Source organism: Amblyomma americanum, chromosome 1 (assembly GCF_052857255.1).
Source record: "Amblyomma americanum isolate KBUSLIRL-KWMA chromosome 1, ASM5285725v1, whole genome shotgun sequence".
NCBI lineage: Eukaryota > Metazoa > Arthropoda > Arachnida > Ixodida > Ixodidae > Amblyomma > Amblyomma americanum.
In genome coordinates, this window is record NC_135497.1 from 381,152,467 (window position 1) to 381,223,827 (window position 71,361).

The 71,361-nt window shown below is 48.4% G+C and overlaps 3 protein-coding genes across 3 annotated transcripts in view; all 3 read right to left on the reverse strand.

The window, feature by feature from the left end:
- Window positions 1-11,804: 11,804 nt before the first annotated feature.
- Window positions 11,805-15,248, reverse strand: LOC144122576 (uncharacterized). The gene is made up of 3 exons (XM_077655807.1): window positions 14,995-15,248; window positions 14,720-14,920; window positions 11,805-11,964 (listed from the first exon to the last, which is right to left on the reverse strand). The coding sequence occupies exons 1-3, from the start codon at window positions 15,246-15,248 to the stop codon at window positions 11,805-11,807; spliced, it is 615 nt and encodes a 204-aa protein (XP_077511933.1).
- Window positions 15,249-22,438: 7,190 nt separating this feature from the next.
- Window positions 22,439-40,389, reverse strand: LOC144101527 (uncharacterized). Its single transcript, XM_077634699.1, has 3 exons — window positions 40,317-40,389; window positions 39,043-39,242; window positions 22,439-22,906 (listed from the first exon to the last, which is right to left on the reverse strand). The coding sequence occupies exons 1-3, from the start codon at window positions 40,371-40,373 to the stop codon at window positions 22,639-22,641; spliced, it is 525 nt and encodes a 174-aa protein (XP_077490825.1). The 5' UTR covers window positions 40,374-40,389; the 3' UTR covers window positions 22,439-22,638.
- A 28,940-nt stretch (window positions 40,390-69,329) lies between these two features.
- The window catches only part of LOC144101535 (uncharacterized), a 9,315-nt gene continuing 7,283 nt past the window's right edge, over window positions 69,330-71,361 (reverse strand). The window contains exon 4 of the mRNA XM_077634704.1: window positions 69,330-69,804. Coding sequence (XP_077490830.1) covers window positions 69,531-69,804 — 274 coding nt within the window. The 3' untranslated portion in view covers window positions 69,330-69,530. The remainder of the gene's footprint in view (window positions 69,805-71,361) is intronic.

Below are 71,361 nucleotides of genomic sequence, written 5' to 3' on the forward strand. Positions count from 1 at the left end.
CTTCGGTCTTCACCTGTAAAAAAATATCTTCGGAAACCTAAGCGTGTATGATTATGTGTATTTTGCGGTGGGGGCTGCTTGTCAACGCACCCTTTGGGCTGAGTGGAACGGTCGAGTCCAGTGCGACAAGACTCGCGGCGCTTGCACGAACTCAATAATCGATAATCGGTTTGTGACCAGACAACTCGATCCAACCCAGACCTCAGCTGCTCGTTACAGTAGCTCGCTGCTCTTTGTGTCGTGGCAGCTCTAGGCTGTGGTTTTCAGCGTGTTATCAGCGTTTCAGTGCACGCCATGCCAACTGTGTGCCTTGTGAGACCATGCCGCACGACTTACCAGAAAGGAAGCAATGTTAGATTTCACAAGTTGCCCGGAGACCCGTAGCAAAGAGCCGTGTGGCTTCGAGCAGTTAACCGCGATATGGGCAGTCAGACCGGGTTCGTGTGCTCCGAGCACTTTCCTGCCGGGCGACTACGAAACAAACCTGGATGTCCTTCGAAGCCTCGGTATGGATTTGAAGAACGCTTGCCTCAAGCGAGACGCCGTACCGACGCAAAACCTCTCAACCGGCGCACCGCCAAAAGAGCGGAGAATGTCCGAGGTAGGTTCGCAAGATGAAAATGATCACCTTTATTACAATTTATTGTCCTTAATTTCGGTTGCTAACAGCTTTTCCTTTTTTAGGAACTACGCAGCCGAACCGCAGGATGAGGAAGTAGTTTTGACAGCCGAAGAGGCGCAAACGTCGCCTCAAATGGTTGACAGCTGCACACAGACCCCAAGAAATACCTTCACTGTTGCCTGCCAGAGTGACGGCCGTGATGTGCCAACACGATGTAAGATTTTCCTTGCAGCAGTGGCGCGTTCGTGTTGTACCCACATTCCACAAGAATAAATTGTGTCGCAATAATTTTGTCGTGGTTTAGGAAGAGGGAAGGAGCATTGGTAGATGCAGTGAATGCTTGACAAATTCTGGAGGACGCATTCGTGCTGTGTGAGTTCTAATCTGGGGAAGTGCCGGGATAATGCATAAAAAATCATTTTTGGGAATCCGAAGGAGGCCTTCATGTATTTCACATGCAGGTAGTGATAGTATAGCCGATATCAAGTTTGGCAGTCACATGCCTAATAGTTGATAATGAGGCGTCCATAACTACGCGATATTAACGTTGTATAAACAGAGCTCTTGGCATTGCATGAGTTTCATTTTTTTTATTAACTTTCAGATACACTGGTGAGCCTTCACATTTCCCTGAGAAAGGATATGCACGTGCAGACATGCCGGGCGGACCACCAGCACGCACTGTGAAGCTTGCACCAATACAAGCGCTGCTCCAACCTCCACAGCACCACCTGTTTCTTCTCCTCTGCCACCCTCTTCCTCCCAAACAGTCCCTTCAATACCAACTGATGGTCGAGCAGTGTCTCTCATATCATTCGCTCCACGACCGTCATCCAGTCCCATAGAATCCGACGCCTCAGACTGGGAAGAAGAGGAGAATAATACTCTGCAGACCTTGGAGTTTTTTCCATCACTTAACGAGGCCTTCCTGGGGTAATAATTACGACATAATACGTACCCCTTTGGCATGTGCACTGAATGCCGTTTCATTATAATGGCGTGACTAAAAATCATACCAGACTTTTAGTAGATAGAAGAGCACATAAGGATGTCCTCCCCTTTCTTGGGCAGGGGCAGGTATGAGTATTGTACTGTCTGTGCTCGCATAATTGCATTGTGGTGGTGGATATGTCCTCTCTCCAGCCGGCCAACTTCGCACCTTATGAATATTCATAAAGCAGCTCTTTGATCCACTGAAATGCTTTCGCAATATTCAATGGCACAAGCAGCTGCTCATGCAGCATCAATGAGACAAAAATTCTTGCGAGCTTTGGAAACCTGCCATAAAATTACTTACAAGAAAAAAATGCACAGCATGCAAAAATGTGCACTATAACACAGAAGACGCAATGTTGGTGTGGGCAACTATTACACTTACTGCTCTTTATTGCTGTTAAATTCTAGCTTCCAATTATCTCAGCAGCATCGCATGAGAATTTAACCAGTGCAACTCACTTTACATTGTTTCAGAGTTGACTCCAGCGTTGAGAAAGTCCTTCCACAGGATGATAGAAAATTTATCATATTTGAAAGTTGCCTCAAGGAAGTATTTCAAGTGGCGCTGGCAAAAGTGTAAGTCATGTGTCCGGGACTTGGCTGCAAATACAGACACTGTGTGCAAACCACCACTTCCTCACATGGTCAAGCCAACCCATGATCAACGGCAAGGCTGCAGGCAACGTGCTGATGTCAGAAGCTATGTTGTTTGCTGGCACCAGTCCCACCTCAATGTTCAACTATGTGAACATGCAGGTGTTCACGTCACGAACATTTTACAACTACCAACGAGGCTACCTGCTTCTTGAGATCGACAAGGTAGGAGAAAGGTTGTGAATTGCAAAATGAAGAATTGCTGAGCCAATAAGTCACAATTAGTTACTTCAGTTCAAGCAGTAAGTCATCCAGTAAGTCATACAGTAAGTCATCATTTTGAGTGAAAGCACTGAGAAACTTGATCACTCTACCTTTCTTTTAATAATATCGAACGACCTCTCATGAGTTGATCCCCCTTTCGGGTGAAGACCCTGGGTCTGCCCATGTGCCTGTAAGTATCAAAACCCCTCTCCTTTTAAAGGACACAAGGTTCTTCTATCTGTATGTGGTGATGTAATATCTGGTCTGTGAGGCATGTGTTCTGGAGGGTCCACATACTATCGCGATCAAACGTGCACGGGACACGAGTATGTGGAAAAATTTTTTTTGTGGCTCTATCGCGTAATTCAGTTGCCTGCAATGTATCACGGTATATGGCGGTACGTATGCGTTATAGCCTGGCAGCAATACCACGCGGCTGCCTCATGAAACAGAACTGCAATAAACTTTTTTTTTCGAGAACATGTGTCTCATAATTGATCGAGAATTTACATAAAAGATTCATGAAATGATTTTCTGACAGAGTGACCTCAAAGCATCTTGATTTTCTAAAAGACACAACAACAGCTATTCATTTTCTATCCACTGCACTCCTAAGTTCGGAGGGGGAGGAGCGACAAACTTCACCCCGCGTGCGAAATATTGTGATTCGACTGCTGACCGGCGATAGGGGCCACGCCTGATTAGTCGTTGACCGGAGGCATGAGGCGTAGGCAAGTTCCGTAGCGAATTAATTTAATTAGGCAAACAACCAAGTATTACAATATGCCCGACAAGGTAGCGCCGTACACTGACATGACGCAAATAACACAAGCACCAATTGAACACGTTAACACAACAATTAACACAAAGAAACATCAAGGCGATTGCGATACAAAAATGTTACGAGACATAAATACAGTACAAACGATTACGAGAAACACAGAAGGCAAAAATACAAAGATAAAAGAGTTGAAGTGAGTGGTGAGAAACGATGGCTTAGCTGCGGAGTGGCAAGGTCCGGTCGCAGGGAGCGTCGGGCTGCGGTTGCTCGTCGCGGGGCTGATGGGGGCTTGCGGATACGGGCGAACTTGGGCCTCGCGTCTTCGGGACCACCGTCGCCGCGCCCTACGCGTCAGATCTCCGCCTAGGCTCCTTGCCGACCACTTCCCTGGCTGACCTCACTCACGACCGCATGCACCGAAATCTCCGGACCAACTGCCAGCGCGCGGCGTTCCCGTCACCCCCTTCGAATGGCAAAGAATGAAAAAAAACAACACAGGGAAAAAAAAGACTCTTCAGGAGCCACGCACAGAGAAATGCAGCTCCCCCCAAAAAAAAGAACACATGAAGGAGTGTCGAAAGAATTCGGCACAATGCCTTATTCCCACGAGGAGTCATTGGGGGCCGCGAACAGTGCCGGGGCATTCAATCCGCTTCTGCTGTTCCCAACACGTGCAAGCGCTTGCCACCTTTATGGCAACAATGTTAGGAGGGGGGGGGGAGTAGTTTTGAGTGACCCCTCCAGCGCTATGGTGAGAATGCCGTTCCCCCACGGGGGAGGGGGAAAAGTCGTCGACGCCGCTCCGCGACATGTTTCTGGGAAACAAAGGTCAAAGCTGGACAGGGCAGGCATGAACTTTGTGACACAACCCCCCCGAAAAGAAGGTTATTCTCAATAACATTCACGAACAAAACACAAATTTCGTGCATGCACACACGCTCCTGGCGGACAAGCCACCTCAGATGAAAGTCGCGCACATCACTGTCACCAGCGCGCACCACCTCGTCGTATCACCAGTTTTCCACAAAGGCTCGCAGGATAGCGCACCGACACACGCCTCACGCACTGCCACACCTCACGCAGTCACGTCCCAGTTAGTCAAAACAGTTCGACACTGCACATTCGGTCGTAACAGTCCAACACTGAAACACGACCACACGCAAACATCTTGCGCTGCATAAGATTTCAAAACACTACCAACAATGCACAAAATAACAATAAAAAGAAATTTCTAGCTAAGGGTGAAACTGGGCCGTCGCAACGCGTTTAGTTCACCCCATGGCTATTCACACCCGGCTGAGGTAGTCTGCGCCAACGTTAGCCTTTCCCTTAATGCTCTCGACTTAGACCCGCGGTCGTAATAACGCTTGTATCACTCACCTGCCTCTTCTAGAGCCTCATGTGCCATCTGACAGGTCGTTTCGAGCCTCTCTCGCAGGTCAATCACATACTGGTAGGCCGTCTTGGTCTCCTCTTCCAGTTTGTCCCAGTCCACAATTCCTTCAGTATAGAGAGGGGGCGTCGCGCGTTCCGCCCGTACAAAAGCTCGAACGGGGAGAACCCACTGCTTGCCTGGGGAACCTCCCTGTAGGCGAACAAAAGCGGCTCGATAAACCGATCCCACTCCTTGGGCTGTTCTGTGTACATGCGGCGGAGCATCTTCTTGAGCGTCCCGTTGAGACTTTCCACGAGGCCGTTGGCCATCGGGTGGTAGGGCGAGGTGGTCTGCAGGCGAAGAGACAGCAGACGGCCCACTTCTGCCATGAGTTCCGAGGTGAAATTCGACTCTCGGTCGCTCAACATCTCCTCCGGAACACCTACTCGGGCGAAAATTTGTAAGAGAGCCTCGGCGACCCGCTCGGTCTCGATGCTGGGCAGGGCGACGGCCTCTGGGAACCGGGTCGCATGGTCAACTAGCGTCATGATGTAGCGATTCCCCTTCCGAGTTGTGGGCTTGAGGGGCCCAATAATATCGATAGCCACCCGGCGAAACGGCGTGTCAACCAGAGGCATTTTCTCAAGGGGCACCTTTTTGACTAACCCCCTGGGGCTGTCTTCTGACAGCTGTCGCACGACGGCACAAACCGACTAGCGTCACCATGCACGCGGGGCCAGAGGAAATAAGCCAGAATGCGGTCACAAGTCTTTTTGTGCCCCAAATGACCTGCCATCAGTCCGCAGTGCGCGAGGCGGAGAACCTTGTTTCGGTGCTGAAAGGGGACAAACAGCTGTAAAGTACCCGAGCCTGACTCTGGTAGGAACTGGCGATAGAGCATGTCATCTCTTAGCAGAAAGGTGTACGAGCCCCTTCCCTTGCACAGGACCTTTCCCTCTTCCCTCTGCATCTGAAAACAACACCGGAAGGTCTCGTCCACTTGTTGGTCTCGGCTAATCTGCGTCGGTGTGACTTCTGCCATCGCGGTTGGTACTCGTAACTTGCGGAACGTCTCCGACGATTGCTGCCTGGACTGTTGATGGGTGGTCACGGCCGCCGCGGGTGCGGGTTCGTCCGGGGTACTTGGCTGTCCCTGTACGGGATCCGATGCACCCGCTTCGGCCCCTTCGATACTCAGGGCTATTCCCCTCCAAGTCGCGTCGGGCTCGGATGGATGCCTGGCGCCGTCGATATTCCCGAGAATTAGGTCGAACAGTGGCGATTCCATACATCCGGCCAGCACCTCTACCTTATAGTTAGGTGTGTCAACTTGAATTCGCTCCTCGGGTAGCGTTTTGACCGAGCGGTCCACCAGGTAAATGGCTCGGTGTCGGCCAGTAAGTTGGGACTTTGTTACAAGGTCTCGGTTGACAATAACAATGTTACACCCCGTGTCTCTCAACACCTTTATCCTCTGCCCAGCAATGCGGCCTTCAACGACGGGAAGGACCGCGGACTCTTGGGCCCTGCCGAGGTTCACCACTGGCAGGAACTGGCCATCCTTCAGCTCTAGATAGCCGTTTTGAATGCAGGCCGACATGTTCTTTGCTCCAGGGCGTGCCCGGTTGCCCTGCTCAGGATTTCTCCGGCTCTCCTTGCAATGCGCCGCGACGTGCCCCGGTCGCGCGCAAATGTAGCAGCGTGGTGTGGATGATACTGCCGCGGGTAGCGGTTTTCCCTGGTGGCCCTTGCGGCCAGCGTCGGAGCACTTGTCTACGGGCCGGTCCTCACGTTTCAGTTCACGCCGGTCAAAGTATGTGTACCCCCTAGCAGTGACATAGTTGTCTGCCCTTTGTAGCAGCTCATTCTGATCGCCCGCCGTTTTCTCCTTAAGGAAGGTAGCCATCGACGGCGTGCAGTTTTCTAGAAACTGCTCCCTCAAAAGGAGGCTATTGATACCCTCGTAGGTCTGCTCGCACGAAGAGAGCTGTACCCACCGCTCCGAGTAATTTTCTAATCGGGAGAAGAACTGGGACGGGGTTTCGTGCTCGTGGGGGGCTTCTGTCCGGAACTTCTGCCGAAATCTCTCCTCCGTTAAGCGGAAACTAAGCAGAAGAGCTCGCTTGACCTTGTCATAGTCTACCACATCCACTCCCGGCATGCGGTCAAAAACGCTCAACGCCTCCCCGCAAGGCACGTGCTAAGGGCAGTAGCCCATTGGTCTAGCGGCCACTTCTGCGCCTCTGCGACTCGTTCGAACCGTGTCAGGTAGGCGTCCAAGTCGTCCGTTTTATCGTTAAACGGCACCGTTAGCTTATGTGGATTGACGACCGTGAAACACGATATAGCTTCGCTTTGAACCGAAGCGGAATCTGAACCAGCGCTCCCGCCACCCTCGCCTCTCGCGTGGAGAATTTGTAGTTCAGCGTTCAGTTCGAGCATTCGATGAGCGGAGCGCGCCTTGTCCCTTTCTTCCTCCACGAGCAGCCGCTACTCTTCTTCTTTCATGCGCTCGCGCTGTTTCGCGCGTTCATCTCTGAGGAATTCCTGGAGGGCGACCCCCTAGAAGCCTAGCTGCTTCCCGAGAGCAATTATTTTTTCTAACTCTTCCATTGCACCAACGGTTCTTTGTTCTCAGTTCTGACAGTACGTGAGATATTACTTGAACGCTATGCCTCGCGGTCACGGCCAATCGTGGTCAGCAAGTCCTGTCGTGGACGCCAGTTTGTCAAGATATCGTGAGCGGCTGTGGTGTTAGTTGGCGCCGAATTTACAATTAATCGGGCCATCCTGCCCACCACTGCACTCTCTGTAAGTTCGGAGCGACAAACTTCTCCACCCCGCGTGCGAAAGATTGTGATTCGACTGCTGACCGGCGATAGGGGCCACGCCTGATTAGTCGTTGACCGGAGGCATGAGGCGTAGGCAAGTTCCGTAGCGAATTAGTTTAATTAGGCAAACAACAACCAAGTATTACAATATTCCCGACAAAGTAGCGCCGTACACTGACGTGACGCAAATTACACAAGCACCAATTGAACACGTTAACACAACAATTAACACAAAGAAAGAAACATCAGGGCGATTGCGATACAAAAATGTTACGAGACGGAAATACAGTGCAAAAATTACAACGAGAAACACAGAAAGCAAAAATACAAAGATAAAAGAGTTGAAGCGAGTGGTGAGAAACGATGGCTTAGCTGCGGAGTGGCAAGGTCCGGTCACAGGGAGCATCGGGCTGCGGTTGCTCGTCGCGGGGCTGATGGGGGCTTGCGGTTACGGGCGAACTTGGGTCTCGCGTCTTCGGGGCCATTATCGCCGCGCCCTACGCGTCAGATCTCCGCCTAGGCTCCTTGCCGACCGCTTCCCTGGCTGACCTCACTCACGACCGCACGCACCGAAATCTCCAGACCAACTGCCAGCGCGCGGCGTTCCCGTCGCCCCCTTCGCATGGCAAAGAATGAAAAAAAACAACACAAGGAAAAAAGACTCATCAGGAGCCACGCACAGAGGAATGCAGCTCCCAAAAAGAAACAAGTACACATCAAGGAATGTCGAAAGAATTCGGCACAATGCCTTAATCCTACGAGGAGTCACTGGGGGCCGCGAACAGTGCCGGGGCATTCAATCCGCTTCTGCTGTTCCCAACACGTGCAAGCGCTTGTCACCTGTATGGCAACAATGCTAGGAGGGGGGCGTAGTTTTGAGTGACCCCTCCAGCGCTATATTGAGAATGCCGTTCCCCCGCGGTGGAGGGGGAAAAAGTCGTCAACGCCGCTCCGCGACATGTTTCTGGGAAACAAAGGTCAAAGCTGGACAGGGCAGGCATGAACTTTGTGACAGGGATACAAAACAAAATTTGGGCTAAGAAAACAAAAACAGAAATAACTAAAGTGTAACTTCTAATATAGGAAACAAATTCCTTTGTTTAATTTTTCAGTCTATATGATCCAAGCCATTGTGAAGCCATATTATCAAGCATAACGTGCCTCAGGATATCCATCATATATGGGCATGACCGCTCTAAGCCACCTGGTCGGGTCAGTGCGATACAATATCGTGGGTTGATGCAGCCTGGGACCAGAAAACCCCCAGTGACGCCAAACTTGAAAATGGCCATTGGCCATGCTGCTATATGGAGTACCTTACAGGCCTCGCTTTACATATATACATTAAAATTTTACCGCAATCTTTCACACGTGTACCAGCATCTAACACTGAATTTTGTATTTAGAATATAGGCTTGGCCAGCATTTTGGTGGCATATTCAACCCAGCAATCAAAATACAGCTTTTGTCCATAAAGTTTCAAGACTGATTTATTTTCTTCTCTAGAAATGATTCCTGAAAGGAAATGTTGGCGTGTAGGCACCACCTTTTCGGGCTAACATGAGCAATTTACATGTAGAAAACTATGTTGTCATTGGTCGTCTGTGCATTCTACTGTGAATGAATGTGGAGAGATGGACGCCCAACTCGAACAGTGTGTAAACATAAAATTCTTTGTGAAGCTTGGCAAGACAGCCACACAGGCGTATGAGCTCCTTCGTGACACTTACAGCAACTAGACATTTTCGCGGGCGCAGGTTTTCGAGTGGCACAAGAGGTTCGTTTCGGGGAGAACGTCGGTGAAAGATGACACAAAGCGCCCTGCAACCTCATGGACTGAAAACAGCGTGGCTCGGATCAAGGAAATCGTACAGCAAGACCGCACCTGTACAGTCCGCATGCTATCAGATGCTCTCGACATTATTAAAGCAACATGCCACCAAATTTTGCGCGAGATCTTGGGGAAATGCCAGATTGCCAGACTTGTGCCGCACTCCCTCACACAGGGCCAGAAGGACACGCGGGCATCAGTGAGTGCTGATTTGCTCCCCGAGGCAGAGAAGGATGCTGCATTCGTCAACAGCATCATTGCTGAAGACGAAACATGGTGTTTTCAATACGATCCTCAGACAGAGAGGCAGGGCACCGAATGACGGTCCAAAAGCTCTCCGGTGTTGAGAAAGGTGCGGCGACAGAAGACTAAAACAAAGACGATGCTGATAGTTTTTTTTTGATGCCAGAGGTGTCATACACCATCCGTTCGTCTCACAAGGGCAGACGGTGAATCGGGAGTTATATGTCCGCATGCTCCAACACAGGCGTGATGCACTGCGACCTCGTCACCCTGACTTATGGGCATCTGGACAATGGAGCCTTCTCCACGATGACGCAAGGCCGCACACTGCTCTCAGCGTGATAAAATTTCTTGCCAAGCACAGCGTTACTGTATTTCCCCATCCGCCATACTCGCCTGATCTCTCCCCATACGATTTTTTCTGTTTCCTCGTGTGAAGTGAGCCCTAAAAGGTCGCTGCATGGGGAGCGTGTAGGCCATTCAAGGCGCCAGGACAAAGGAGCTGACCGCCCTGCCAAAAGAAGCGTTTTCCAACTGTTTCCAAGACCTCAAGAAGCGTTGGAAGCTGTGTATAGACTGCAAGTGAGACTATTTCGAAGGGGGCTGCACAAATGATTTCAATGTTAAACGCACTTTTAATGGACTCAGTCTAGGAACGTTACAGACAAAAGTTGTATTCAATTTCAGCCACCAAGTTCTATTGTAGGTGTTTCCAAGAAAAAGTAAAATATGGGTGTATGGGCATGAACAAAGGATTATTTTCCATACACACTTTAGTACGCTTTTTTGTATGACTGGTTAGTGGCAGGAATGCACGCTTGTTGTTTTCCAGATTATGTTGGCCTGCTTCTGAAGGAGAGAGTCCATTACTGTGAACAGTGGTCGTCTTTCAAGGTAGCTTTTGCGGCGAACCTTTCGACTGCCCCACCCCATCAGTTACTCTTTCCCGAGGCCCTCTAAGAATGAACCCGTGGCAGCAAGAAAGTCTAGGTTTGCCAGTAGCATGGGGAGCACCACTGTCTAGTACAGGTGCGTATTCCCTAAAATTGCCAAATCGGTGTTGAAGGATAGGCTCATTACTTTCAAAATAATTTATAGGTTGATCAAATGTTCATCGTCTACCATGAATTTATGCAGGGTGTGTTGCTGGGCTAGTTGTTTTTGATCAGACATCGTGGATTCGCAACCCTTGCATACGAGGACACAGAGCAGACATGCAAAACTGCGCAGCTGTTTGTGTGTCCTCTCTTTGTCACCGTCTGCAACTGCTGTGATTCCATGATGTCTGCCATGAAGCATGGCAGAGGTTGAAGTGTCAGTCGTCACACACTCAGACAAAAAAGAAAAGAAATACTCTCCATCTCTCAAAATCATAGGTTGGGCTGTCCCTACCTATGGCTTGTATGCAACATCAGCACATTGAAAATAATAACATGATAACAAAGTGGATGCAGATGAAACTTTATAAAAATATTCTTCAGAAATGGACGGATACAAATACAGAATTTTTAAAAGCAACCCTTTCACAAAAATAATGAACACCTAGGGGGTGGTAGTTCTTTCAAACGCCCACATCTGTAGCAAAACTTTTCATACTTTGAAGTCGCTTGTCCCAAATGTGCATTCCCGTCTTAAGCACTTGTTAAATTGCATAATCCAGCGATGTGCGGTTAATATGGACACTTTGTTCCCAGTAAAATTATTGATAATGTGAGTGGTCAAAAATAACGAATGAAGGTCGAAACTCTGCTATTGAGCTGGAGTACTTGTGTTCGAACCTGACCGGGGTGGCTGCGTTTCGATGGAGGCGAAACGCAAAAGGCGCCCCTGGGCTGTGCGATGTCAGCGCACGTTAAAGATCCCCAGGTAGTCGAAATTATTCTGGAGCCCGACACTACGGCACCTTTTTCTGTCTTTCTTCTCTCAGTCCCTTCTTTAAATCTTCCCTTACTGCGTGGTTCAGGTGTCCACCAAGACGAGAGACAGATACTGCGCCATTTCCTTTCCCCAACAACCAATTTTCAACTGCACATTATAGTCATTGAGCGTGGTCCCAGAGGACCAAAACAATGTCTACAAAACTGAGAGAAAGTGCATCTATTTTTGATTTGGTTCCCAAATTAGCTGTCCATAGTCCAGGCAGAGTTTATATATTACCAAGGCAGAATGGAATGGGAAGAGATCAGTCCTTGAAAAATATCCTTATAGCAGGGTGTCCATGTTAACAAGGCATGACTGCAACTTCACAAGCATTGCTGAACAAACTTCTACAACCCTTGCGCATACTGGAAACGAGTGTAACCTTCGGATGGAAACCCCTCTCTTATTTGGTGTACAGCACAAGCAGGGAGGACCTTCCTGTGATGTCTGTCCAGGCGTCCCCAAAGCCAGTGTGAAAGCTGGCTGTAGCTGATGTAGCGGTACCTCCTGTTGACAAGAGAAAAACAAGAGTCACCATTTTTTTCAGCCTAGCAAAATGAATGTTCAGTTTCCGGCTTTTACAATGCTGAAAGTTAATCATGTTACCAGTGTCTGTACAGTTAGTTCCAACGCCATTGTTTGCAAGTTAGATCATGTGATTGTCACTGTGTGTTCTTCCTGGCAGCATTTGAACTCTGAATTCTATTGCAACTTTCTGAAGTTGCTGAGAGAGAATGCTAGACAACAAAAATGCAACAGTGGCATAACCACATTTTCGTGGCAGCATTGAAACTTTTTGTTCATGGTGCCACAGTTCTCCACATGCAGCACAGACAAATGTTGCTGAACTATTATATTCATACGAAGTTGCAAATACAGGAAAGCGTTTATTTACAAAGCCAAAGTGGAGATCGGGAATGTCACTGAACGGTTAGCGGCGAGCACCATAGCTCATTTTTGCGCCCATCGAGTCCGTCATCATCTTCTCACTGCACTATAGCACGGCTTAGCATTTCGCCCCAGGTCAGTTGAAGGTTGTCCTCAAGCAGTTTAGACAGCATTGTGATAGCAGCGTTTGAGGGAGGCTATGTGAGTTCATTCGGCCATTCGGCCAGTCCATTCGGCCTAGGACATGCAACAAGGCTTCTGTCTGATGGGCAGAACGGTACCAGTGTTAATCTAGTGTTGCATGCCATAAATTGGCAGTGGAAAGGAAGTGTCTGGCTGAGAAAAATCAAACACTGATGCATACTGGCTAAGAACAGTCTGTAATGCAAGCAGTTCGGATGAGAAAAGCGACTTGTTAATCATGTGATCGATATTGACGGCGAAGTCTGTGGTTCGACTGGAATGCTCTTACTTAGACATGATCAGATAGTAAGAGGGTCATAAGCATCAAATCAAGTGAGTTTAAGCCCCAACCGGATCAAAACAGGTTCTGATGAGGCATTCACTGTCCACGCTTGTGCGCAACCGTCATCTACGGTAAGAACGGCCCGTGGCACGAGAACATTATTTCGCAGCGTTGTTCACATCTGGCTCAAAAAGCAAGTGGCGAGTGCCCGTGTAAATGTTGGAAGAGTGAGCAGGAACGAACATTACTGCCGTGGCTGGTAAGAGCACATATTGGGCGACACTAAAGGTTGCTGCACCCAGTTGCTGTGCAGGTCTTCTGAAGAATCTGTCTTTATTGAGTGAAGTGTTTCACAGATTTCGCATGGCAAGTTGCAACTTTCAAATTAAGGAAGCCAACAGTCATCGAAACCAAGGCATGCATAGTGAAATGTTTCTATTTTTTGTACTGTTCATCAGTGCGAAATTATTAGTGTAATTATGTAATGAATCAGAAAGCAAAAGAAAAAAACAACCACATGCTGCAGGTAACTCTGAACCCTCAACCTCCTAATTTTGCGACCCATGCTCTATCAACTTAGCTATGGTAGCGGCTGCCCAGTCTTCTGCTATAGGTTGTTTTTATGTTGCATGTAATCTAACGTCGAGAGAGTTCATCAGTGCCGCCCTCATTCATGGCGGTTACTAAAAGTGTCGCGTAGGAATGTGATTGAGTGACGAGGGCAGAAGCTGTGATAGAACTCTCTTATGCTACCTGTGGCATCAAGATTGCTACGACCTCTTCTGAAGCTGCTGAGCAAATAAGTGAGGCAAATGAGGGGCTTATGACTTACAAATGAAGGAAAACAACAGTCATCGAATCCAAGACAAGCACATTTTGTGCGGAGTTAATCAATGCAAAAAAAATTGTGTAATTAAATAATTCTGTTTGATTTTGTGATAACACCCCTTCGGGCACGCTGGTCGGCCCTATGCCTTTACAACTTTAGAGCTGATGGGTGGAGCTGAGGAACAGCTGAGACTGAAAGAGGAATGCCTCGCACCCCCAGCACATGCAAGATGCCAGTGTCGACACATGTAAGACAGGTTTACTGTGTGACTGCTGAAGATGCCAATTTTATACACCATGCTGTGCCACAAGCATCTACACATTAGTAGAAGTGATGATGGCTGCAATGACGTCTATCAGAAAATGATTTTAATCGAAATAATTTGTATGGAACAGTATAGAACGTTACCACCTAATGTGCGATGCCAAAAAAAGATAACAATTAGGACAGTGCTGGGATGGCGATTGTCCTGGCAGTGAGTGGGGCCAGGTTACTTTGCTCTATGGAATTCCATTTTTACAATCTCCTGCGAAATAAAGGATTTTTTGTTTTGTACTGATTTCACTGCAGTTATCACAGTCCTTTACGTTGCAATCGGCTTCTCTAGTGCTGCACCTGTTAAAGATGTATACTCAGCCAATAAAACAGAAATATGTCTGGTCAGCATCTATATACGTTACAACTATGTGCGTGATCTTCAACCGCATTATCCAAGTTCACACATGCCAGAAGGCACGTCTCATCTGCCTTGCTCGTTTACCCGAAGATATTTGACCCCCTGAGTAGCAAAACATCGTGCTCGTCCACGCATATGAAAAAAGAAAACATAAGACCACCGATGTAGCGTTCGCACCGACGTGCCGCGATGTGTATACACACCGTGACACCTTGTGCAAACACAACATCGGCGCTTTTACGCATTTTCCTAGGGAACGATGCGATCCCAATAGTTATCGCTAACTTGAAGTCTTTGCTGAGCACTGGCTCCCATTTTGATTACAGCACTTCGCATGTGAGAAAAGAGCAAAAAAAGGCGGTCGCTTGTTCATGCTGCGTCTTCGTTTGAGCATTGTTCTTACCTTGTGTGCTCGACGTGTAGCCCATGGCCCAGAAGCATTTGCAGTGCCACCGTAAGCACCACTTCGTCGAGGCACAGGGTATAAAAGTGGGGGTGCTCCGTGATGCACCCGGACGGCTGCTTCACAGTCGCTGCCGGGATCTCGCGGCAGCAGGTGCTCTCGAGTGCAGTGGGCATCGACACGCACCACCCGCACACACACCTATTCGAATGCTTGGGTTAGCGATTGCACTCTCTCGCAAACTGTTCAACGTAAGCAACAAGACTCGGACATACCAGTGTGTATTCCCAACACGACCGGGTTCAGGAGGCTCACGGTCGGGACTTCCGCAAGTAGCGGTTGTGCCGCGGGCTACGACCGCTAGTTGCCGGCCGCACGCTTCGTCTTCGCAGCCATTGTCACTGCCACAGCTGTCGTCCTCTGACGACGGCCGATCTTGCACCCGTAAAGGTTTGTCGCCGTACGGCTCAAACCCCAACAGCCGACTCTTTTCCAACCAGCGACGCTGCAGCTCGGGAAGATAGACCATTTTTAAATTACCTGGCTTGTGTGCGTGACGCGACGTGACGTCATTTTGACGCCCAAATTGAGTACATATAATGCTCTGACCTCGGTCAACTATGGGCCAACAGGCCTCGCTAAGGCGCCATGTTGTATCGGCGACAGAAGTCTCTGATTGGCTACTTAAGATGCCGTTCGCTGTAGAGTTGAGGAGGACGCGTGCCGGCAAATCGAAATTTACTTTTTTTTCATTATTCGATCAAACCGGACGATGAAACGAATCACTGTAAGATATAGAATAAAGGGTCATAATTCCAAATACACACGTCGTTCAAATGTTTTGGAAAATACTACTACACGACCCCTTTAAAGAATATTAGAACAAGGGAAGGGCCAAGTACAATACCTTTCGGGTAGCCCGAGATTCCAAAAAAAGAAAGGCAGGATGAGCAAGAGTTAGCATGGGCCAATTGCATTTAACTGGCTAGGATCACTTAAATCCCAATCAGAACAGTACGATGCAAGACATTATTTTATAGAGGATTTCATGGCATGCTTTCTTAAAAAGACTAAGGAGCAAGTGTATGTCTCGAAGAACGAAAAGTTCTCTATCACAGGAATCCTCTTCAAAAAGCATACCGATCTGGAAGGAACAATTTAATGGGCCACAATAATTTAGCAGTGTGAGAGTATATAGTGTTTTTCACGATTAGGAACTCATGCTAGTCATAAAAATGGTGCAATGATTTGTTGCTTGTTAATTATCAGAACTAAAAAATTTACCACATTCCGCTGTATGCATGCCTCATTCATATCCACCCTGTGATATTATGGCTTGAATTATGGACAGTTTTTCTGGGGATGAAACTTTATCAAAGCATGCATGCCTTAACATGAAAACTTGCTGTTTGGACAAATGACAGGGCTTAAATGCACAAAGCCAATTGGGACCCGCATATTTTTGTCGTTTAATATTGACTGCAATGCGAGCGTCTGGACTGTGGTTACCGGTTACTATAACATAGTGCAAGGAGTGTTAGAAGCGTTTGGCGACAAATACAGACTGAATCATATGGCTGTTGCACCGTGGCATTCCCTTCATACCACTTGCAGCATAGAGTGCAGTTTTTGTTAAACATTGAACTGCCAGGCATGCCGACTCTCTTCACTTGAATTTTCTGACTGACAAAGCACTTCTCTTTCTGGTGTCAAAATCATTGGCTCTGAAAGGTTCGGCGACTCATTTCCTGGCGCAATTTGTTAACTCCAAAAATTAATTAAGCCGCATGCTGGCTGTATAACCTTTTTGTTATAATCTCACAGATGTGTACTTGCAACACTAATTTAATGTTTTTTTTAAAAAGAGCACGCGGCAAGAAAAAAAAACTCTACTCGAGTAAAAGCATGTCGTGCAGTAGGAGAACTCAGCAGAGGTGCAAAGCAGGGAATCTTCAAATACAATCCAAGCAGTCAGGAAATGGGTTGAAATTAAATGTGATCTCAACCTCGACAGGTCGATGGCTGCACCGGCACTGTAGGGCTTTCAGAAACGGCCCAATGTTAGCATTGCAGGGCCAACCACAGTGCAATAGTGCATAGCGCATTTTGAAAAATCCAAATAAACCTTGTTAACGTGGTTTTGGCAATATACACAAATATGGCTCTCTCACGACAATACGACAAATGTGAACAGATGTGTGTCCACAGACACCTATAGCTGAGCATTGTGGAAAGTGCAAACAAGCATCTACATTCAAGCAAACAAATTTAGAAATGCAACAAATGCAAATAAGGCGAAGGAAATCTAGGAAGCATTAGCCATTTCGGACAAATATATTCTCCATAGGCCCACCATCGCCTTCATCCAGCAGGCAAATAATGTTCACTGCAGGAAGCCACAAGTAAATAAACACAGCAGATGCATGTGTGCATGTGCATTGATGATATTCGCTTCTAATGGCCTCGAGAATGTCTCACACAAGCTGGTACAGCTTACTTAGGAAGCGCTAGTTAACTGTTCAACACCAATAAAGTCAAGTTCTTGAGCACCTCGGCGACAGCAGTGTACTGAAAGCAACAATATATTTGGAATTAGGTGCTTATTCAAAGAGTACAGTTTCTATCCCGATTGTCATGGCTCACGGAGCACTTCGAGAACGCTGCATTTTACCAATAGCCATGGCGACCATGATACTGTACTTAATATTGCAAGCATTTGTCTAAAATGCAACTTCACTGCACGCTGCTAAGCAAAGAATAAATTGTAATCACAGCAGTATACTGAAAATTCTTTTCATTTTTAATCACGATTCACTAACATGGAAAACTCTATGTACAATTCTTATCCAGAACTAAAGTGTTCATATTAATAAGGCACAATTGTATATGGGTTACTTGCTTTCAGGAGCTTAAGCATCAGCTGTGGTCTTTTTTGGCATCAGATAAAAAGAAATGCACATGAAAAAGAGCTGCACTACTGGGTCCATATTAGAGACTTCTGCATTATGAAACATCGGTGAATGATTTACGACAATGGTGTTTTTCCGCACATAAGTGTTCCTGATCTGGTGATATGTTACAACCCAAACTTAACACTAATGCTTTAGCTACGACCACGATCACATGCAGGGGAAGCTGGATTCATTCAATTTGTTACGAAATATTTACTACAGATATGGATCCGCGCAGCCAGCAGGAAATAAATAAAAGACTCTCCATATGTGAGAGCTGCTATGCACACCGATGTTTTCACACAGATTTAACAGTGCCGCCGGCATACCATCGTAATCCGGCCACACATAGTCGCAGATTGCACTTTATGGAGACAATGCCGCAGAATGCGGGCGACGCTTTTGTAGTCCCGGCAGAAAACAGCCCAACGGCGGTGCAACCGAGGTCGTTTGCATACGCAAAACACAAATTTCAGAATGGTCTCGTCGCACTCACGGCGGTTGTCTAACACAGTACACACGAACAACGATCGATATCGGTGATGGATACGCCGCAGCACGACGACTTGTTTCGCGATCACTGCAACCGCTGAAACGAATGCGACTCGCTGCAGAGCTCGAAGTTGGTAAGTTCATTTCGTCACGTCGCACTCACAGCAGTTCTCAAACTCAGTACACACGCATGCACCCAAACCAAGATCTATTGTACAGCTCTAAGTTCATTTCAGCACTCGGAAAACAAGGCGTGAGCAGTAAGCTTTTCAAACGTAATTATACTTGCAGACGATATCACTGACTGACGCAAAAGCACTCGTTCCGACTGCAATCACTTTCACTACACTGACGCTTGTTACTGCGCTGTGAAGCTTGCTGTATGCACAGGAATTTCACCCTGGGGAGCTGCTTCTCGCTGCTGTTCGTGAAGATCGTCGCACGAATAAAGAACACTTGAAGCTGTCACAAACGGCTCCAATTAAAGACATCGCGACACCCGCACTATTACTTCTGGCGTACCCGCTCGGTCAGCTCAGTGTAGATGGCGACAAAACAACCTTGGGGAAACTGCCGCTTGCCACTGTTGAAAACAGTCAATCTCGAAGTCGCTGTCAACACTCATAATTGTCACACGCGGCCAATATTATGTGTTTCTCGGCAAAGCTACCACCTACAAGGTGTCGTTTTTCACTCCGCTTCGCGGGCGGCCATCTTGCTGAGGACGCCCGGCCTGGCGCCGGTTTGCTGCCACGTCACGGCACAGCAGCCAATAGCGTAATGCGACCATCCGCTCGTGCCGAAAAAAGTTGAAGCTGAACCAACTTGTGCGCACAGGCGGACTGGTTCATGCGCTCCATTGTTCGGCCCTTGCGTAGCCCTAGCCCTTTCGCACTGTCGCAACGACGCGTGTGCATGCGGAAAAAAGTGATCGTACAGCGCCCTTTAGTCGGCTTTTGGCCTCGGCGTATCACGCGAAAAAGTCCTATTATGGAACATCGTACCAGCGCAAGAGACAAGGACGAAGAGAAAAGACACCACGAACACCGGCGTTCGTGTGTTCGTGTTGTCTTCTCCCTTCGTCCTTGTCTCTTGGGCTGGTACCATGTTCTATAATAATGCAAACTACCAACTAGCCCAGCTGTCTACCCTTAGCGAAAAAGTCAGCGGCAGTAATAACACACCGGTTGCCATCCGAGGACAAAGTGAAAAGGTCGAGAAGGTCCATGCCGACCTGATCGAACGAGGCACGCGGTGGTGCAATAGGTTGGAGAGGTCCCGGAGGTTTGCAGGACAGGGCCTTATGGCGCTGACATTGCCGACAGCTCTGGACATAGTGTTTTACAACAGTGACAAGATTAAGCCAGTTGAGCAGCTCCTGTGTTCTGGCAAGCTTGAGAGAGTATCCCAAATGGGCAGAGGTTTGTTCGTCGTGGCACGCAGAAAGGATTTCCTCTAGAAGAGTTTTAGAGACGACGAGGAGGTAAGCTCGCGAACTGGAACAAGTGTTGTTCTATAGAGCACGCCTTGTTTCAGGGAAAACGAAAAGTGTCGAGGAAAACATTTGGGTACATATTGGCTTGTTGAGCTTCTAAATAATCAATAAGGAGTCTCAACGCGGACCGGTGCGCTCCTGGGTTGACAAATAATCACCCCATATATATATTCACGCAGAAAATCGACGCCTAAGATCAGGTCTCGCAAACAGTTAGTCGGAACAAGACAGCTGACCACCAATGTGGACTCCTGGAATGAATTCAGCCGGCGCACAAAGTTATATTTGCATCTGAGACCTCTCCATGTCGCAATGAAAAGAAAAGAAGTTGCGGGATTTTGTGCATCGTTTAATTGGCCTTTCTGCGTTTGCTTGTCGGATTTCAGTCTGTTCCTTCACAGCAGTGGCACTCATTGAACTTACTGACTGAAACATTTAAAGACTAGCTTTCGCCAATCAGGTTGCGCATTTGCCCCGCGTTGAAACTTTTCTAACCTTAAAACCTTACTACATTCTCGATCGATGTGTACTCGCCTCAATTCAAAGACCGCAGATATTTTTTCATTATTTCATTTAACTTTTCACTGCTTCGGGCTCCTTCTAAAACTCTCCACTGAACCCCCCCCCCCCCACAAAGAGTAGCTTATGAATGCTTTTAACACGCTGGCTAAAGTCTTCGTTCTTCATTTTATGAGCCTCTTTCAGTCCTCGCAGTTCCTAGTGGAAGTACTTGCGGCGCGCAAACTAGGCCTCCTAGTTTTTTCGTTCTTCTTTATAATGTGTGATATTTCAGGTAAAGTATGATTCCTAATTTCCCATTTATCAACATTCCAAAATAAAAAAGGGAAAAATATCGCTTATGCTTTCCTTGGTTTCGGTGCCTAAAGGCTTCCATGATATCTATTTGTTCTATAGCCGTTTTTGGATGTTCTTCAGCATTCTGCTCGTCCCTCATTACGTATTTTCAGTCTGTCATGTTACGCATACAGTCAAATGACTGCTTTTTCATAACTCGTGCGCTGTACATTTATTACGAGCGCCTGTCTAGAGTGCTGCGTAATAAAAAAAGTGCCTGATAACTCGGTAAAATTGCCGTTTGGGGGAGTTGGTGTGACATGATTCGAAAAGACCAGCGCGGAAACAGACAGGGACACGAGAAGAAAAAAACACTGACGACAGACAGCGCTCGTCCTGTCGTCAGTGTTTTTTCTTCTCGTGTCCCTGTCTGTTTCCGCGCTGGTCTTTTCGAATGAGTCCTGAGAGGTCTCGTGTTGTCTTCAAGGTTACAGGCTACTTCACCGCTACTAGGACTAGGAGACAAATTATTAACTTAGCGATTAATGATTATTTTTAAACAATTCCTTATAATGACAAAGACCTCCTGCGTTCCTTCGGTAGGAAATTGGCTCGAACACGACATATTTAAGTGTATCGTACGAAACTGCGCCGCCGTGTTCTGCCGCTATATTTTTGCCCACATAACTCTTTCTTGGCGCTTTCCCTTTCGAGCCCATTTTGCCATGAAGCAGGGTCAATATACGGTTTTTGCCTGTTCTGGTGCTTCTTCTAGGCTTTGCGGAGAAATGTGCTGGAGGTGTCGTTGCATTAGCTTGGTCTAGGTTTGAGCAGCCCTAAAGCCACATGACTGCGCCGGCGTTCAGAATATTTATTGGAATCACACAGACTGCCATGCTAAAGCTTATTGCAGAAGCCTAGCTCTACCTTTATTGTATTCAGTCCATCCATCCCACTCCAATACGCCGACCTCGTGATGCTCAACCACGTGTGTAATCGTCTACCTTTTCGTTTTGTTTTGTCCTCCGCCTTCTCACAATTATGACTTCCTAATCTTGGCCCATCCCCAAGTATGGTTACGTGCCATACGCTGCCTGAATCAACGTTTTTTTTTTTTGCAAAACAAAACTTTCACGATTAAAATTCTACTCCACGTTGCGGATTCATATTCTGCTTTTATGCTTGGGTCATTGTCTCTCTTCGTTGTAATGCTTTGACTAAACGTACCGCATGGCGATATATGAGAAATAAGCACAAAGTGGTTTCTTAGATAGACGTACCTCTAAGTGAACTTTGCTTTTACGGGTGCTGTGTATACTGTTTTTACAGGTCAATATGTTTAAAAATGATGGGTGACCATGCGAACTGATGCGATGGAGATGAGACAGCAGGGTGACTTTTCATTTCACTCTTTGCTTCTTTTCACTCTGTGCATTTTGGCCGCTATAGCAATCCTTGTTTTCACCCAACCGGAAATCACTAGTTCTGATTCTCCACTTCGCTCACTAACGGCCTCCCTTGTACACTCCTTCACATCTGCTTACATTTAGAGGTTGAGCCTTTGCAATTATAGCCGACGTTCCCCCTCTTCCATAGAGCAAACTGTTGTGCAAGCCCGGAGCGGCGTAACGATGACAGGTCATTGGTACCTCTACACGTCGCTTGGCGCACTAACCCACTAAGTGGGCTACCCTTTTCCTCTACTTCACTCCACTCCGTGCGTTTTCGCCTCAACGAACGCTACTTCCAGGTGCTTCGGCTGGTGGCGCAGTAGCGGCGCAGCTGCGGATTTGGCTTCCGCACTGAAGCCTGCTTACGGACAGAGAAGCGCCGGCTTAGTGCGGTATAGATACTCTTACTGCTGGCGCAGTAAAACTGGTTCAAGAAAAACAGTCCAATTCGCTAGTCAGTGTTGCCCCCCACCCTCCCCGACTGGCCGAACCGACTGACGACATCAGAGGTACAATTCACTACGACGTCCCCCTGCCAAATTCTCTTTAATTTCTTCTCTTCCCTTCCCAGTATATATGCTGATGATAACTGAATTGTTTATAAAATGAAATTAGCGACGCAATAGTGCCGGTCACTGTCCAGGTCAATCCTGGACGGGCGCCGCCGACACCAAGAAGCCACCACTGTGGCTCAGGCTGCCCCGCAGAACGCAGCTGCGGATACTGGGCGGGAGGTCAGCGCACGTGGTGACGCCTCCATGCCGGTGCAGGACGCTCAGCGCTGCCTCGGAGCTCTGCTGCATGCCCTGATGTCGAGCGAAGGGCGGTGCCACGGGCCAGCTCCAATCTCACCAGTGACCGGCTCTGCCGCTCTAAGCGCACCTCCTGGTGCTGCAGGGCTGTCTGGAGGTGCCCTTGCCACACGACAAAGGACACCATTGCCCCAGTGTGGCACTGGCTGATGCATCCGAAGACGGCACGGTGCTGTGGCTGGGTTTGCACACTGCGAGTGAAAGTGTGCATGCATTCTCCGAATTGCGATAGAAATATTTCTGGGCGTCAAAAACAGCACCATTAATTGTGATTTCCGAACTCTTGTGCAATTTTGTGGCTTCAATTTTTTGTTCAGACTACATACTTTTCCTATTGTACAGTTATGCTTGAGCTGCTTTTTGCGTCAACTTCTTCTGCAAGCCCACCTCACATAATGATCCTCTATGGAGCCCATTATCACTTTAAAAATAAATTACACATAAATAAATAAAACTAAAATGCTGCGCTGCTTCTGGTATTATTCCCTGCGGTTCCTGCGTTTCTGCAGAGATGTTAAGGTTCTAATCGTCGTCACCTCCGAAAAAACAACTTTGGCTTAAGTGACCTAATTTAAAATTAGATATTCTCTGAAAGAGCTGTGCTGGAAGTGCAAGGGCAGGAAGGAACAAAATTTTATAACCAGCGCATTTCGTGAAGAACAGTTGCGAGAACATCCAGAGTTTATTGGCATAAATTTCAAGAGCGCGACGATACCTGCCGCAGTGACCGGCAATAAGCCAGGTGTTTCCTTTGTATCTATGAACTCCATGTAATATAACCCCACCCTCTGGGACTGTCAGCCATTCATGTAGTATGCGCTCTGTAGCGCATTCCATTACCCAGATTTCGCCTTTTAAATTTAGGCTTCATAAGCAATGCTTTCGTAAAAGTACGATATTAAACCACCTGCATGAATGCCTTGTTAATTTACGTAGTTTAAAGCGTCAAGATTCACGGATTACTGCTATGTTACTTAACACGTTGGGACAATCCTCTGTGAAGCTGTGAATTTAAATGCAAAGGCTTTTTATAAAAAGATTCAGAGCAGGGAAATGGCTCTCACTATTGGTTTGGAAGGAATACGAATGAAAAAAATTGACATCTTTTCAGAACACAGCACTATAAACAGCAGCCAGCTTTTCTTTCTTCTGAGTATTATAAGCTACACAGGGCAACTTTGACCATCCCTCTTTGTTCTCAGTTTTCTGCGGTGAAAAAGACGGCACCATCTCTGAGCACTCTTCACGTTTCACACAAAAATACAAGGGCCCGATGGATCGCCTACCATGTAGGTGCAAGGTACTCGCGTGGCTAGACTTCTCGTCTTTCCCGTGCGCGTTAATAAGCGCTAAGATTTACACAGACAACGCTTTAGCACGACAGAGCATCTCGCTGGAAAGGGCAAGATGTGAGTACAAACCGGCAGTGTATGCCTTGCGTCTCATTACATGTTCACCAGAGAAACTGGCCAACGCGAAAAGGAACGCGCACATCTGCAAATAACAACACAAAATTTGTGATGGAACACAGCGGATGGTGGAGGTCTTTATTTCAGAAACCCTCCTGCAAAGCTTGACGCACCTGCACACACAGAACCCCAAGAAACACAGAAAAGAGAGAAGAGAATCCTTTACGCCACCTTTGCAGAAATACTGGTATCATTAAACGTGTTAAGATACCGGAAGTTGCTCAGCCAATTCCTAAAGATTCTAGCTGCCTGACGATCCAGTCGCTGTTCAGACCTGGATAAGTGTTCTGGACTGCTTATTCCGGACAACTCTGGTGACCAATAATGCCTTAACTCCAGAAATTGATCGCTTGTGCTTCTGGGCTATACGATGGCGTTTTTTTTTGTTTTTAGACTGTGAGAGTCATCCGCGGACGCAGAGATGCGGCTTCGTTTTGAAAAGTTAATGCATCCTACTAACTTCTTCTGGGAGTAGAGGAGGAACAACTTTATTATTACAAAAGTACATAAGGTCCTCAAGGGTAGCCTGGCACCTGTCCAAGAGGTCACGGGTCTGGGCCTCACGAAGCGCTCAGTCCACTACCCATGTTGGGCCAGCTGGTTGAGCAAGCCGTTGTCCCATGAGGACGGGGATGGGTTCGGTATAGGGGGAGCTGCCATGGGTTGGGGGACTCTTACATGCCTTGCATGACGGTGGTCTCTGCTGCCCCACATGTTGAGCAGTGCTGGAGGGTCAAGTACTGACCTGCTACCTGTAGTTGGGCATGGTGGAGTACTCAAGGTTTGTGCAAAAGCAAGGCGTTCCTACTCCGCTGCCGCATCACATGTTTTTAGCGAAGTATTAGTAAATGTTTCATTAGAGATCATTTTTACTAGTTGTTAGGGCGTGATATTGTCACGAGGTGGTGACGGGAACTCCGCCGGGGTCACGTAGCACCGACTGGGGTCCGGTCTTGAGGAAGGCACAGAGCAGCTCGTAAAAGAATACTTTAATAGGCTAGCTTACGCCCACTAAGAACAGCTCTGAAAACTCAGCGGCGGCGATAGCAGCGAACGTGCTCGGCGGTCGTCGACTAACAGAATGCCCGCCGCTCTTAGCCGTGCTCGATTTTAAAGGCGGCAAGGAAAGTTCCAGAACATAGTAGGCACACTTGCGCGAGGCTAGAAAAAATCGAGATAACTCTGGTCGCGTCTCGCGTCCCAGAAAATTGATAATGCGGCGTGCCTGCCGCGATAAGAAGATCCCCCAAGCGAAGTAGCGCCGGGGGGTGACTGAGCCAAATGTTCGCCCCGCGAGCGAGAGCAGCAGGTTCCAGACAAAAAGCAAGCTTCGCGGCATTACTCCCCCCTTAAAGAAGCATCGACCCGATGATTAAAAACAGGGATAACGGACATAAAGATACAGAGCATACAAAATAAATACTCATAATGTAAGCACAAAGAGTCATTAGCGCGAATAGTAAGGCTTCAGACGGGCGACGTGGACAACTTCTGAGCGTGTGCGGTGTCTCTGGGATGCTGCAACTCCGTCAGGGACGAGTTCATAGTCCAGATTACCCAGTCTGCGAAGAATCGTGTACGGGCCGAAATAGCGGCGCAGAAGTTTTTCACTCAGTCCGCGGCGGCGAATCGGCGTCCAAACCCAAACTCTATCGCCTGGCTTGTATTGCACTGCGCGTCTTCGAAGAATGTAGCGTCGGGCGTCGGTGCGCTGCTGGTCTTGTATTCTCTCACGGGCAAGTCGTCGAGCTTGTTCTGCGCGCTGCAGGTAGGCGGCGACGTCGAGGTTACTTTCGTCGGTAACGTCGGGCAGCATGGCGTCGAGTGTGGTCGTGGCCTCCCTCCCGTGGACGAGACTAAATGGTGTCATTTGGGTGGTCTCTTGCACAGCGGTGTTGTAGGCGAACACCACATAGGGAAGAATGACGTCCCATGTCTTGTGTTCTGCGTCTACGTACATAGAAAGCATATCGGCGATTGTCTTGTTGAGGCGTTCTGTAAGCCCGTTTGTCTGCGGATGGTACGCAGTTGTTCTCCGGTGACTTGTATGGCTGTGCTGCAGAATGGCCTGGGTTAGCTCCGCCGTGAACGCTGTCCCCCTGTCTGTTATCAGTATTTCGGGGGCGCCGTGTCGTAAAAGAATGGATTCGACGAAGAATTTGGCGACTTCTGCTGCTGTGCCGTTCTGGAGGGCCTTTGCTTCGGCGTACCTGGTGAGATAATCGGTCGCCACAATAATCCACTTGTTGCCCGTCGTTGATGTTGGGAAGGGGCCAAGTAGGTCCATACCGACCTCCTGGAAATGTCTTGATGGCGGTCGAATCGGCTGCAGGAACCCTGCTGGTCTTTTCGGTGGCGTTTTCCGGCGTTGGCATTCACGACAACTCTTAACGTAGTGCGCGACGTCGGAGGATAGACGAGGCCAGTAATATCTCTCTTGGATTCGGCGGAGGGTGCGAGTAAACCCGAGGTGGCCAGCCATTGGTTCGTCATGCGAAGCCTGCAGAATTTCCTCCCGAAGGCTCTTCGGGACGACGAGAAGGTAGGCGGCCTTGTTCGGTGAGAAATTCTTCTTCACGACAATTCCCTGTTGCAGACAGTAGGACGATAGTCCACGCCTGAAGAGGGCAGGAGGTGAAGGAGACTTCCTCTCAAGATACTCGTACAGGCGCTGTAGGTCAGGATCAGATTGCTGCTGTCGTGCGAAGTCGCTGGAACTTCGCAGTCCAAGGAAAGCGTCGTCGTCATCGTCTTTTGGCGGCGTGTCGACAGGGGCTCGTGACAGGCAGTCAGCGTCGGAGTGCTTTCGCCCAGACTTGTAGACCACCGTGACGTCGAATTCTTGGAGGCGCAAGCTCCATCGAGCGAGACGGCCAGAGGGGTCCTTCAAGTTAGCCAGCCAGCACAATGCATGGTGGTCGCTCACAACCTTGAACGGGCGTCCATACAAGTAGGGACGGAACTTCGATGTAGCCCAGACGATCGCAAGGCACTCCTTTTCAGTGGTCGAATAGTTCGCTTCTGCTTTCGACAATGAACGACTTGCATATGCTATTACTTTTTCGACTCCTTCGTTTTTCTGGACGAGCACGGCGCCTAGACCAAAGCTGCTTGCGTCGGTATGGATTTCTGTCTCGGCGTTTTCGTCAAAGTGCCCTAGCACCGGTGGAGACTGCAGGAGACGCTGAAGTTCGTTGAAGGCTTCCGCTTGTGTCGAATTCCATGTGAATGGTACGTCTGCCTTGGAGAGCTTGGTCAGAGGTTCCGCGACGCGCTAAAAATTCCTCACAAAGCGTCTGTAATAAGCACACAATCCCAGAAATCTGCGGACCGCCTTCTTGTCATGAGGCTGCGGGAAATTGGCAATGGCGGCTGTCTTCTGCGGGTCGGGGCGCACGCCGTCCTTGCTGATGATGTGGCCGAGAAACAATAGTTCGTGGTAGGCAAACCGGCACTTTTCAGGCTTCAGGGTAAGTCCGGATAACTTGATTGCGTCGAGTACTGCCTTCAGCCTCCGGAGGTGTTCCTCGAAGCTCGCTGCGAAGACTACAACGTCGTCTAGATAGACGAGACAGGTTTGTCATTTGAGGCCTGCCAACACTGTGTCCATTACCCTTTGGAAAGTTGCGGGTGCGGAGCAAAGCCCAAATGGCATGACTTTGAACTCGTACAGTACGTCCGGTGTGATGAAGGCAGTCTTTTCCCGGTCTCTTTCGTCGACTTCAATCTGCCAATATCCACTCTTGAGATCCATCGACGAGAAATACTTGGCGTGGCAGAGCCTGTCCAGAGTGTCGTCGATCCTCGGGAGGGGGTAGACGTCTTTTTTCGTAATCTTGTTCAGTCGCCGATAATCGACGCAGAATCGAAGAGCACCGTCTTTCTTTCTCACTAGAACGACTGGTGCCACCCATGGGCTCTTCGAAGGTTGGATGACGTCGTCGCGAAGCATTTCCTCTACTTGGTCCCGGATGGCCTGTCGTTCTCGCGGCGACACACGGTAAGGGCTTTGGCGGAGAGGTCTGGTGTGTTCGTCGGTTAAAATTCGATGTTTGGCTATCGTCGTTTGTCGCACCTTTGATGACGAGGCGAAACATTCGCTGCAACTTTGAAGAAGAAGGGTGATTTCCTCTTGTCGGTCCCGGGGTAATGCTGGGTTGATGGCGAACGTGGGAGCATGGTCTTGCTTTCGGCTGTCATTTGCAGGTTCGTCGGAGATGATGAAGGCGTCCAGTAAATCAGTTGCTTCGTCCAAGAACGCAATTGTAGTGCCTCTGTTGAGGTGTCGGTATTCTTCGCTGAAGTTCGTGACCAGTACTTCGGATTTTCCATGCCGCAAATGAGCGATGCCTCTTGCGACGCCAAGTCGTCTGTCTAAGAGCAACTGCGTGTTTCCCTCGATGATGCCTTCTGCGTCTTCGAAATTTCTTGCACAGACGGGGACGATGACGCTGGACCGAGGTGGGATGGTTAGTTCTTCATCGAGAACACTGAGGGCCTTTGACTGCTCTGGGTCGTTTTCGGAGGTAAAGCTTCGTCCGTCGAAAGCGTGATGGACTTGGACTTGAGGTCGATGACTGCGCGGTGCTGTGTCAAGAAGTCCATCCCCAGAATGACGTCACGGGAACATTTCTGAAGTACGACGAATACTGTCGGATATGTGTGTCCGTTGACAGTCAGTCTCGCAGTGCACCTTCCTGATGGCGTGATGAGGTGTCCGCCTGCTGTGCGTATCTGCGGGCCATCCCAAGTCGTCGTCACTTTCTTGAACCGGTCGGCGAAGGAACCACTCAGCACGGAATAGTCAGCTCCCGTGTCGATTAGAGCAGTAACGTTCCGGCCGTCGACAGTCACCTCTAGATCGGAACTCCTTGCTTTTGCGTTGCACGTAAATTTCGGCGTCGGGTCACGGCTTGGTCGGTGATTGCGACTGCGGCTGCAGGGACTTGTCGATGTCGGTGGCCTGGGGGTCTCTAAGTTGCGTCGTGTCGTCGTCGGTGTGGCGTCGCCGTGAGTTCTCGTCGTTGGAGGGTCTTCGTTTCTTTGCCGGGAAGCAACCTCACCTCCTAAGGTTGCTGTTTTCAGTTTCCCCTACGGGGGCTGGGGGACCTTCCTCGCACAGCCGCTGCGTAGCTGTGGCGGGGCGACGTGAAGCGCGAGGCTCGCGGCGAGGGTGAGCGGGAAAATCGGCTCGACACGTATTCGTCGCGGCGCAGGTAGTCGTCGATTTCTTGTGGATGTTGGCCGAAGCGTGGTCGTGGTGCGTCAACGGCGAATCCGCGAAGACCGATGCGTCGGAACGGGCAGTGACGCAGGACGTGACCGGCTTCACCGCAGTGGAAGCACAGCGGACGGTTGTCACGGGTTCTCCAGGTGTCGCATTTCCTTGGGCCCGAACGTTGTTCGTAGGTCGGGTGGGCGGGGCCCGGAGGGCGGCGGTCCAGCACTGCTGGCTCACGTCGAATAGGGCTTGGGGTGGCACGTCGAGGCGGGGGCTTGCGTACTGCAGCGACGTAACTCATGGCTGGAGCTTGAGGTTCAGTCGTCGCAGAAGGGGAGCCAAGCGCATGCCGCACTTCTTCACGGACGACTTCCGTCAGGCTCGCTACTTGAGGTTGTGAAGATGATGGCAGCAGCCGGCGTAGTTCTTCGCGGGCGATTTCACGGATGATCTCCCGCAAGTCGCTGGTTGTAGTCGTCGTGTCCGGAAAGCTGGAGCAGACCTGCGGTGGTCGGTTGTACTGCCTTGTGCGGGCGTCCAGGGTCTTCTCAATCGTTGACGCTTCTTCGGCGAATTCGGCGACAGTCTTGGGCGGATTTCGTACGAGGCCAGCGAAAAGAGACTCCTTTACGCCCCGCATTAGATATCCGGTTCTCTTCTCCTCCGTCATATTCGGGTCAGCTCGGCGGAAAAGACGCTGCATTTCTTCGACGTACATGCTGACAGTTTCATTTGGGTGCTGCATCCGTGAGTCCAGCAGCATCTGCGCCTTTTCCTTCCGGAGAATGTTGGTAAACGCCTTCACGACTTCAGACTTGAATAATTTCCAGGTCTTCAAGGTAGTCTCGTGGTTTTCGTACCACGTTCTTGCAGGACCGTCAAGGGAAAAGAAAACATAGCGGAGCTTCATGTCATCTTCCAACCTGTTAAATGTAGCCACGCGCTCAAAGTTGTCTATCCAATCTTCCGGGTCGTCGCCAGGGTAGCCGTGGAAGGTTGGAGGCACCCGTGGCTGGTGGAGCATGACAGGGTTGGACGTCGCTGGCTCGGTCATGGTGGGCGCTGGAGCTTGTTGTCGTTGTCGAGTAGGATCCGAAAGTAATCCCTGCTGAGCTTGCAGGCCTTGAAGACGGCGGCTGTGTCGTACCTCGGGATCTTCTTGGCTCTCGTTCTCTACGGTGGATCTTCCAGGTTTGGTTGGGTGCATGTACCCCGCACCTCCACCAGATGTCACGAGATGGTGACGGGAACTCCGCCGGGGTCACGTAGCACCGACTGGGGTCCGGTCTTGAGGAAGGCACAGAGCAGCTCGTAAAAGAATACTTTAATAGGCTGGCTTACGCCCACTAAGAACAGCTCTGAAAACTCAGCGGCGGCGATAGCAGCGAACGTGCTCGGCGGTCGTCGAGTAACAGAATGCCCGCCGCTCTTAGCCGTGCTCGATTTTAAAGGCGGCAAGGAAAGTTCCAGAACATAGTAGGCACACTTGCGCGAGGCTAGGGAAAATCGAGATAACTCTGGTCGCGTCTCGCGTCCCAGAAAATTGATAATGCGGCGTGCCTGCAGCGATAAGAAGATCCCCCAAGCGAAGTAGCGCCGGGGGGTGACTGAGCCAAAAGTTCGCCCCGCGAGCGAGAGCAGCAGGTTCCAGACAAAAAGCAAGCTTCGCGGCAATATATGTTGATTGTTGGTCCTTTCATTACAAACTTAGAATTTCAATGCCAATTCAGCTGTGAATCACAATTATTCTTATTCAAAAGACATTTCTGCCGACTTAAGCCTTACTGACCTAGTGCGGCAGGATGGCCACATTACGTCCGTACAATTGCAATTAACGTTTACCGAAAAAGAGAATCTTTGCTGTCAGTATGAAAAAACCTAGCAGTTCCAGCATACGGTTTGCAAGCAGGAGGCGCCTTGTGTAGAGCGAGTGTTTTCCTATGAGTGGTACACGCTTTCCTGCGGCCAAATGTTTGCCTCTACTGAGGTGAAATGCCTGGCGAAAGGGCATATGCACAACCCTATCCTCCTTCGACGATTCGTACATCCTGGAAGGCCCTAATTCGAGATAGTGCAGAAAAGCCCGATTGTGACCTCAGTGATGCTGATAATGAAAAATCTCCAGCCTTACACGTCTTCGACACTCAAGAAAAGAGATACACCGAAACCTTCTCCCCGGCAATGCCTTACAAGAGAACTACCCCTACTAAATGCACAGCAGTTCTCAGAAACAGGTTGGTCACCTCAGGTTGGCAGGTTTCTTTAAGTAGATCCTGTTTTATTTCACTGATTCTCTTCAAAGAAATCTAAAGCTAAAGGAAGTTCCAGAAATGAAAGATGTCAATTGTGAGAACAAAAACCCTTGTAGAGGTTCCTTACACCAACAACAAGCCTAGGATAATCACAAAAAATGTTACCATGAGGCAAAGTGTAACGGTCTTTTGAGCACCATGGAAGCCTTGCTGTACGCCCCGATTGCCGTTACGAGAAAAGTATATATTGTAAGCACTGTGAGTGACCTTCATCTTCATCTCAGCGTAATCATCATCGGTCATCGGGTCGTGCGAAGAAGACGAAGTGTTGCTAAGCTGTGACTAGTCGGTAGCTGCTGCTTCGGCCTACCTGAAGTAAAAAGGTGAATTTGCTGGTGCGTTCTTCTGCCTCACAAGTGGTGGAGGTGACTCCTGATCCCAGCGTCCTCAACGCGGCACCCCCTGGAGCTCCGTTCCGGTCGTGTTCTTGGCGGCACATCAACCGCCATGGCGCAGTCACATCCCCCTGCTCTCACCGTTCCGGCGCCTGTAGCTACCGATGGGCATCCCACGGCTGCCCATGCCACCTCTGCACCACTGACATCCCAAGGTGCACTTGCTCAGCACCATTTGACCCACCCAACTTGGTCAGTTACCTCACGTCAGCGCGACCCTCCGGTTTTCGCCGGTCTCCGCGGTGACGACGTCGAAGACTGGCTACAGCAGTACGATCGGGTGAGCGCTTTTAACGGTTGGGACGCTTCTATGAAGCTACTCAACGTCTCATTCTACCTGAGTGACGTGGCTAAGACGTGGTTCCTCAACCATGAGGACGCCATTCCTGATTGGCCTCAATTCACGACACAGATCCGCCAGATATTTGGAACTGTTGGTGCTGGTCCGACCTCTTTTCAAAAGAAGCTAGAGACCCGTGTGCAGCTTCCAGGAGAGACATACACATCATACATTGAGGACGTACTCGCCCTTTGCCGGCGAGTTAACAATGGCATGGTCGAGGCTGAACGTGTCGGACATATTTTAAAAGGAATTGGCTCTTTTGCCTACGCAGCTCTAGCTGCCCAAAATCCCGTCACGGTGGCAGACATTCGTGCCACTTGCCAGCGACTTGACTATCTACAGTCGCGCCGCCTCAACAACACCTGGGATCCGAGCCAAATTCCCGAAACTGATCTGCGCACCATCATACGATCTATAATACGGGAAGAGCTCCACAATGATATTTCGTCGGTTCCTGCCTTCTCACGCCCACCTGCTCAATCTACTGGGTTGCGTGGCATTATCAAGGAGGAGCTTACTTCACTCAATCGTCCCATGGCTACAGAACCACCAGCCCCTCCCTACGTTCCGACGTATGCTGAAGTCACTGCGGCTCCTCCTCCTTGTCCTCCTGTCCATCACGCGCCCGTCCCACCCAGCCTCGCCGCCCTGTCCCCGCGACCACCGGTGTATGGTAATTGGCGGCCTCTCCCACCTCGTCCAGTATGTTTCTACTGCGGAATCCGCGGCCATGTAACACGCGTTTGTCGCCGACGACTGTGAGATGAGCGTGCGAGCTATGGGTACGTTCGACGTGACGACGCCTACCAGCTTCCTCCTCGCCAGTACTACACCGATAATGACCTCCGTCCCTCTTCCTCCCCGTCGACTTCTCCTGACCGGTCTAGGACAGCACGGCCATCGCGTCGTCGCTCCCCGTCACCCTTTCGCCGGACTTCGTCGCCCCTTCGCCCTCCATCTTCAGCTTCTGCCCGCCAAACGGAAAACTAACCTGTGCAGTTTCCGGAGGTAAAACTGCACCGCCTGTCGTCGCTCCAATTCCTCCTCTGCTCCCATCAAACATGTTGACTGTATTCCTTGAGGGACATGAACTGGAAGCTTTAATTGATACCGGCGCCGCTATTTCTATTATGAAACTTGACTTGTGTTTAAAACTGCGAAAAGTGCGCACACCTTATACCGGTCCTCCTTTACGTGCTGCAAATGGACAGAATATTAACCCTTGTGGAGCGTGTACAGCCCGAGTCACCATTGATGGCATCTTGCACTTCATTGAGTTTGCTGTCCTATCCTCCTGTGTCCATCAACTCATCTTCGGCTGGGATTTCCTCCAAAACGCCTCAGCAGTCATTACGTGTTCCCCTCCCACTATTGAAGTCACTGAATGCAACATTCTTGCCGATAGAGAACCACTTTCTTCCCGTGTAGTTATGCTTGCCGATCACGTCCTCTATCCGGGCAACGAAGATATTCTATCTGTGACTTCTGACGCCGTCACCGATGGCGACGTCCTGATTACACCCAGCCCTCGTCTCCTGTCAAGAGGTATTATCATCATCGTGTCCCTTCTTCGCTTCTCCAGCGGTTCTTCTCTTCTCGCCGCATTCAACACCACATCAGAGCCCATTCTTCTGCGACGCGACTCTACTGTTGCATCAATTGCTTCCGCCCAGCCTGTCACACTTCTTCCCATTTCCACCTCCGATCGCTCTGATTCATCCCCTGCCTCGCTCAGTGCAGCACTTCGCCACACGATCAGCACCGACCTGACAACAGACCAGACAGACGCATTGCTCGCTGTATTGAACAAGCACGCAGACTCGTTCGACGTCAATTCCGGCACACTGGGTCAAACCGCTGCAGCAACGCATCGCATACTCACCGACGGATCAAGCATAGTTAGACGCCGGCCTTATCGTGTTTCTCCAACCGAGCGCAAAGTTATTCAGGAAAATGTTGCTGACATGCTTGCACGCAACATCATACGCCCATCGTCTAGTTCCTGGTCATCGCCTGTTGTGCTAGTGCAAAAAAAAGACGGTTCGGTTCGTTTTTGTGTAGATTACCGTGCTCTAAACAGAATAACTCGTAAGGATGTGTATCCCCTCCCTCGAATTGACGACGCCCTCGATTGTTTGCAAGGTGCCCAATTTTTCTCCAGCCTTGACTTAAGATCAGGCTACTGGCAGATCCCCATGAATGAAGATGATAAAGAGAAGACCGCCTTTGCAACACCGGACGGTTTATACGAATTCAATGTAATGCCTTTTGGACTCTGCAACGCTCCTGCTACATTCGAGCGTATGATTGACACAGTTCTCCGCGGTCTCAAATGGAAAACATGTCTCTGTTACTTAGATGACATCGTCATTTTTTCTTCGTCATTTCCTGATCACCTTACTCGTCTCGATGAAGTTTTGACAGCACTTTCCAGCGCTGGCCTACAGCTAAACACGAAGAAATGCCGTTTTGCATCAAAATCCATTAAAGTTCTTGGCCATCTCGTAAGCAGCGAAGGAATTAAGCCTGACCCTGAAAAAATCGCTGCTGCGCTGCACTTTCCCCGTCCAACTCGGGTCAAAGATCTCCGCAGTTTCCTCGGCTTGGCATCATACTTCCGCAGATTCATCCGCAATTTCGCCTCTATTGCCTCACCTTTACATGCGCTTCTTCACAACGACACGCCTTTCATCTGGTCTCCTGCTTGCGAAGAAGCATTTGAAACTCTGAAGCGTGCTCTGACTTCGGGTCCCGTCCTCTGCCATTTTGATGATAAAGCACCGACAATTTTGCACACCGACGCCAGTAGCCATGGCATTGGCGCTGTCCTTCTGCAACGCCAAAACACCTCTACAGAAAATGTTGTTGCCTATGCGAGCCGAACTCTGACTTCTGCGGAACAAAACTACACTATTACCGAACAAGAATGTCTCGCCGTCGTCTGGGCTGTTCAGAAGTTTCGTCCTTACCTGTACGGCCGTCACTTCACAGTCGTCACTGACCACCACGCCCTATGCTGGTTATCCACTTTGAAAAATCTGTCCGGTCGTCTCGGGCGGTGGATCCTCCGCCTTCAAGAGTACGACTTTACTGTCACTTACAAATCGGGCAAGAAGCACAAGGACGCCGACGCTCTCTCTCGTTGCCCTATTGCTTTGCCGTCGCAACCCATGTCCTCGCATTCCTCTCCTGTCCCAACGGAGTCAAGCCATTTAAACCCTACAGTTATGCAGTCTTTGAGCGCCGCCTCTATTGCTCCCATGCCAGATATACACTGCAATCTTGCTCACCACCAGAGTGCTGACCCTTACTGTCAAAAGCTGATTGATAGTCTCAGCGGTGTTCTTAGACCTCCAAATGCCCGTCTCCGTCGTCGGCTCAAAAATTTCAAGTTACAGGATGGCACATTATTTTGGCACAACTACAGCCCACTGGGCCACACATGGGTTCCCGTAATTCCTTCTTCCCTGCGTCCTCAAGTTCTACAAGCCTTCCACGACGACCCCACCGCAGGTCACCTTGGGTACCACAAAACCTATGACCGCATCAAACGTCGTTTCTTCTGGCCTGGCCTTTCAACCTCAGTATTAAAATACGTAGCGTCTTGCATCCCTTGTCAACGACGCAAGCGGTCTACGTCGCCTCCTGCCGGTCTCTTGCAACCTCTCCCATGTCCTTCCACACCTTTCGAAGTCGTCGGAATCGACTTGTATGGACCCCTGCCCTTGACTCCAGCTGGCAACCGCTGGGTCGTTACTGCCGTTGACCACCTCACCCGATACGCTGAAACCGCAGCACTTCCTTCCGGCTCCGCTTCCGAAATCGCCAACTTCTTCCTCCACACCATACTTCTTCGCCACGGCGCCCCTCGCCTCCTCCTTAGCGATCGTGGCAAGTCGTTCCTCTCCACCGTCCTCGCCGCAGTGCTTCATGCTTCAGGCACGGTGCATAAAACTACATCTCCTTACCACCCTCAGACCAATGGCCTCACAGAACGCTTTCATCGCACCCTTTCTGATATGCTATCCACCTACATTCACCCTCAGCACAACAACTGGGACTCTTTACTCCCCTTTGTAACCTTCGCCTACAACACTGCCGTTCAACGAACCACCACCTACTCTCCGTTTTTTCTTGTTTATGCCCGCCATCCTACCTTCTCCCTCGAAGCATCTTTCTTCACAGCTTCTACTCCGTCTGCCGCGCCTTCCCACGAACAGTTCGTGTCTCGTATCGCCCACTGCCGTGATCGTGCCCGCCTTCAAACTGAAGCCACTCAAGCTTCCAGGAAAAGCACGTATGATGCGACTCATCGCTCAGTGTCTTTCCGCCCTGGAGACGAAGTGCTACTCTGGACACCTACTCGCATCCCCGGCCTGTGTGAAAAGTTTCTGAGCCGTTTTATTGGCCCGTACACGGTTCTGGAACAAACTTCCCCTGTAAACTATCTCATCACACCTGCATCGCCTGTTCGCGATCGTCGGTGTCGCGGCACCGAGATTGTGCACGTGTCGCGCTTGAAACCCTTTAACCGCCGACCTTAAGATTTAATTTGCGACCAGGATGGTCGCTTTCGTTCGGGAGGGGGAATGTTGTAAGCACTGTGAGTGACCTTCATCTTCATCTCAGCGTAATCATCATCGGTCATCGGGTCGTGCGAAGAAGACGAAGTGTTGCTAAGCTGTGACTAGTCGGTAGCTGCTGCTTCGGCCTACCTGAAGTAAAAAGGTGAATTTGCTGGTGCGTTCTTCTGCCTCACAATATATTTAAAAGAAGAACCATAGTAATTTACGGACTGAGAACAGCATACTTAAGGGAGGACGCGGCAATTCAAGTCGAGCTTTCCTGGACACTGCATTGAATTGTAGGGGAACTGTAGAATATTGTAACGTATTGTTATAAACATATCGATGGCAATGGTCTAACCTTCCGACGCGCACGAAAATGTTGCTTTGAAAAGTTTGTGGCGCGCACTCCCTGTGCCACAGAAAACCGCTGGGATAAGTTTTTAACAATAACTGAGGCAACTGCAGTGAACATATTGTTATGAACATATTGATGACAATGGTCCAAGTCTCCGATACGTAATAAAATTCTACTTTTAATGTTTGTCCAGCGCTGGCATCGAGTAGTGAAGAGTGCTGAAGGAATCCACCAATGGGTGCGGTTTTGACAGTAAATATGAGACAACGAAAGGCGTAGCGAGTGGGGATCTGCAGATATTTTAATTGTGACGGTTAAGTCTTACGATATGCGAACAAGTTTCGTTCACAAACAATTTCCCGTTGAAAAACTCTCATTCACAACTTCTGGGTATAAGAACTATTTTCTTTGTTTAAGCATGAAATGTTACTGTACTCGTTCGAAATAAATAACCTCGATTGAAGACTTCACGGCATCTGATATTAGGCTAGATGTTAGGCTAGATTAGGCGAGAAACACTTCACCGTAGCAGCCCCGCATAATTCCAAGCATCATAGGAGACGACGCATGGGCGTGCCGCTGGAACTTGACGCGCGCCATCAAGCTAGCCGCCGATGGGCACGCTCCTCAGCCAACGTAGAGGCGACGCCGTTTCTGAAGGAGCGTACTGCAGCGCTGCTTTTTCTGCGACTTGATCGAGTCGTTAATTTCTGCTTTCGCTGAGTAAAATGCGGCATTGGGCCACCGGCAGCTCTGATTTCTCCTCTTCACGGTGAAACCGACGACGACGACGGTGCTCTGTCGTCGAAAGAAGTGGAATCCGCGATGCGGCAGAACAATCCGGAGAACGAGTTGCTCCCAATTTTCGTGACGACTAAACAGAAAAAAGGATGTCTTGTTAAGTTCGTACTGTATATTTCATCACATTGTTTCGTCACAAAACATATGATCCGAGGTAACGACGAAAAATAGAGAGATCGAAAAATTTGGCCAAATTGGTCATTTATATCCAGTGTCTATCCTTGAATTAGTTCAAACGGAAAGCACATATGCCTAACTAGTGCTCAAACCGAACACAGCTCAATCGCACAACCGGTTTTAGTGACGTCACCATAAAATCAAGCTAGATGGGGACACGTGTCTTTCACGCTTCTGTGATTAAGCAACTTGGATCCGTGTGGATATCCGAGGACTCAGTGGCGATTTCATGAAAACCGTCATTTTTGTATAGACTCCTCGGTGAGCACGTAAAATGGTATCGACTTTTCTGAGGCGGATGCAGATTGCTTTCAGTTATTTTTTGTTGTTTGCGCTTGATGGTAATTCATGTGCGCAACATCATCGCATTCCGGGGTAGTAATGTTTCAGAAATTATTACACCATTTAGGCTGTAGCATCATAAATCTATTGTCCTCTTTTCAAATACGCGTTCTTTTTCCCTCTAGTTTTCTTCTAATGCCCATGTTGACTTTAAGTGCGGCTTGAGAATCTTGAGGAGTAGGGCAGCTCGGTTTTACGCTTCCTATTGAATACGTAGCTGATATAAGAGCTGGAGGGCTAACGTGGATTTAGTTCACTCTTAAAAGAGGCAGCTCGAGTTAGGGCGCTAACCGCCGGGCAGCCGGAGTGGAAAAGGAGTCAAAATTAGTAGATTCTTAACTCACGCGGAGCCTGGAACCAGGAGAGCTTTTTGCTGGCGCCTGTCCGGGAAGTGGTACAGCCAAGGCCGGTAGTCGTGGCAGATGTTCCAGGTTGGGCAGCCATGAATGCCACGACTGCGGAGCTGGCTAAGATCCGTTGTGAGGATTTTCTTTCCCGGGTGGCAGTGCAGGCGGGTTGCCGAAAGGAGGCACTCCTCGTCCTCCTCGAAGAGCGAGAAAGAAAAAAGTTTATCCCTCACCGAAATTGAAAAGAAAGAATGTCGTTCAAGAAAGCACGCAATTCAGAAGCAAGCATCGAAAACCTGGCATTGAAAATTATCGCAATTTTGAATTCTTCATGCAAGGATGTTTATATTTTCATTATATATTCTACAAGACAGGCCATCTTCTCGGAAGCCAAGGCCGAGACGCGCCCCTGGAATGTTCGGCACATTAACCTCAGCACAAGGAACGAATTTGAGCCACATAGGACATTGACTGACAGCAGTAACAACTACGGCGTAGAAGTGGACAAGTAAGCGAGAACGCGTGGATGCGCTATGATTTTTATTCTCAAGGACAATGGACGGTGAGAGTGATAGCGTGGACATCTGCGCACTCCAAAGCCTTACTGCCAGAGTTGAAAGTCAAGCCAGGAAGCGTCGTGACGGCAGTAACAAGGCTGCTGAATCAGCTATGTAGAAGCAGCTTATTGCGCTTTAAAAATAGCGACTGGAATAAAAAACAGGTGTGCTTGCCGATACGTCTCATTCATTAGTTCAGTGTAGGTCGTTCCGTTTCGCATTGCGCTGTTAACGTTGTCATTTATCAAGAAGAAAATACCGCGTTTGTATGGCATTTTCTCTTGAACTACAAAACTTGCTCGAAAATAATGTTTTCGCAATTCCCGAAGCCGCGAGTGTCGCACAGGCATGAACGACCAAGTCGATTCAACTCAATGTGCGCATGCATAATACAAACTTTCTTTCCTTTGTATAACTTCCACTAAAAAATACATTTTCAAGAATGTTTTATGCTCGAAAGTCCTCATGCAAGCATGCTATGGAAGCCTCAGCAGTACGAATCGCCATTAATATGCCGCTTTTGTTAGTCGTTATGGCCACTCACTCAGCCGTTTCATATAAATGAATTTTTGCAGCGCTTTCTTGTGGCGTCGAGCTTCAGAAATCCTCTCGTGAATCCACGAATAGCGCAGTCCTCTCTTCATGTGGCAAACACCATGAAAGGACGTGAGCTACACTTTCCACCTTCGAAGGTCCCTTCCCACATTTCCTTACTTGTGCTATATCTGCATCAATAGCCCCCCTGTTGTCCAAGGCTCCTTTGAGATGCATGCCGAGTACACTCTCAGCGGCGAATGCAAAGACAATCAGGTGTTCCGCGGTGAAGAGCCGACCACCGCCACCACACTGCCTGGGTTTTCCTGATCCACCCGACGGGGTTGCGGCTGAAGTCCAGCCAGGCGGTCTTGCCACAGGTTGTGCGCGAAGAGGCGAACTTCGTGTTCAGTAGCCATGGGAGTTTCGGTCGTTGTGTTAGGGTCTGCAAAAATTTGGATGAGTTTCAACCGGGCTGAATCTAGTAGGAGAGCGAAAGCTTGGTTTTGCATGGCTTCACGTGGTTAGATGAATACGCATGGTTCGATTAAAGTGTGCAAACAGTGGCTTGGCTGGTGTTTTCTGCCAAGGCATGGCTGTCTTTCTCAAAGTTAAATTGAGCACTTGAGATTGCATGTCGTCACATCAAGCGATCCGAATATCAGCTTTAAAGGTCAAAGTCAAAGGTCAAGTGACCTTTGTTCATTGGTCGCGTGGTTGCTAGTCATTGGCTATGACCATACAATACGGGCATATCGTGGCTCATTGTTGCACATCGTTTGTCCAGGGTGTGTGTACTGAGCTTGACCTTGGCCGGGCTTCAAGGTCAAGCGAGCGAAGCGTGGCGAAACTGTTCAGTTGCCCCTCGAGTAGATAGAGCTTTCGTTCCAAAGAGCACCGATGATTACGCACTTAAAAGAGTTAGGCTTCATTGCACGGAGCAGACAGAATAAGCTCGCAATGGGCAACCATACCTTAAATACCGACGACGCGGCCGTGTGGATTCAGTAAACGCCAGAACCGGATCCCGTAGCGGGGTAGTTGCTACGACGCCCGTTGGAGCATTCTTGAACACCGGGACCTTTTCAGCGATCTTGATGGGGTGGAATAGAGCGGGTTGTCGTTGGTGGCGAGCGCTTCGCCAGCCCTGCAGTTGCAGAGTCGCGAAGCAAGACAGCCTCAATGGCGGTCGTTGTTGTTGTTGTTGTTAACCTATCAGCAAGCGTGTTGTCTTCGTTGTCGTCACGCGTGCACTCGCGCTAGTAATTTCCACGATAGATGGCCGGCGGATGAAAGCGCTAAAAACTAGGAGCTCTTAGGCAGTCGTGAAAAAAGTACCAAGAGAATGTGAATGAAGTCCAAGTCCGTCCACGAAAAAACCCGATGGATAGGTGCATAGCCACACTTTTAGAAGTAAAGGAGTTCTGTAAACGCCTTCCGATGGAGCATAGCCTTGTCCCATATACCGCTTTTTTCCCCAGGGCTGCTACCCTGCTGCTGAACCAGAGTGCATCGACTGCCCTCTACAGGAGCGGAGCGTATATACTCCCGCTGTTAGAAAACTTTGGGGGAAAAAACATCTGCATATGAGCGGGGCGTCCATCCGCAGAACTTTCCGTCGTGAGCCGGGCGGGCTACTTCCAGAGCACCGGTGGGCCGGCTGCTGCTGCTTTGATGCAATGGTCGAGAACCTTCCCGGAGCAGACACCCAGCGCCGTAAGCGCTGTATCGAAACTTCCTGATTGGCTGGGAGTAGTGACGTCATCAGATACGTCACCAGAGCTAAGAAATTCAATTGGATGTAGCCTTATCTAACAATAAGACACCTATCAACGGCGGGAAAGGCGCAGCGAGGGATACTAGTGAGGAAGAGAGCGACAGTGCGTTAAGCGTGCGTCAGTGCGCCGAGGAAAGTGGATTGGTCGGCGCGCATTGTTCGCAACCGAAACCTTCTGAACGCAGGAGACGGTTAACACGCCTTGAGTAACCTCCTGAATAAGCCGGGTCGCGCAAATGGGGTTTCTGAGGCCTAGCGCCAAATCCCGGAGCGGAAATGATGCGTCAAGCGCGGCAAGATCCCGCTCTCCGTGCCGTCGAGACGAGCTGGAACCTCAATACTGGCAGCACACGGCTCTCCGTAACCTGTAACCCATGACCACATGCTGCATCAGAATAATGCTACACTCTGTGGAAGGTAATCAGTAGAAGTCGTGGCCAACCTCATGAGGTTTCGACTTTCTGAGGTCGACCAGAACCTGAAGGAGACCTCAACCTCACGCCGCGAGGTAAAGTTGACGTGGGGTCGGCGACGGCTCGAACTTTTGTATGTGAGGTCAAGAAATCAGACCTCAGCCTCACACGTGAGTTTAAGGTTGAGTAAGGACGTCGTTCGGTGAGGTCGAAATTTTTTGCAGTTGTCGCGACTAACTTCGACCAGTACCGCTTCTGAAATGGAGTTGGAGCGCACCACTGCAGGGTTCATGCAATCACGCTTGGTGTTCGGTTTCCCCTGTTTGGACAATCGGATGCCAAAGCCCGCTCTTATGACGCATTCCAAGGGCGGACGGGAGAAAAGTCATCGAGCAGGGAGGAGCAGTAGAGTAGCACGCTGATTGGAGTACTTGTCCCGCCACTGGAACAGCCACTGCGCTTCAAGAGCAGTAAGCCAGGTTACCGCGTCTGTTTTACCAGCATTCCCCGCGTGCTGGACGACGAACAAGATCTCGAATCAGAGGTCATACTTCTGCTGCGACTGCTATCGTCGCCGTCGTCGAATAAATACAGCACCTCGGCAAGGCGATGCCACTCTTCCGTCGCTCCCGCAGACTCATCTGGCTCAAACTCATCAGATTCTCCGCAGCCAGCCGAGCGTTGACGCTTTGCAGCTGCTATGTTCGACGCCACCGATGACGAAAAAGACAAGCAAAACAGCAAAGATATGAGGTTTTCTTCATGTAACTCCTCCACTCTCGCGTTTGCAGAGGGAACAGCCCGGACTGCAGTCGACTGCTATCGGCTAAGCGAAACCACGAAAGGTCTACCATTGGAACTAAGTGCTTCTGCTCTTGTTCTCCCACTGGAAGGCGCCGCTCCTGTGAGGGCACTTGTGAGACTGCTCTTGAGTGCCCCTGCTCTCCCTCTGTAATGAGATTTTAGCTTTTGGTGCTGCGCCGTAATGTCCGTACCGCCTGAGCCTACAGGAGTGCGCACACCTCTGGTCTTCCTCGAAGGAGTGCTGCTTTCATGGCACGCCAATCTCCCTTCCTCTCTTCCCCCGGTGGCGTTGCAGTCCCAGCTGGCTGGCGGTCGCCTCAAATTCCCGGCAGCGCGCAGAGCACAGTTAGCTTTATCTGATGCCGCAAACAAATAAGTTCAAATAAATTGCTCACCTGCTCTCTAGAACTCAATAAACGTTTTCCTTCCTTCCTTTCGTCCTTCAGTCCACCAAGCACGCAATAAATTGGTAGCAGCACGGATGGCCTAAAGCAAGACTGCTTCTTGTTCATGTCGCTACCGCCGCTCACGTCAGGGCTCTTGCGTTAGAAGCAAGTAAAGAGGATACTGCTGTACATTACACGGTGAAAAAAAAACGGTTTTCGGGGAAAGGAAATGGCGCTGCATCTGTCTCAAATATAGGCGGACACCAGAGCCGCACGCTAAGATTGTAAGAGAAAGGATTAAGGAGCAAGTGAAAGAAGAAAGGGAGAGAGGAATGCCGTAGTGGGGGGCTCCGGAATAAGTTCGATCAACTCGGGATTATTGACATGCACTGATATCGCACAGCACACAGACGCCTTAGCGTTTCGCCTCCATTGAAACGCAGCTGCCTCAGTCGGGTTCGAACCCGGTAGCTCTTGATCAGTAGCCGAGCGCCCTAACCACTGAGCCACCGCGGCGGGTAACTTAAGAGAAACTGGAGCAGTCGGAACATGCGAGAGAAAGTTATTTAGGCGGTTCTTAACAGTAACACCTGTTGATTTGATGAAAAATGCATGAAGCCAAAAATCCTGTACAACATCTTCAAAGGTTTTGATCGGTGTCTTCCCCTTCCGAATCTTATACCACTTCTGTATATTGCCTTTCGGTAATGCAAGCAGATTTAACTATAATTTCACTTTTATATCTTTCCGAATATCATCTCTATGGTGTCGTGTGCCTTGTTCCTTTTAGGAAATTGGCATATGACGAAAAATAACAGCACGGGGCGAACGTTCCAGCGCTCCGGAGTTATAGCGGTAAAAATATTCAACACTATAATAATTGCATGATGATGTAGTTGATTCCTTTTGCTTTTGTTAATGAAGATATGTGAATAGAACTGTTGACGTGCTGACACTGGTCTGCTGAGTGGCTGCTTCAAACTTTCTAATATGAACTGTATGGGTCACACGGTTGCACACTTCTGTTTTTAGTGTGTGATGTTTACTTCCAAGTTTGTAATCATTCTCTATTTCTTTTTCTTTTCTCATATGGGATCAGTTGGGTTGACGGCCTGCCTTGCAGACGACCAGGCACTACCCACACCGTAATCTTTCCTTTAACTATTTTGCAGAGACCGACAGTTCGCCTTTATTAGCTTTGCGGAATCCTCACGCGGTGTTCGCGGGAAAAAACGTCGAGAATGCGGGCGCACCATTGCTCAGTTCAGTTTTGAAGGAAAGCAAGGGATTGACTCAAAGAAGCTTGCCTCAGACTGCTTCCAGAATGGTACCCAGAATTTTATTTAGGCGTGTCAGTATTTTGACGTTTTTTTATCGTTGTGGGTGGGGGGGGGGGGAGGGGGGGGGGCTGAAAGATTTCGCGTCGGCGAAATTTGAGCGGAGAGCCGTGGTACTTTTGGCAGAATGAGCGGTTCAGGCTGCCTACTTTGGGCCAGTTGTTTTGACACGTGTGATTTCAGTAGTCGGCGGAGTCTTCGAAAACATAATGTGGCCTGTTTCCGCAAAGTGCCCCGGGATCAGCGAGTCATTGGGGAATTCCCACGAATTCGAAACCATTTCCATCGCCCCCTTGAGGGAAGTGGCGGAATCGGGGGAAGGTCTTGACCACCCAAGAACGTCAACATCATCGTGCCTATTATTAGCTGCCAATATTCCTATTTTCCCGCAGAATTATTGTCTTCGGTTGCTGGGTAATGTACAATATTTTATCGATATTCTGGCAATGTTTAATTTGGTAGCCTCATATCAGACTTCCGGGGCTCATAAAGATACACTATCATCATCACCTTCGCCATCATCTCGAGGGTCAACGGCATGTGTCGCTGCATGAGCGTTGTAGTATGTCGTTCATGAGAACTGTCACGTTTACCTTCTGGACAATGCGAATGTCAGTAATGTGGACCGCATGGTGGGCACTCTTTGTAATGCGTCATGTGCGCATGTGTACCAATTTTGGATCCATATGAACCCTGAAATGGTGTTGGGGACCTGGTATGACGTGGCATAACATGGTAGTCGCGTGACTTAGTGTGATGTCACATACGTGAAAGTCGCGTGACCTGGCATGACTTCACACACACATGATATCATCACTAATACTAATTAGTCTGGCCATTATATTATCACATTATATATTATAATCGCATACTCTGGTTTGTGTATGGTAATTAGAATTATTATTTATCTGACGTCTTAATCTTCATTTGGTAACACGTCGGCTCGTGACATCACATGGCAACGTTTCTTGCGAAAACTTTTTGGCGCATATGGCCTTGAAACCCAGCCATCTAATGGTTTCACATTAATAAAAGATGCCGCTGGCTTCCACACAGGCATAAATACAACGCGCCTCTGTTGGCGTACTACAGGTGTAGCTTGTTAAGTGTTTTCGAAGGGAGCCTACAGAGGACTGAAAAGAGCGTGCTGTGTGGCAAAGTTTTCATCTCCGCTGAGTCCTCCCCGCTATGCCAGATAGAGCTAGAAAATCAAATTATCCTGATATGCGCCTGCGTAGCCGCCACATTGGAAAGTATATTGGCGACCATTTTATTTACATTCGCTAACTATTCAAAAGTCTAAGAAGAGTATCGTGAATACCACCCCACCCCCTCCCAATTTCTGGTAGATGGTGTAGAAGGTCTGTGTTTGTTAATTCCCAGATATTGCCTGAATGAGTGAGACGCTTCTAATACAACAAGAGCAAACGATGCATTGACACGGATAAGCCTACAAATCGTTAGTGAAGCAAACTTAATGAAAAAAATCCCTCCGACGATGTACACAACACTGTAATTGTTAATTAGTTAGATAGCGTACTGATGTGCTAGTTTGCATCCAACAGTAAGTAAAACTGTAATTTGGACCCTAATACGCCATCGACTTGGTCTCTCTTTTTTTCTCCCAAAATAACACTTTCAGAAGAACTTTTGTTTTGAGGGTACATCTACAAAGACTTTATGTAACATCTTAAACCTGTTATCGGCGCCGCTCAACTTTCTGGAGCTCATGTTATATCTACCAATGTCGCGCAACAGGCAGTTTTCTCTGCACTAGCCATGACTGTCTTTTATGAATTTCCCTTAACCGACGATGTAGTGCATCTTAAGAGCTCCTCTGCGGCCCGAAAAATTTCGAATGGCCAGCGTTGACGACCGATAGACAGGATGAGATGAGGTTGGAACAGTGCAGAAGGGCTGGCTTCCAGAAAAGCCATCCAAACTCGAACATCCAACGAGGGAAGGCGTCAGTGGACTGTTCCCTGCGACAGGGCACTTCCCTTATAAGCAAACCATCGGAATTCGACAAAGACCAACAGGCTTTTATGCAATACCAATGCGTTGTAATGACAAAATTTGAACTCAAAATTTTCCTGCTCACAGTTATAGTCGCGGCTGTAAAGCTAGGCTGCATTCAACCCAAAAACCGGCCGCCCAAGACATACCACCACGTTGCACGATTAAGGAGTGGTTGTGCCTGTGCTTGCGTTTCTCTCGTGTACAGTCTAGCGCTATTTGAAGGTTATCGCTCGAGCATCGACAACCCTAGCGTTCCAGTCTGCCTGGCGGCCTGTTTTGGAACAATGAAAGTCGTGATTTCGCATTCTTCTTTCTCTCGTTCGCTCTTGCATGGAACAACCATCACCTCTGTGACGATATTATCTCCCTTTCACTTTAATCTAAGCTTTGCATTCTTTGCAATCGAATGTGGATTTTGTTACCTCTTATCTTCGCGGACGATAACAAAATTGGTGGCAACGATTTAGTAAGGCGGAGCCTCAGCACTGCTTCATTTGAACGACTTTCCGAGTTGCAAAAAATACACCATCACAACATCGCCTCGTCATACTCTCTGTGCCCGCCGGTGAAATTTTGAAAAAGATTTTTGCATAGGGTTATAACTGCCGTTACACACACCAGATTCACCTTCGTGGCGTCCAATTCCAGATAATACCGAACAGTACGTCGCGCGCAATACCATCACTGCCCGTTCGATGCAACAAAAAAGAAAATTAAAAAGCTGCTTGCCTAGCAGGGAGTGGCGGCTGCTTAAGGAACAGCAAAGAGAGTGAGGGAAGATGGCCTGATACTTCCCTCGCCACAGCAGAGGATTCTGGGCCATGGCGCTGTTCCAGTTCTCGGTCGACGCTCGGGCGATAACCTTCAAATCACGCTAGACTGTACGTGGACTGTCTAATATTTTGCGCACATCGATCTTCCGTGGTATTATCATGCACCAACTGGGCCCAACAGAAGTTTTTTGAAGTTTACCCGAAAACTTGCACATCATCATCATCATCATCATCATCATAATCATCATCATCATCATCATCATCATCATCATCATCATCATCATCATCATCATCATCATCATCATTATCATCGTCATCATCATCATCATCAGCCTTACTACACCCACTGTAAGGCAAAGGCCTCTCCCATGTCTCGCCAATTAACCCTAACCTTTGCCAGCTGCATCCACCCTTTGCCTGCAAACTTCTTAATCTCATCCGCCCACCTAACCTTCTGCCGACCCCTGCTCCGCTAACTTTCTCTTGGAATCCACTCCGTTACCCTTAAGGACCAGCGGTTATCTTGCCTTCGCATTACATGCCCTCCCCAAGCCCATTTCTTTCTCTTGATTTCGACTAGGATGTCATTAACTCGTGTTTGTTCCCTCACCCACTCTGCCCGCCTCCGATCTCTTAACGTTACACCTATCATTTTTCTTTCCATGGCTCGCTGCGTTGTCCTTAACTTAAGCTGAACTCTTTTCGTTAGCCTCCACGTTTCTGCTGTTATAATTCTGTAGTAATCGCCAACGTTCCAGTGCCGTGAAATCATCTGAAAGCGTGCTGCAGCCCGCGGAGCTTCCGCTCCCCCTGCCCCGCAGTCTCGTGATAGCAGCGATAGGTGGCGCAAGGGCGGTCACAAAATTTGACTGTACGGAGCCTATCTGCACGCGTCTCATGAACAGAATCTACTCTCTGACAAGCAATGCGGTTCTTTTCTTTATGCTTTGAAACAACCCGATCTTTCTTTACCTCAGTTAAAGTTAGCACAGTTAACTGAAGCTTGGAACCTTTCATTTCTTTATGCTCCAGCATGGCGCGCTCTTCTCTTTGCTGCGAGCCTCCCACGTGCAAAACGGAATCAACAACCAACTGCGTTAAGTTTCCCATCCACACTAATGGTACACTACTCTCCGGGTTGATGAAGAATCTCGTTCGCATCGCAGCTGCGCACTAACTACACGCAATCGACCGGTGGATGTTTCAGTGCCTCTGTGTTAAGCGACTCATACCTCTTAAACCATCCTGTCGCCTTTGCGCATCTTCCTCCATGCCTTTCAGCTCGCCTGGCTCATATTTGTAATACATCATGCGGTGGAACTGTTCTGCTCTGTATAGTGCACACTTTCAAGGCTAACCTCAATTTCAGCTTAGCAACCTATAGATTGGGGCACCTTTACCTTTTTCTTTTCAAGCCCGTGCCGCTTGGACTGCCGAACAAACTTCTTTTTCGATGCGTCGCGCTTATCCAACTCGGCCACTATCTGGCGTGGCATTTCCTATAATAAGGCTTTCGGGTCGGCTGTTTTCCTTTTTCAGCTTCACCTGTTTGCTGGTCGCTCTTTTCCGTTATTTTTTGTTTCATGTCAACGCGCTGCGCAGGCTTGGCAACGTTCTGTCAAGCCTCTTCGAAACCTCTGACGAGAGGTTTCGAGTTTTGTTTCCATCCCTGCCGATTACGCGCCTGTTTCGCATTCCATGCTTTGCGAGATCTTTACGCTCCGCGACAGTGTGATTCCTAGCGGTTTTGTTTTCTGGACAGGATCCGCGCCGCACCTAAATGGCTCCCCCGGTCTACCATTAAAGAGCATCCGGCCGCTTGGACACTCAGCTTTCTCACTCTCGGCTTTTGTCGAATTTCCGCATTCTTCATTCTGGACTGCGCCTCGTAGCACCTCAAGTTGAAGGTCCAATTGCTTTAGTTCCTTTTCTGCTTGTTCCTTCTCTTTTCCCACTCCCGATCAGCTTCCTCCCTATCCCTATGTGCTTTTTCCTCTTGTTCGGCTTTATGTTTAGCCTTCCGTACCGCTTACTGTACCGAGTTCTACATATCTACATGCTGATCGTTATTTTCCACGTATTTAATAATGGTTTTACATTGTTCAATTACTGTTATTTCACTCTGCACCTCCACTGACAGTTCCTGGTATATAAAGATTAAGTCCGACTTCTAGAATTTCATTAGGTCCATGACCACGCTTTCTTAGCTTTGGCTCTGCTGTCTCAAATATGTCGTGAAAGTAACCTCTCTCTTATGACCATCATATGAGCCGTAGTGAAGGGCCCTAGAAATTTCGACAACCTGGGGTGAGTGGACGTTAAAGAACCCCAGGTGGTCGAAATTTCCGGAGCCCTTCACTACGGCGTCTGTCATAGCCTGAGTGCTTTGGGACGCTAAACCCCCATAAACCTAAACCTTTCTTAGCTTTGGGTCTCCTGTCTCAAAAATGTCGTGAGAGTAGCCCTTTTCATATAAGAAACACTCAATTCGTAGTGGTACAAGATTATTCTCTCATTATCGGAAGCCTGGCGAACCCCATAGTGAAAGCCTAAATGCTCACCCGTAGTGAAGGCGATGCCGCCGGGTAAATCCCAGGTGCTGCCAACCATTGTTGTGGATTACACTTCATTCTAACCGCTTCCACCACTGTTAGAGACGAAGGTGCCCTTAGGTTGTCTGACTCGTTCAGCACCGCATGTCCCGGCTCCTAAGAATGGTGTCGGACTCCGTTAAGAAAGAAACTGTACAGTTGGTTCAATTTTAACATATTTACAGTCGAGATAAGTGTGTCCATAGCAAACAGCAACTCGCTAAATACCCTTCGTATTGTACAGATCCCAGACAGGGGAGTAAGTTTTGGAGAACGATTTCTAACCAAGTGAGCAGATGAAGGCACTCGTGGTGCCGCCGAAGGCAGGTGGCGGTGCTGATGCTCTTGTAGCAGCAGCAGCGGCCTCATAAAACAGACAATAAATCAATCATTACCTTCATCACGCCGGCCTCTTACTGATTGCTGCGACAATCTCTCGCAGCTCTGTCGATGGAAAGGGAAGAAGACAGTGCTCGAACACTGTAGCACTGTTGCGTCGATGACTCCACGGCGACCAGGCCGATGTCGTCGTGGGAGAGGAAGGCACGCCGGTTCCCACGAGGTGGACAGGGATACAGACGCATCGAAAACTGGCGTGTCGTCTTCCCCACGTTGGCGGGTTCTAGGCCACAGTGGCAAATGTATGTCCATCCATCTCCCAGCAGGTGGTTGAACGACCTTGTACTCCCCAGCCTGTTGCCCGAAACGCGGGAACTCTTTGCAGGTCGCAGCCGTCTTTCAATTAACATCCCCAGCTTGGACGTTGTGTAGCATAACTCCCTCCAGCGACCCGAGGGCAGACTCCCCCACCTGGCGCCGCCGCCATTGTTGCCGCTGCAAGACCAGTCATCGCAGTTGCGTGTCTTCCCAATGAGTCATCCGCCATCATGTTGGTTTTCCAGTAATCCTTCTCAGCTCCGAATTCGCCGACCTTAACAGCACATTCGTCGGCATAGGCTGGGCATTCAAGCAGAATATGTTTTACATATTCTATTGAGCTGCCGTTGTCGAATTGTGGAGCGTTAATTTGTTTTAACGGTACAGCGAGTTGTTTGTATATGCGACGTTCAGACGGAGACGATGTTAACCACTTTCCAGATGGCGTTGAAGACAGTGCGGTAGTTTACATTTGAGATCTGGGTCAGCTGCGCAAAGGGATGGGTGAGTGTCTGACGGCGAGTTCCGGGGCGGCTCATTTTCTTCATATGCCTATCTCTTGGGCTGTTGGGACGCATCTAATTTTGTGAACAGAATACTCTTGTACTATTGATGCTGTAGACCTTTCCCGGCCACTTCATATGCTTTTTCGTTAGCTGGAATGCCACAGTAAGCTCGCATCCATGAAATTCTATGTGTAGTAGCCAAAGAATATAGATAAGCAATGCCGCGAGAAACTGGCTGGGTCTTCAAAAGGTTCGACAGTGTTTGTAGCGATGTTTTGGAGTCCGTGAAAATCACCTATTGGCTAGGCGTTTGGTGCAGAATATAGGAGACAGCTTCTTTAACTTAGTGAAGCTCTGCTCCAGTGGCCTTGTGAGCAGCCGCGACATTCTTCTACCGCCCTTCCCCGCTTCATTCTCCACTCATCGCATGTGGCTGCCCAACCCCTTCCCCGCGCGCTCACAACGCGACTGCACAGCAGCCACAACTGCTGTGGGGCGAGTGGGGAGGCTCGCGTTGGTGCCTCTTGCCACATGTTCCCTCTCTAGGTCTGCCCGGTGTTGTTGTGGCAGGAAACGGACTCCGCCTTGCGTCGCCGGCGTGCACCGCCATTCCCGCTTCCGACACCGAAGAGCCATCGGCGCCGGAATCACGCCGCGTCCTCTTGACAGATGGGCCTTCGGCACCGTGCGCAAAGGAGACGCAGATGTAGCAAGGAACAGAAAAAAAATTAGCGGTGGTTTAGCTCTGGTTAAACCTGGAGTGACGCGATAGCTACAGCTGGCCGAGTGGAACCTGCTCAGTTGAATTGCAAAGTCTATCTTTCGCTGCTCCGTTTCGCTGAGCGTTCCTTCATCTTCGTCCCACTTGACACGGCGCATGCGCACAGTTGTGGCAGTTCGGATTCGCCGGCGCGCTGCGCCGCTGCCAGGAGCAGCTGCTCCGCACCACGTGGCTGGTGACGTGCGAACCACGTGCCAAACTACGTGATCAGCCACGGCGCCGCGTCGCGGGCAGCTGCTCCACACCATGTGACCAACCAAGTGACAGCGTGGCAGCACAGCCACAGGCTCGCGCGCCGCAACTGGATGGCATCGCCTCCACGCTGAAGGCTCGAAATGCTACCGTAATTTAGCTATCGCTACAAAACAGAAAGAAAGGAAGATACCCGAGGGAAAGGACAGTGTTTGTGAACAGTGCGGAAAAGTAGTGCGAAATTTGTGTGTACTAAGTTTTATTATCTGACAGTTTGCTTCATATCATTGCATAAGTAAGATAACTACAATTAATTAGTGTGACACAGTTAATCAAGTCCATTCGCGCGTACCACTCGGTTTTACTACGAACGCCTTTTTGGGCTAGGTGGTAAGTGTTTATCTTTAGGTAATGGCGTGAAATACACAGACACAAGGAGGGCGCTCAGTACCGTGTACCTTCCTTACTATGTGTGTTTAACACCTTTGAGCAAAGATGTAAGTTTAAACCATACCATATAAAAAGAAATCTTAGTTTTCTGAAATTTATTTTAAAACATCGAGCGATTGGTTGGTGCGGTTTGTGTGATTGGATTTTACAGCAAGGTTACAATCACTGCGTTAACGCAAAATTAGAAATATTAATTACCTGACGATTAATTTTCAAAATTAGGTAACGAATTTTTAAATGTCTGGCTTTAAGGAGCAAAATTATATTATAATAAACACCGTGAATAGAAGGCCGTCTACATCGAAGGCGATTACCGTTTTGAATTTTCTGAAATGGCATTCTGGGTCGAAAATACTCTGAAGGTGGAATTGAGCTGGCTTTGCCGCTTCCCCCTTTTATTAAGATGGCGTTGCTCGCATTTTTAAATCAGCAAATACCTGTGTAATATGTATTTTCTAGGTGTTGAAGAAGTTGACGTGATTTCGGGAACCATACCACGCGCAGCGACGCCACTGTATGTGAGCAACACGAGGAAGGAACTGAGCGAGCTTGAAATACCGTATTTTTGACGGTTAATACTTGGAACCACAATGCCGATTCGCAGGATTTTAATTAGGGTTCACCTTCAATGCTAATGGCTTTCTGTTTTGCCATAATATTTTTTGGCGTAGAGGAAAAAATAAAGTGATTAGTTAATTAAGTAATCGTCTCATTATATAGCACAGTCCTGTAGACAATGCGCTTTTTGTTTTTAGAAATCTCATGCTAAAGCCCCGCCGACGTATCGGTCGCCTTTTTAAATAAATATCTAAAAAGCACAAAAAATCGCTCGGTGTAGCAAAAGTTTTAGTGAATATAAAACGAAATGTGAGACTTTTTCTCTTACTCGAGACTAGGAAATAAAATCAATAGGTTGTTTTAAAAGAAATTCAGGATGTCTTTGGGCTACCTGCATGCTTTGTTTCTTGAATACACTTCGCCACTTACCTTGTGTTGCATTCAATCCCTTTGGTTTTTTTCTTATACCCGAGATTGGTAGATTATTTACGCCGTTCGACTGTTTTACGTTGCAGCCTACATGAGGCCCTTCCACTTTGGCCCATATATAATCGCACCCGCTTTGACTACCTTGTGGCAAAATGAACGGTGGCGGGAGAGCTCGCACCCATGACTACGAAGAAGTAGCGCGTGCTGAACGCTGGTACGACCAGCTCGCCCTACGTCTTCAGCCTGCTGCGTGCACCTGCGCTTTTGCTGGCTCCGTCGCCACAGAACTACCCTCATCATCCAAACGCAGCATTGCCGTTTGCACTTCACAGTCTCGCCCTATTCCGCAGTGCATACCGTACCCCTGGCTCTTCTTGGACGTGGTGAGCATCATCCTGCTTTCGACTCTTCCTGCGTAGCACCATCGCACCAGCGCTAAGCCTACCGGGGCTGAGAACCACGAGCAGGGTGGCCCTAGCGTTCGCTGCTCTCCCTAATCGCCTGCCGCCGGCGTTCTCCTCGACCTGCCATCGCCAGCAGCCGTATAAGGCAGGGGCCCACACCGAGCCTGGTTTTTGGTCTTCTGGCAATAACACAGGCCTCATGCTGCGTCCTCTTTGCAGGCCGTGATTGCAAGTCATGGTCATGGTGTTTGGGATTCGGATCTTATCCTGCCATCCGCGGCGGGAAGAGGAGTTGCGTCCAGGCGGGCTTGAGCCGCAGGCACCTGACGTGGCTCGGCGTGATCCTGACGGGATAGTTTCGGCAGTCGGCCCTTTCGTGGACCAGCAGCAGCGGCACGGTGTTCTTGCTGCCGCTGTCAGGGGTGGCACGCAACGTCTCGCGCTAAGAGGTGACCACATGTTTAACAGCCAAATGGAAGACGAAGGAGGGCGCGGCTTGGGTGGAAGGGACACAGGTAAGCAATCTTTGGGCGCCTGCTCAGAGACAGTCAACATCACCAGAAAGCACTGCTCCAGTGTTTGAAAGAATATTTTTTGGCACAAAAAAGAGACCAAGTGCAGCATTCTTTTACAAATATTCGAATAGTTGAAGATAGTAAGGTGCTGTTATGGAAATATTGAAGGTAATGGTCCATTCTTTCAATGCGTAGTAACATGTTTCTATTGACGTTTTTTCATCGCGAGTAATGCGCAATTGAGACTGCCATAAAAAAAATAATCGGGAACATTTTTGGCGGTAGCAAAAACAAAGATGGCAAAAAAATGCACGTCTGGCGCTCGGACTTCTGCGCATATTTTGATTATTTCAGTGATATCTTAAAAAATATGAAAACTGTGTTCATAAACTATTTCCCGTAGAAATATGCCTTTGTCCAGTATTGCTGGATGTGGATGCGTTATTTTTCCTTTCTGGGATGAGGCGCAACACAGCAGTGCCTTCCGTAATGGAGCGTAAAAGTGTACGGGATTTTAATCGGGAATGCTCGCAAACAATTATTTACGCTCTTAGATAAAAAAGGTTATCCATTATTATCTATAAATATGCGAAAACGAGGTATGCGCTTTTCCATATAAAAAAAAAACATGGATGGCATGACCTCTAGCCAATGTTGTATCTTGAGAAAAAAAGACGCCAATCAAATGAAACGTCACCGCAATGACTGGTTGGGCAAAGGGGAAAAGAAAAATATACATGATTGAGGTTAACTCACGCATCGTAGAGTTTTTCCACCTTAATGGGGCTTTAGAGAAAGCATTAAACCGAGCTGGAGTGCCTCATTCGCCTGAAGACTGGTGCCTGAATATAATCCCGAAGTAGGGAATATAAACTGACATGTTCTAATCTTATGTTATGAGGTAGAGGGCACATCTATTTTGTGCGCTGGCTGATGACCATGAATATGACAATCATCTTAGATACAATTGGGAGCCGTATTTTAGGTTTTAATTTTTACTTACTGCAAGTCCTCTTCTTTAGCACCTGATGCACCGCAGGCCTGAGAAGCATTCTATTTACCTTCAAACTTAATGGGCTGCACAAAAATGAACTCTCGAAAACACTACAGAGGTTTTGATAAAATTTTTGAACGTAAATAAAAACAGTGATAGCATGACGTAGATAAAACTAATTAGGCGGCCTCGCATAAAGCATCCCTTGATGGGGTGTCAAGCATATGGACTAATAATCAAAATGCCCTGGCTGCAAATCATTTATTGGGCTGGCTACTTGTGCCCTCTAGCGAAAATAAATTGAGCTCTGGGAGGCAATAAGGACGGGCAGTGGGCAGTCGGCGTTTGTGTGTTTATTTCGTCCCCGTTTTTTTTCGTGCTGCTACGATTATTTCAAGATGGATCTATACCAACTAGCCCAACTTCAGTTCTTTTGCCTTGTATTCTGGATGCTTCAAAGTGTTATGCAGCTGATGGGCGAAACCACCGACATATTGTTCGCCGCTCTATGGCTCAACCTCGAGTATTTATTTTAACTTTGCTAAGCATAAAGCATGTTCCTTTCAGCAAGTTCTATTTATTCTGGAAACAGACCACCTGCGGGGTCATTTTGTAGCCATAGCTACATTACGGTAACATTTCGAGCCTTCAGCGTGCCAGCGCCGTGGCGGTGGCGGCGCTAAAGCCCCACAATGAAGCAAAATTAAAGCAAAGCTTTGAACTTTCCGTCTAACCTCCTCTCCTTGCTCCGCCGGATAATCGAGCCTCCCATTGGCCGAGGTGCCCGTGTCATGTGTTAGCGCGCGCTTTCTTGCTCCACAGCGCAACCGTCGCCATTGTCACGGGAGGAATTGTGCTTCGTTTTCTTTCTGTGCAACGTTTTTTGTGGGAAGTGTTTTTCCATCTTTAACTGCGTCTACGCGTTGCGGCGACGTCGAGATTCTTTTGCGCGTATGCATGCAAGAACCGAAGAAAAAGCAATGCTCTCGCCGAAAGGTTTGACTTCGTAAGATCGGCCAGGAACGCATTGACAATGTGTTGGATCCACGACCTTGTGGGGTGAGTGGCCGTTCTTCAGTTGTCAGTCGTTTTTTTTTTTTTTGGTGATTTGGTGCGAAGCGCGAGCGACTGCAGTCTCTCTTCGCAGTAAATGCTGTTTGGCATAGTTGTAGATGGACTTGCTCGCTCGCAGGCTACGAAGGTTGTGCTTCTTGCTGTCTTATGCCCACCGTGCCAGGTCTGCTAGATTCTGCAGGTGCAGCTTTGATGATGTGCGTATTTCGTAGCGTGTCGACGTGGTTGCAGCCAGACTCGTTCGGAGGCTGGACTCGATAGTTACGCTTCATATTGTTTTAGCCCCCATGTTTACGTTGCTCGCGTTGGAGGTCTAGCTTCCATTGCTGCAGGGATTTTGCTCGCAGTTAGACTCCTTCGCTTACGAGCCACAAACCAAAGAGGCGCTTGTCACTGTTTGATACCCGCTGATTATGATGCTCGCAATATAGGCCTAGCTTTGATGTTACGCGCATTGCTTGAGTGATTGTGTCGTTACAGATAGACATCCTTCGCTTAGGAGTTCAATAGTGAAAGGGCGGTTCTCGCTGTTTGAGCCCATGCTGTTCATGCTGCTCGCGGTGCAGGTCGATCTTTCATGTTGGGCGCATCACTGGACGTATTTGTTTTGTTGCAGTTGGACTCCGTCGCTCCTGAACTCGGCGCCAAAGGGGTGGTTATCGCGGTTGAAGCCTCCGCTGTTCATGCTGCTCGTGATTCAGGTCTAGCTTTCATGTTGCACGCATTGCTTAGCGTATTTGTCAGGCTGGGTTCATACAAAAACCTTCGTTACTGTGCCCAGTAACACAACTTACGCTTGAACACTCGATATCTGCGAGGATCACAACTGAGAATGCAAACGAGGACCTCCGTTAAACATAGTTGTAGACATTTCCGATTCAAGGCCGTCGTCACTGCCGAGAATTCGCGCAAAAGTCACGCTGCGTGGAACTTTGTAACGGGGATAGATGTTGTCAAATGAATCACCAACGCAGGTGTGCGCGCACTGATCCTGACGATTTCCAACGTCCGTCTTTGGCAACGGGCTTTTGTGGGGCCTGCTACTGTGCTAGCACTTGTACATGTTTTTCATGTTATCAAAGATCGCGCTGTCTACATATTTTTCGTGCTTTGTATTGTTTCTCGTAAGGTTGTGTGATACAAAATCTTACTTTATTCGTCTTAGGATCACTTCACCGAAGACCAGTTTGAGAGCCATGTCTTTCGGAATTACAGTATAAAGAAATTAAGGCCGGATGCCGAACGCAAGCCTTTTTTTGCATCGAATGTGGCCCACACCGAGGAATGGAATGCTCGGAACCTAACACCACACGACGTACTACTTTGTAATCACGTGTTTGCTTGTTACCAAAACAAACCTTGCAAAAACATATTTCTCGTAACTGTCCGAAAGGATAGTTGGTTAAAGCTGGTCAGGTTATAAAGGTTTGGTTTCGAGGCATTGACAATTTTTCAGCAGAAATACGGGAGACTTACCCCACTTTATTTTCTCCCATTGTCGTCTTGTTTTTTTTCAATTTTCACTTCAAGCAACTTCCAAAACGAACCAACGTGTTTGCTTTAGGGAAAGCTGAGTAAATTCGAGTTTTGATTTCACAGCATTTTAGTTGTTTTTCTTTTGCACGCTACTTCAACCGAAAGCGATTTATTAACTGCGGCAGTCCAGGCTACTGCGCGTAAGGCATAGAGGTTACAAGAGGGAAGGCAATGTTCTCTTACAAGCCATTATTGGATATGCTGACCGAAGAAGATAATCACGTAAACAAGCAGCATTCGAATGACTCATGCGGTGCTGTAGCTGTTCATGATACAGCGTTTAAATGTCTTTTTTGGTTGCTGTTAATCAACCCAAACTATTAACCCTATATAAAAGCTCTGATCACAACTGTGTTACTGTGCGCAACTCTAGGGCATCGTATTCGCCTATTTACAAACAAACATTACGTGGCTACCGTGAGACGGATATATTTAACGGTAGCTTGCGAGGTGTCCGAGGTATATTAACTCCAAAATATTCTCCAAGCTTTCCTGCACTGAAACAATTAAAATTGAGACGGGTAATTATCTACACACTGAAAAGCGCAGCCCGTTGCACGAGCGAACACGCCTTTGAGAGAATATGTTATAGGAGCATTAAACCACCATCCATTCAAATAAAACCTAGGCCGCACATCTAGTCGCATGTCGGTCAAATTCCTCTTTCTTAATGAGACTGGTCAAAACACGCCGGTTGAAAAGCACTACAGCGAGACATTCACTATAGTGCCGCGAGCTCACTCGCTCACTCCGCTTCCACCGTGAGCACCGCGATCAAAGCGATCGCAGTAAGAAATTTCAGATAAAGCAGCGCAACGTGGGTAGGGGCAGTTATTTTGGTAAGGTATTGTTGTATCTCCCATGCCATGCGGTCGAATCAGGGGAAGAAAATGTAACCAAAATTCATTTCTGCGCGCGGTCCACTGCGCGCCAAAGCGCGAGCGTTGGGAGCACCAACGCGCTGAGTATATTCGCTATAGTGCCGCGAACTCGCTCGCGCACGCCACTTCCAACGTATTGTCGACAATGAAAGCAATCGCAGGACAAAAAGCTTCGATAAAGCAACGCAGCGTTGGTCACGGCAGTTATTTCAGTAATAGATTTTTAGATCTTCCATGTCATCATGTCATTTCGACCGAAGCCAAGGCAAAAAACGCTACACAAAATTCATTCGGGCGCGCGGTCTGCTGCGCGCCAAAAGGCGACGTTGGGAGCGTCTGCTAGTATCCCCCTTCTTAGGTTCCGCCACCGTCGGCGCCCGGAAGGAGCCGAGAGAAGGAGCTCCGGCCTATGAAGAGTAGGGAGCAAACGTAGTTACTTTTTGTCTAGTGAGGGGCTTTAGGCGGCGCAGCCAGGGCATAGCGGCGCCGCATCCACCACGTGGTCACGTGGTTCGGGGGAGCAGCCGGCGGCGCGGCGCCGTGGCTGGTCACGTGGTTCGTCTCGTTGTTGGTCAACGCCTACGACTCTCAGCCGCTCACCGGAGCCTGGAGCAGAGAACCCGCGCTCGAACCACACCTGGTCGCGATCAGCACGGCAGCAAGGTTTCAAACATGACAGGCCTATCAGCAGGAAACACAGACGTGCCAGCTGCCTCCAGCTGAATGATAACTCGGACAAGCGTCTTGAGAGCGAGCTGCTGCTGCTGCTGCTGCCTAGTTCCTTGTGAGTGTGGGATCCGAAAAAAAAATTGGTGGTAGTTTAGCTCTGGTTAAACCCAGATTGACGCGATAGCTACAGCTGGCCGAGTGGAACTTGCTTAGCTGAATTGCAAAGTCAGTCTTTCGCCGCTCCGTTTGGCTGGGCGTTCCTTCATCTTCGTCCCACTTCACATGGCCCATGTGCACAGCAGTTGCAGTTTGGTTTTGACGGCGCGCCGCGCCGCCGGCAGCGGCAGCTGCTCCACACCACGTGGCCAACCAACATGCCTGGTCACGTGACCAACAACCTGCCGAACCACGTGACCACCCACAGCGCCGCGCCGCCGGCAGCTGCTCCGCACCACGTGACCAACCATGTGACCACGTGGCGGTGGCGGTGCCGCCACACTGAAGCCTCGATAGGTACTGTAATGCAGTTATCGCTACAAAAAGCGCTGATATTGTTCGCTGCCCTTTCATCGTTCCGCACTACCCTCTTACACCGGATGCTAGTTTCAGGTTTGCGTTGCATCTCTGACAGCACTAAACAGAGTGCCTGCTGTTGTCTAGAAAGCCTAAAAGCAGCGGATCTCATTTCGAAACCACTGCCACAGCACACCGCGAGTTGTGGCTGCAGTCGCAACTTTCAGGGTTTAAATCATGGAATGAGTTGCCAATCAGCGTCTGAGTCGTACAATGCACCACCTTTCACTAATATGCGGACCACAGGCAGAGTCGATTGGAAGCGGATTTTCAGCACAAGCTCTGCGATGCGTTTTGCCACCGTTACCGCCGCTGCTATGCTCGGAGAGGAAACGTATGAAAAGCAGTAAGGCGTGCATCCTCTCGGTGACCAACGCATTGGCCACAGCCGTTACTTCTTAAGACTGAACGCATAGGGTGTTAACCGTTAGTGCGCAGCAAATGGTCCTGTTGGGTGCAGCCATTAGTTCACCGACAGCAAAGTACAGATGCAACTGTCCTCCTGAAGAGAGCAATGGCCAAAAAGAATATCATGATAGGTTATTGCTTCAAAGAGTAGAGCGGTGCCTATTCTGTTGCCATAAACCATTTCCTCCGGATGTGTAATTAAAATTTTCTCTAAAGGTCTAGTCTGCTTTTTTTCATAGAATTAATCTAGTTTTTTCCCTGTGCGTCTTTACCTGTCATTTATACCGCTATGTCTCCGACTGGTGTTCTACATGCGTACTGGTTCGCTAACTAGTCCTTTTCCGCAACTCTGATTCCTTAACCCAAACCAGGATATATTTTTATTCCGCTGACCTGCGTATCTTATAGCTATGTATTGTAAGCATCTGATCTGTGGGATCGTTGAATATCCTAAAAACTTCCTCAGTAGCGTTAAAAATGAAGCATAAAACTTTTCCAGAAGTATTAACCATAGTCTGTAGGCCTTTCTCTTTATTAGCTAGCAGTACAATACCGTCCGCAGACATAACACGCGGGAGCCACTGCTCTGCGACAGTTCCGCCTAATTTGTGCGAGAGCTTATAGTCTAAATTAATTTCTTGTAACCATCTCTAATTATTTATCACACAAATCATGAACAACAGCTGTGGTTATTTCCAGCCCAGCCTTAGTCCTCTGTGTACCTCGACTGTTGTCGCACTTCTGTCATTTCTTCTGCTTTGTCGCTAGCTGCCGGGCTTAAACTATTTAACGTGGCAGCGTGAAGGGTCTTGAGCTGCATTAAAGCTGGCATTGTTTGCCGTGGCGAAAACTTCCGATGGAAACAAAGAATTAATAAAATACACGAACAAACGAAAGCATATTCGAATTGACGCGAAATTTCTTAGAGAAGTTTCTTTAACCAAAGGAAAGTAATTGGGCTGAAAAGAAAAAAAACGGGGTTAGCTTGAGGTTTGGTGGGAATCGAAGCCAAGGCTTTCGGACTGCGACATGCGTGCGGGCTACCTATAGGATACGAAGGCTCATTGGCGCAAGCTGAATAAACGCGGAGCTAGTGAGGGCGTTGTGGACTTTAACTTGGTGAACTGTCTTAGAGGCATGTACTAATGTGTACGTGAGTGGTTATGAGTATGCTAATTGTGATATAAGCATTTATGTGAGTGTTGAGTAGGCGGTGCAAACAGGACCCGATAAGCTATCGTGTTCTACCCTTAAAGGCGAGTCTTAAGGATCCCCTAATATGGCTTTCTCAGGGCGGGAAACAAGCCTCTGTATTTTGTCTTGAGGAAAATAACCTGCATAGTCTGCATTTCATAAATCCAACATTGCTAGGCCTGCCCTACACTCTTCTACAGTTCGTGGTGATATGAGGCCAATACAAACAATCTTAGAGAATGAAAACACGTCTTTTGAGCGGTGGTAGAGACTGTTTACCAGCAATTACCTGGATAACTGACTGGAACTCATTCCACAGGTGCGTACGAAAGCTAACGAGAGTGGATCCGTGGAATAAGGACACAACCCATAATCTCAAGAAACTCAAGAAAGTCTTTTATTTACAAAGTTTTCCGTCCTCCTCCTTAAATAATTTTCAGCCACGCTTCCTTTCTGCTTAGACGAAGTTGATTAACTAGCTTGATTAGAATTTGTGTATCCGTACGGTGGTGCATATAGGAATATTTCCCTCCGCTGTTTTTTCAGTTTGGATTGCTCAGTTTTAAAACTCCTTTCCGTCACGCTGTTCTGTGCTCAGGGAGATTAACCATTCTCGCTCCTAAATCATTCAAATGTAACTTCAGTAAATATTTCCCGGCCGAAAACATGCCAGAAATTTTTAAGGACGGATAGAGGTCCACTTCAACTGGTGAACAGGAAAAAAAATCTCCAAATACAACATTGGTTACATTCGATCGAGCCGCTATGGTAACTGTGTCGTAGCGCATCTACACGCCGTCTGGCGGAAATACTGCGGGCCCTGGCGGGCCTAAATGTCTGTGTGGCGCGCAGCCATGCGAGCCTATACGACATGCTGTGTAGACTCAGGAGCAAGAACGCGCCTTCCTGAGAGTTCAGAGAGACGTCTTCTATTGATTCAGTCTTTCTACAAATGAAATAATCTACAACCGAAACGAGAAATTGTACTTTTTCTGTAGAGTAAAGTAGGAATGAGAGGCGAACATGCATATGCCGTACTTCGCCGCGAGAAGCTCTTTCCAACGGGTGCATGAATGTATACTTTGGTACAACCTTTACCCAGAAATATGAATGACACCCTTTGTAAACAGAAGCCAACTGCAAAAAGGCAAACCGTTTGCTTTGCTCATATGTGATAATCGCGTTTGATTCCGGCCAGACAGTACATTTCCTTCGCTTCTCTTTCTTTGTTTGATGTATACAAAGACAAGTGCAAGGAAACATGGAACACAATATTGACTGTGTATATATACAAAATCTTTCATCACACTTAAATACACATTAGAAAAAACTAGCACGTAAGGAAGCACAGAATGAAACGACTTACCTGAAAGAATCATATACCACTCCTGGTATGTTGTATAAAGCTGTAACTGGGCCACCGCCACAAGTGATGATGTAGCGCCGAGTACGCGGCCTATTTATGAAGCATGCAAAATGTTCGTGTAGATCACTCGCACGTTATTGCACGTAATACTATTTTCGCGAAAAATATTGCTGATTTAATGCCATGCATCCGTGGCAGGCCATTTGTGAGCTTTTGCGTACAAAACATGAATCACGACTAGCCTCGGATATCTACTATAGAATGCAGACCATTTTGTGACACCTGGGAGGACTTGCAAGATGTTTACTAAGTACTGCTATGTAGCCATAATTTGAAAACGTCACAGCGAGTTCTAAGGAGAATAAATAGGTGCATTCCATGGGCTGTCTGGATTGGAGGGAAATAATGTAAATTGGAGGAGAAATATGTTATGATCCTGTGCGGTGCAGCAAACGTAGCGACTGGCAATATCAGGGTCTCGCCAAAAAGGCCGAAGCGCTGAAAAGCTTACACGTATGCCCTATTTTTAATATGCTAGGCTAAAGTTGAGTCTGGAAGTGAGGTCGACGCCACTTGCTTTTTGCTACGTTACCCGCAAGGCAGGGCAGAAAATCGGACACGTTGATGTTAACCCTGGGCAGCATTGGATCCCAGAGTATCACTATGGCTGCTAAAGTTCGGAGTGCAAAATGTGCTCTTGAAAATACTTCCTCAATTTCATCAAATATCTTGCAGAAAACAATAAATTGCAACACGAACTGTGCCGACGCAAGGATTCTTGACCACTCAGTTAAAATCAGGCAGGTTTGATCTGGGAACTTTTGAGACACCTTTTATTATGGCTTTCATTAGCCTCCGCAGATTAAGAAAACTATACATAATATTAACGTTCTGAAATTACAGGGATCTTTTAAGTGTACATAATTTCTTTACATTTAAGCCGCGGTATAGCATATCAAATGTGGTAGCAACCGCAATGTGATCTTTACTGTCTTGTGATACACCGTTCGTCGAGATACTCGCAAAGTGATTGTATTTATTTGTTGAATTCCTTTTGCACGTTAATTCTCCTCTTTATTTTTCGCCTCTGCATTCTGTGCTCGTAACGGCCACCGCGCAAAAAAGTGTGATTCTCCACTGAAATTTTTCGGCTGCTAGTACACATTTTTCGTCCCTTTTCTTTGCTACTCTAACAGTATAAGGACTCAGGTGTTGCTTGCCACTTTTAAATAGATAGTAAAGAGAAATGGACAAAAATAAAAGAATCCTGTCTGAATTGCCACTAATAATGCTACAGAAGTCCTCGAAAAACGTAAACGACTTCGTAAAAGTGGTTTTCTGCTTGGTACCCCAACACTAACGCTTTCTAAACGGCACTGTTGGCTTCTCATTTTTCCTAGCTATCTCGGCCATGGAAACATGCTGTCCTCGGGCGGATCTGCCCATGGGAAGGATGCCATCAGGCAACCTGGCGGCACTCCGTACGTGCTTGGGCGCCGGGAGAGGCTGCTGAGAGGACCCCGCATGGTTTTAGCCGTGGACAGCGTGTTGAGCATGCTGCTGGGAGCTGTGTTAAGGACAAGGAGCTGCACTTCCTGGGGTGCTCATTACTGCTTGGCAGTGAGGTGGGGCACCTGACAGGGGCGTGTGAAACGTCAGCTGCGTCTTAATACCATCCTTGGCTGCTGCTGGAGCTGGGCACGGCAAGAAACTAGCCTGGCATTTTATCCTGTATTAGGATTTTTATTGATTTCGTTATCATCAACATATATAAGACATTGAGTAAAGACAAAATAAAATTCTAAATTATTAAGCGACCATGATGCGAATGGCCTCTTTGATAGTAGAAAAATTGGCGGTGATTTAGCTGTGGTTAAACCTGGAGAGGTACCCAATTGCTACAGCTGGCCGAATGAAACTTGCTCAGTTGAATTCGCTGGGCGTTCCTTCTTCATCTTCATCCCACTTGACACGGAGCATGCGCACAGCTGTGCCGCCGACAGCAGCAGCTACTCTGCGCCACGTTGCTGGCCACTTGACCAACCAGGTGACGAACCACGTGATCAGCCATGGTGCCGTTCCGCAGGCAGCTGCTTCGCACCACGGAACCAACCAAGTGAGAGCGCGGCGGCGCAACCACGGGGTGGCAGTGTAGCCACAGGGTGGCGGTGCAGCCACAGGTCGGCGGCGCCGCTGCGCTGAAGGCTAGAAGTGCTACCGTAGCGTAGCTATTGCTACAAAAGTGATTCGTGAAGCTGGTTTCACTCGATGCCTGGTCTGAGGATACTGGGCCGTAATTTGAAGTTGCGGTCATTTAAACGCGTAACAGTGCATCTCAGGATAAAGAATATTGATGGAGAACAGCAATACGTGTTTTTTAACGGCACATTAAAGATCTAGCCAGTCTGTCCTGATTTCTCACTGCCCCCTTACCATACAAACAGGCCAACAAGCAGAAAATAAAACTTCATATTAAAACTCTAGTGCGGAAACAACGCCTCCGTTTAATGTTATGTTTTACGTTGCACACGAATATTGAAACCAGCCTCGGAAATTAAAATGAATGTGACCCTATTCTGAAGGTCGGTAATGATGCCTGCGCCAGGGGTTGTGAACCGGAGTGCTTGTTCTGTGTTGGAACAGAATTGACCGAGATAATGTTCGTAGGCACGAAATGTTTCAGTGTTGTTACATTTTGAAGTTTTTACTCCATTCAAGTGTGTGGTGTGAACTGAAATCAATTACCATGTGCACAAGCCTTCGCTTGTTGAATTATGGTTTTATCAGTGCTTTTATTACTGCACGAGCTTTGCGAATACATGAAGGCATTGAAAAGAGTGTAACTCCGTAATGCCACTGAGACTGTCACCCTCAACCTGTGTATGTATTGAGGTGCACAGCAAGAATTGGTGTAAATGGGATAGGGCTTCCTCCTTTATTTAAGCTTGCTGTAGATCACAGTGGTTTGAGGAATATTAATAGTTGATACAAAATCATTACACGATGCAGATTGCTCTAGCTGAGCAAATATCTTCTAGTTAATCATTCTTGTTTTGGGCAAGATCAAGTTCAATGGTTCGTAGATGTCTTAAGTGCAAGCCAAAATATTAGAGGGCAAATGAAACCCAAGGAAAAAAGAGCTTCAAACAAGTAACGCTAAAATTTAGGCTGCCAAGAATAAGCCATAGAAGAATGCTGAAACTGTCAATGGCAGTAAATGCAGCGGTTAAGAATGATGCGTGTGGCATCGTTAAGGTTATTGTCAAACCTGAAAATGTGGCTTCCCTCGAAGCTGGGGCCGAGCAAATTTTTAATACATGAAGCCAAAATGCATGCTCTTTCAAGACGTTTGCAAGCAAAGCATTCTCTGCTGCGCCCGCAACTCGTCAAAAGCGCCAAAATTTTTCGGCACACAGTGCTGTGGGTAACAGTGTTTTCGAAAAAGAACAGATATGAATATTAATTACGGTGAGCTACAGGTCTCACAATAATTAAGGAGCCTAACAAAAATAGGCACTAAACTACTAAACATTCGTTAACGCGCCTGCTATTTAGCATGCCATCGCTATATTGTGATTTACTACATTAATGAAAATGCTATTGCCCAAAAAAGCGCTCTTCAAACTCAAATATCTTATTTTCCAAAATTCTGTGAATTCTTAGGTAAAGCACCCTGCATAGCTATACTGCTATGTGGGCCATTTTTCCCGAAGGTAATTTTAGCAAACTTTTCGCTGAAGCGGGCAGCCTAGCAAAGTCACACGCACTCCTCAGAGCCGGCGACTTCAATGCGAAGGACCCTACCTGGGGCTACCAGAAAGGCGAGAAAAAGGAGCAAGAGATATGCGTTGCAGCAGAAAATACAAACTGTACCCTGATAACGGACGAGAATCGGCCAACGCGACTAGGCAACAGCGTTGGCCCCGACAACTGTCGAGGCTTAACCTTTGTTAGGGGAGCGCGGCAGGCCGAGTGGGAGAACCTGCTGGAAAACCTAGGAAACGACTACTACGTGCTAAAAGTAACGCTAGAGGCAGAAAACATAAAAAAGAAGATAGTAACAGACCACATCACTGTCTGGGACACTTTCCGAAGCAATAGCAGACAGCTACAGGGAGAAATTACCTCAATAGAGGAGTGGAGAACGCAACTCAGACATACAGGAGCAAAATACGCAGGGTATGGACAGAACAGTAGCCAGCCGGAAGTGGACCCACGGCTACTCAAGCTATGGGAGGCAAGACGCGCACTCACGAAAAGGTGGACGCGGCAGAAACTAAACAGGAAGTTGCAAAAGAAGATCGCGGAGATTACACAAAAAGCGAAGGAGTACGCGACACAGCTGGCCAGGCAAGGGCGGGAGAAATTCAGCAGCTCGCGGAACGGCACGCTCAGCACTGCCAAAACATGGCGCATACTCAAGGCCCTCATGGACCCAACCAAGACAAAAGCAGAAAGCGGCAAAGCCGTACAAAGATTAATTCACCAATTCGATGGAACGGACGAAGAGATCCTCGCGGCGGTCAAAAAGAAGTGCTACGGCACTGAGAAGCCACAGGGATATAAAGAGGAGCGCGTATCGTACGAAAGTGTATCGTACGAAACTGCGCCGGCGTGTTCTGCCGCTATATTTTTGACCACATAACTCTGTCTTGGCGCTTTCCCTTTCGAGCCCGTTTTGCCATGAAGCAGGGTCAATATACGGTTTTTGCCTGTTCTGGTGCTTCTTCTTGGCTATGCGGAGAAATGTGCTGGAGGTGTCGTTGCAATATCTGGGTCTAGGTTTGAGCAGCCCTAAAGCCACATGACTGCGCCGGCGTTCAAAATTTTTATCGGAATCACACAGACTGCCATGCTAAAGCTTCCATCCATCCTACTCCAATACGCGGACCTCGTGATGCTCAACCACGCGTGTAATCGTCTACCTTTTCCTTTTGTTTTGTCCTGCGCCTTCTCACAATTATGACTTCCGAATCTTGGCCCATCCCCAAGTATGTTTACGTGCCATTCGCTGCGTGAATCAACGTTTTTTTTTTGCAAAACAAATCTTTCACAATTGAAATTCCACTACTCCACGTTGCGGATTCATATTCTGCTTTTATGCTTGGGTCATTGTCTCTCTTCGTTGTAATGCTTTGACTAAACGTACCGCATGGCGATATATGGGAAATAAGCACAAAGTGATTTCTTAGATAGACGTACCTCTAAGTGAACTTTGTTTTTACGGGTGCTGTGTATACTGTTTTTACGTGTCAATATGTTTAAAAATGATGGGTGACCATGCGAACTGATGCGATGGAGATGAGACAGCAGGGTGTCTTTTCATTTCACTCTGCTTCTTTTCGCTCTGTACATTTTGGCCGCTCTAGCAATCCCTGTTTCCACCCAACCGGAAAACACTAGTTCTGATTCTCCACTTCGCTCACTAACGGCCTCCCCTGTACACTCCTTCACTTCTGCTTACATTTCGAGGTTGAGCCTTTGCAATTATAGCGGACTTTCCCCCTCTTCCATAGAGCAAACTGTTGTGCAATTCCGGAGCGGCGTAACGATGTCAGGTCATTGGTACCTCTACACGTCGCTTGGCGCACTAACCCACTAAGTGGGCTACCCTTTTCCTCTACTTCACTCCACTCCGTGCGTTCTCGCCTCAACGAACGCTACTTCCAGGCGCTTCGTCTGGTGGTGTAGTAGCGGCGCAGCTGCAGATTTGGCTTCCGCACTCAAACCTGCTTACGGACAGAGAAGCGCCGGCTTTGTGCGGTATAGATACTCTTACTGCTGGCACAGTAAATCTGGTTCAAGAAAAACAGTCCAATTTGCTAGTCAGTGTTGCCCCCCACCCTCCCCGACTGGCCGAACCGACTGACGACATCAGAGGTACAATTCACTACGACGTCCCCCTGCCAAATTCTCTTTAATTTCTTCTCTTCCCTTCCCAGTATATATGCTGATGATAACTGAATTGTTTATAAAATGAAATTAGCGACGCAATAGTGCCGGTCACTGTCCAGGCCAATCCTGGACGGGCGCCGCCGACACCAAGAAGCCACCACAGTGGCTCAGGCTGCCCCCGCAGAACGCAGCTGCGGATACTGGGCGGGAGGTCAGCGCACGTGGTGACGCCGCCATGCCGGTGCAGGACGCTCAGCGCTTCCTCGGAGCCCTGCTGCATGCCCTGATGTCGAGCGAAGGGCGGTGTCACGGGCCAGCTCCAATCTCACCAGTGAAGAGCTCTGCCGCGCCAAGCGCACCTCCTGGTGCTGCAGGGCTGTTTGGAGGTGCTCTTGCCACACGACAAAGGACACCATTGCCCCAGTGTGGCACTGGCTGATGCATCCGAAGACGGCACGGTCCTGTGGCTGGGTTTGCACACTGCGACTGAAAGTGGGCATGCATTCTCCGAATTGCGATAGAAATATTTCTGGGCGTCAAAAACAGCATCATTTAATGTGATTTCCGAACTCTTGTGCAATTTTGTGGCTTCAATTTTTTGTTCAGACTACATACTTTTCCTATTGTACAGTTATGCTTGAGCTGCTTTTTGCGTCATCTTATTCTGCATGCCCACTTCACACAATGATCCTCTATGGAGCCCATTATGACTTTAAAAATAAATTACACATAAATAAATAAAACTAAAATGCTGCGCTGCTTCTGGTATTATTCCCTGCGGTTCCTGCGTTTCTGCAGCGATGTTAAGGCTCTAATCGTTGTCACCTCCGAAAAAACAGCTTTGGCTTAAGTGACCTAATTTAAAATTAGATATTCTCTGAAAGAGCTGTGCTGGAAGTGCAAGGGCAGGAAGGAACAAAATTTTATAACCAGCGCATTTCGTGAAGAACAGTTGCGAGAACATCCAGAGTTTATTGGCATAAATTTCAAGAGCGCGACGATACCTGCCGCAGTCACCGGCAATAAGCCAGGTGTTTCCTTTGTATCTATGAACTCCATGAATATAACCCCACCCTCTGGGACTGTCAGCCATTCATGTAGTATGCGCTCTGTAGCGCATTCCATTACCCAGATTTCGCCTTTTAAATTTAGGCTTCCTAAGCAATGCTTTCGTAAAAGTACGATATTAAACCACCTGCATGAATACCTTGTTAATTTACGTAGTTTAAAGCGTCAAGATTCACGGATTACTGCTATGTTAACACGTTGGGACAATCCTCTGAGAAGCTGTGAATTTAAATGCAAAGGCTTTTTATGAAAAGATTCAGAGCAGGAAAATGGCTCTCACTAGTGGTTTGGAAGGAATACGAATGAAAAAATTGACATCTTTTCAGAACTCAGCACTATAAACACCAGCCAGCTTTTCTTTCTTCTGAGAATTATAAGCTACACAGGGCAACTTTGACCATCCCTCTTTGTTTTTAGTTTTCTGCGGTGAAAACGACGGCACCATCTCTGAGCACTCTTCACGCTTCACACAAAAATACGAGGGCCCGATGGATCGCCTTCCATGTAGGTGCAAGGTACTCGCGTCGCTAGACGTCTCGTCTTTCCCGTGTGCGTTAATCAGCGCTAAGATTTACCCAGGCAACGCTTGGGCACGACAGAGTATCTCGCTGGAAAGGGCAAGATGTGAGTACAAACCGGCAGTGTATGCCTTGCGTCTCATTACATGTTCACCAGAGAAACTGACCAACGCGAAAAGGAACGGGTACATCTGCAAATAGCAACACAAAATTGATCGTGGAACACAGCGGATGGTGGAGGTCTTTATTTCAGAAACCCTCCTGCAGAGCTTGACGCACCTGCAAAAACAGATCCCCAAGAAACACAGAAAAGAGAGAAAAGAATCCTTTACGCCACCTGTGCAGAAATACTGGTATCATTAAACGTGATAAGATACCGGAAGTTGCTCAGCCTATTCTTAAAGCTCCTAGCTGCCTGACGATCCAGTCGCTGTTCAGACCTCGATAAGTGTTCTGG

What these genes read in the sequence shown, in the direction of transcription:
- LOC144122576 (XM_077655807.1), bottom strand. Translation starts at nt 15,248, where the DNA reads ATGGTCTATCTTCCCGAGCTGCAGCGTCGCTGGTTGGAAAAGAGTCGG. An exon ending in CGTGTTGGGAATACACACTG is followed by an intron (nt 14,921 to 14,994) that starts GTATGTCCGAGT and finishes GCATTCGAATAG; the next exon opens with GTGTGTGTGCGGGTGGTGCG. An exon ending in CTACACGTCGAGCACACAAG is followed by an intron (nt 11,965 to 14,719) that starts GTAAGAACAATG and finishes TCTTGTCAACAG; the next exon opens with GAGGTACCGCTACATCAGCT.
- LOC144101527 (XM_077634699.1), bottom strand. Translation starts at nt 40,373, where the DNA reads ATGCATCTCAAAGGAGCCTTGGACAACAGGGGGGCTATTGATGCAGAT. An exon ending in TTGATGCAGATATAGCACAA is followed by an intron (nt 39,243 to 40,316) that starts GTAAGGAAATGT and finishes TCGCTCTTCGAG; the next exon opens with GAGGACGAGGAGTGCCTCCT. An exon ending in CTCCTGGTTCCAGGCTCCGC is followed by an intron (nt 22,907 to 39,042) that starts GTGAGTTAAGAA and finishes TTTCACTCGCAG; the next exon opens with TGTGCAAACCCAGCCACAGC.